We start from the raw sequence: 72,089 nt of genomic DNA on the forward strand, positions 1-72,089 counted from the left end.
TGAGTGTAACGTTGTTAGAATTAGTCAGAATATCCAAAACCGACGAGATATCGCTGGAAACATTTTGTGGTGTTGTTGCTAAGTAAGTCTTAAAAGAGCTGTGCCGCCTAGACCTTCAAACCTCGACACTGTTTAAGATTCTGACATTGATTTATTTTTTTTGTTTTGTTTGGCATAAAGAATCAAATACTTTTTCAAACTAACATCACGGAAATAGAAACTTTAGAGAAAAATTATGGTATTGCAAATGTAAACTGCTCATCGCTAGCCTTTACAGTCTTTTCAAGGCTTCCAGCCCAAAAAGACACTGTTCACGACGCTTTTAAGCGAATTTACTATGAAAATAGAATTTTACTATTAAAATAATAAAATAAATACTTAGATTTTTACTATTAAAATAATATAATTCTACACGCTGGTTAATACTCAAGACCTTGTGTTCAGCAGCACATACCTGACCAGTATAAGCCAAATAAGGGAGTGCCTCCCTCCTCCCCCGCCCCCCCCCCCCCCCCAACCTCGAAACGTGCTCCACTCTTTAGTCTAGAACTTGTTTTAGAACAAAAGCACTATATGTTCCCATAACTGACATCATTCGCATAACACCATTCTTCATTACTGAAATTCGCGTTTGGAAACTTAAACATAAACATAGATTCACATGTGCTGCGTTTTCTGCCCTAACATCATAAGCTGAAGAAAGATTAATACACAAGAGTTGCAACTACTCTACGGTAACGTGCTAACGAGGGGAGCAGAACGATGGTTCTTCTTCACATTGAGGCTTGATAATTGCTCCTGTAAGTCAAAAAGATGACTCGCATGGCGGCAGATTCTCCAGCTTGACCTTCCAACCGTAAGCTGGGGATGAATCTCGTAGCGGTGCACTGTGCCACTTCTTTCCGTACAGTTCACACACGAGTGCTTCCGTATTTTGAATTTAAAGTTCTCATTGGATACTAATCGGCACTCTTTCCCGCGATACTCGACATAACTCGGACCTACCCTCCATTGGTTGAAGAAGCTGAACTGCTTTCCACTTACCTTTACCAAAGAAGCCAGAGATGTTATCACAGCCTGTGATAGAGTTTACACCTATAAGGGCACCTCATGAAGCAGTGGTTAACATCGCCTGGGTCGAGTTGCATATAATGTTCGCGCCTCTTCCTTTTTTCATGTAGCACCTTTTCAAAGTCAAGTTTTTGCTATAAGCAAGCATTAGGACAAAGACATCAGTCTCAGTGTCAATGTATTAGAGTGCATCACACTGTCATTCCTACGTGCATGCCGAGCATGGAGAACAATACGCGTTTCAGCCTCCTCGTCACAGAACTGTACCTCAGGATCAGGGTCTCTGATCACTATGTGTCTGCTTCTAGTCGCCCAACTGGTGTTCGGTTGTCACACAGGGAGTCCATGATCCAGTTGCCGAGTCTGCTTCTAAATGCTTCGGTTTTGCCCTGTGGCACAAGGAATTTGACGATTTCAGCTTATTTGTGTTGGCACTTAGCAGCTCGTTCCATGACTTCACAGCATAGTGCATCGCAGTAAATCCCTATATTATACACTGTCAGCGGTAGACGTTATTCTCAGTCTTTTGACATTTTTGATCAACACCTCGCGCTACACGTCAACCACTACGTTTACGTGCGTGCTTCGTGAAGTTAGTTGCTATAAGCAACCACATGGAACGTAGCTCCAGAGGAGATCTACAACTTCTGTAGCCTGCCGTTTCATCGAAACTGCCGGTTATGTTCTCGACTTCCCGGAACTGTCCCAGAAGTGCCATCCAAGCACAAGAGGAAGTACGTACTAGATCCTTGTTGCGAACCTTATGCACAGCCTTCATCTTCGTTGGTTTTCTTCACTGGATCAAAGAAAGCGGCTCATTACAAAGTCATTCGCTGGCTGCTTTCTCTTGCCGTGGAGGGCAGTCAGTCATCACTCACTTCTGTGTGGACAAGCTTACCGAGTCGCATTTCTCTCTCGTTGGTGAACTTACTTCGGCCATTACATTGATTTTGATTTTTGCGGGAATTCATATTCAGCTGAAACCTCTGAAACTGATTCCGGTAGTTAAGGCGTGACTGGATAAGGTTCTCCACTAAGAAATTGTTTTCAAGAAGAGCCTGACTCTATTCGTTACAATACACTGCAATGCAAAAATATGATTCATTTACTTACTCTTTTCGGAAACAATTTTCTAAACCTTACATTTTTTCTAGTTGACAAATTGCGAACTGCCGGTCTTATTGAGAGACTGCAATAACGGGCGATGTTAATTGGCATAGGACGTCAGGTAGTTATAATTTAAGCACTAAAATAAACGGAGGTCATATTTTTAGTTCAAATTTGTTTTAAATCTACGCTAAACAAGATTTGTTTACGTTAAAAGAATAGGAGCAACTTTTCAGCCTTCCCCGAAATTCAAGATGACGGCCAAAAGGAGATTATAAGGGGCAAATTTAAATTTCGATTTTCAAAGTGAAAGCTACCGTTTTGTCCTTGCTATCATGCATTTTTGTGATGCTTACTAGTCAAAGATTAATATGTGACATGTTTCGGCTGTTCCCCTCGAGTGAGCCATAAACCCAAATTTTCGGCTCCCAGCTGATGGACTATTAGCCTTTGGGGCGGAGCCTGCCCGTATGAAACCTTTTTGATTAAACCCACCCCCCTCCCCACCCCCCAAGCGCCCAGTTCGGGTTCAGAGAAACTATCAACAGTGATGCCGAGCATAAGTGAAATTAAAGTTCAAAGAACCAGCACAAATAAAGTATAACCTTTATTTTCCTTCTACGAGCTAATACAAACTATTAATCACATTAAGAATCTGTCAACGTGTCTATAACATGCAGTTACGATATAAACTAAAAAGAGACTTTCCCCTGTTCTAATGCACACTCCCTTACAAAGGTTGAAAACTCTGAAAATTTCAACTTCAGGAAGTGTCTGTTATTTTCACGTGTATTGTATAAAACGTTTAATTGTGCGCCTGTTGTCTCGGTGAAAACCAGTTTGGATCTCCGCCTGACAAACTAATAAAGACAATATTAGAAAAAATGCTAAAAATTTTTATGATTAAGTCCAAAATTTACCCTTTAAACAGGTTCATAACCCATGTTAAAATAATTGCCCGTTCTTTTTCAGATCTATACAGTGATCAAAGAAACAAGATTTGTGGCAGTAAGTTATTGTTTCATAAATAAGACAGGTTATTAAAGTAAGACTACTCAAATCAAGTTATTTATAGTCTTTTTTCCATTAACCTCTTAGGTTGATTCGCCATAAACTGAAAAAGATTCAAGTCGGTTATCTCTAAACAGTTCACCGTTACCCCTGTGTTCGACCACCTATGTAAACGACCACAAAACACCATAATTTTTGTGTTTAAACGTCTGTACTTGGTGCCTCTTGTAAACGACCGCGACAGTTCCATTGCTTTTTATCGCTAGTAACCACTTGTCGAGAGATCCGATCTATGTTTTCGCAGGTGATGTTACTATCACTACCTAGAGTAGGTTACAGAATGATACTGCACGTTTGTAACTTCCAAAATATTGTATTCGATAAATTGTCTTTGAAGTGTTCGGTACCTATTCCTTGAAGAGACCCTTCAGTGAAGGTTTGCGCTTTGGTTGGTCGCTTACGGAGGTTTCGACTGTATTTGGATGTCATTAATCTTTGCTTCTTGCTGAGTGGACATGCTTTGTAAAAAGAGGAGGCATCATCTAAATATCCGAGTTTCCTAGGGCTACTCAAGATGCGCAGAACGGAAGTCCCGAATCGCCGAAGTAAGCTCTCCATTTGTAGCAAGCGAAGCGAGCCGCGAAGCCGCGCGTGAATTTTCGCCACTCCTCTAACTGTGGCAAAATGGAGAGCTTGCTCACAGGCTGGCAGAACGGACGGCGCTATCTGCTTGGAAATATTCCTCTATTTTATGTTTTAGAGTTATTGGGAAGCATTTTCCTCTTTTTTCTAATGGTTTTTACTCAGCCAAGACAACAGTGAAGTACCAACGCTGATAACAGACAACAGTACGGTTTTCACCAGCTTGTCCGCAAGTCCCCCTTCCATAAAACGACTGTCCCGCTAAAACTGCTGACGCAACAAGCGAGAAACCACCGCAAAAGGTAACACCACATACAATGATTTGCATGATGTCGCCTGGACTGAGGCCTACTCTGGGACCTTAAGTCGCCGTAATTTTAGGCGACTTAAGGCGATTTAAGGCGACTTTAGGAAAATTTGGTCAAAATGTTGTGCGACTTAAGGCGATTTAAGGCGACTTTAGGCGATTTAAGGCGACTTTAGGCGACTTAAGGAGAAAAAGGTGACATTTAGGTGAGTTACATGTTAGTGTCAATATGTTGCAGTTAATTTTTAATTCCAGTTAATTTTTGGTTTCCCTTTGTTTTAAATTCATTAGCATACATAACCATACCCAGAAACGATGGAAAAAAAAAATTAACTGAAATAAAAATGAACTACAACATATACAAAATCAAAATCTGATAACACTACCTCTTTAGGGACACAATGTTGTAGCATAAGTTAATTCAGTCTTGAAGACATCTACATTAGTCTTCCAAATTTTCAACAATCTCAGCTACCTAATATTTTGAACATTAAATATCAAGGTAGCTTGTGTTGCAGGTGTATTCTAACCATGGTTGGTAACATTCGTGAAGCAGCTCTAATATCCTTGTTCTGGGCCCTGATGCACTAAATGAATTACCAGCCTTTTGAGTTCCCCTTCAACATGATTGGCAAATGGCCAATGGCATTTTTAACAGTCCAGTCCTGGCATGTTCTCTAATCCTGATACACACACAGGGGGCCCAGAACTAGGATTTTTCCACTGTTTTGCAGATGGACTTAACCCGGAGTTTAGTTCCATCTGTGGCACAGGCTAATATCAAGGGTGTTGGTTTAGTATTACATTAGCAGAGACAAAATCTGAGTTAGAAGCAACCAAAAGGGTAAATTTTCTCTTGGTCTTTAAATGCATTATTTCATAATATAAGGGACAAAAAAACAGTGTTTCCTGCATTTCTTTTTCCAAAAAATAAAACCATAAAAGTAGAGTATTTCAATACATCTCTGTAACATACTGTGAGCTGGTTTGTAGCAAAAACTTTATATTGAAGTGTCTTTTTTTCATAATTTGACAACAAACATTTAAGTAATTAATTTAAAACATCTAGAATCACTTATCGATATCGCACATTATGGAAATGACGATCCCCATTGTATGTCTTGGCAGTTGCTCTGCCAATGTTTGTCCCCACACGCTTGGCTAAGAGGATGTTTTTCCAATTGAATTCAAAACAAAAAGTTTGTAGTTCTCGCCGTATATATATTGCTCCTTTCCAGTCTCAGTCAAACAAAACACTTCCAAATACTTGCTTCGCTAGTGAACCGTACTCTCTTATCCATGGTCTCTCTGGAAACTTTCCAGTCGGGTTGATTTCATGAGTGCATTTATGCACCAGCAGAAACGTAAACAACTAAGTTTAGCTTCAACCAACCTCTCTCGGTCTCTTCCACGCGGCAGCGTTTACGCTCTCAGCACAAAAGGAAGCATTATGCGTCATGTTTAAACCGATGGCAGTACCAAGTGTAAACGTTTCCATTATTATGTCAGAAATTTCCATTTAAAAGGAGATCTTTATACGAAAACGCGAGGTACAACATTCTATCCGCCATTTTGCTTCTCCCAGAATTCCACTGCAGTCGCAAGCTAATTTCCATGGTTTCTCGGTCCCGCCCTCTCCCCGCCTCCAGACCAGTTAGTCACGTGATCAAAACACACTACTTTCTGGACGGCCATAACGTGGAGGAAAGAACAGTATTATTTCGCTTTTCTACGTTCTTCATCAATAATGATCGATTACATCAAATCGTTTGGCAGGGAGCAATCACGACAACATAAACAAAGAGCAGTATTACGCACCTTCGATGTACAAAGCTTGAATTTCTGTCTGGAAGGGAAGACCTAAAGAGACGACTGTACAAGCTAAGCTAAGTGTTCAAGTTTATAAGAGTGATTGTGTTTCTGTCAATGATAGATGGATATAATTCGACGGTAAATACAGATAAAGGTTGTGTGCTGGAGAAAAAACTTATCATTAGTTGCTCTTAAAATCTGGGTCGGTAATTTACATGGACACTTTTTTCGATTGACCTTTAGACTTGTATTAACTACCAGAAAATTTAGATTAATGTTGTGGCGGCAATAATTGTTTTTTTCTCTCCCTTCAACCTACCTGTATTGATCTTAGTTACTTGAAATGTCTTTCAATGTTGGACTCTCACAAAGCAGTAGAAAAGAGTTTTAACTATATTTTGTTCAGGGTGCAAAGAAAGTCGGCTTTACAGCTTGCCTAGCATTAACACTAGCCTGAAAGCCATTTTGACTAACCCCAATTTTTTTTATGAATGGGACTGATTACAGTTCTTCTGTAATCTGAATTCCCTAAAAAACTTTACTTGCCAGCCAGGCAAGTTAAAAACGCAGTTCACTAGCCCAATCATAAAATCCAGTACCCCAGGGCTATTGCCTGGACACTACTCTGTCTACTCTCTTTGAACACTGTTTAATGTAGTTTAGCTAGAACTCGAACCTTTGAATGCCTTTTTAAACAATATTTTTACTGAGAAATATGAGACAAACCTCCCGGATGAAATTAATAAAATACCTGTACAAGTGACTGGATAAAGTTGTGTACTATATGTTGTCATTTTTGCATAAACAATACAGGAATGATTATTCTTGTATTGCTTACGACTAATTATTACGTGTAGTAAATTGTGTAAAGTAATTAAATGTATAAATTAGAGGGCTGGAGAAGAAATTAATGGGTCTTAAGTCACCGTGGGAGTTTTTTTGTGGGGGGTGGGTTGGGTCTGTGGCTAATATTATTGAACACGGGTTATTACACACTTTATGAGAAATCATGCATTCTGGAAATAGAAAACTAAAAAAGTAATAACTACAAGACAATTTGAACCTCGTTAAGATTTGAATGATTTAGTGACTTAAGGCAACTTTAGGCGACTTAAGGCGATTTTAGGCGACTTAAGGCGATTTTAGGCGACTTAAGGCGACTTTGGGCGACTTTAGGCGACTTAAGGTCCCAGAGTAGGCCTGGACTGCATTTGAAATTGCCTCCCTCAAAAATCTGGCAGAGTAGGAAAGTTAACAAGACAACAGAAAAGCAAGCTAGGAGCAAAACCGTTAGTCCCCACACTGGATTTATCATAATGCCGATCACCAGCCAACAAAAATGATGAGATGTAAAGATTAAACAAAATGTTAATATAAACACTCTTTTCGAAAGGCGTTTTTTTAGGCAAGTTAGTATCACACCTTCCAAAATAAGGATCCCAATATATATGTAAACATCAATTGGGGCATTTCCTGATACAGAAAATTTGAATATCAAGACTAATATTATAAATTCTACACAAAGCAATAAACAACATACGCAAACTACTGCCCTTATCAGGGCGGGCTCCGAAATATTTTCTCCCGGGCCCAGGGAAGTGGGAGCCTGGGACTCACGGAGTTCCATAGCACTTTGGGGACTTTGGGATCTCTGTTCTATCACACCTAAAATAATTTCCGCTAAATAAGGACCAGCCCAGAAAGAAAAAATAAATGCACACCATAAAATTGCTCTTATGTACGAACTTCGAGGTCCTGTAGCCATTATGTCTGTTTCATGTCCCTCTATAACGCACTCTGCTGTGTTAAGTCTTGGATCCCGTACTCCTGGACGCACGGCCAGATCTTGAAGCTGTGATAAAGAAATATGTTTAATGCGATCAGTATTCGCATAATACGATAGAGACCGAACTAGTTGAACAAACACTTTTTATTATCAACACATATTACAACTTTTTTTTACCAGTTAATGCAACAATAAAATATTCAACAACCAGTTTAAAATTGGAGAACAATTTATGGTCAGTCTAGACCTTAGTGGTTTCTCAAGCAACACTGATACTTTGCAAAAAACACCCTTATTTTCATTTAAATGACTGAACAAGGTGATTCATAGATTTTGTTATCATTTTGTAATAAGGGAGTTATACGACTCTTTTCTTAAATTTAAAAAAAAGTGTCAAAACTTGTTTGACTCACTTCTGAAGTGCGACATAAAATCTACATCTCTGCCTTTGTAAAACTTTTACAAGTGTAGACTGGATTTTATAAATTCTTGCTCCAACAATAATTCCTCGTGGTGTTGGTCCTAAAATGTTAGAATTTCGCGTAAGAGTATGGGTTCTTTATGACTTTGATTAATTCTCTTTTAATTGTATAATCTCGGTTTCTCTGTAACTCCAGTAATTAGTGTAAGCTATGTAACAATTATTCCTCGAGCCCAAATGGGTTCTGAGTCAATAGCTCATGAGGCCGAAGGCCGAATGGGCTATTGACTCAGAAGCCATAAAGGTGAGAGGAATAATTGTTTTAGTTAAATCCAACCAGTTGGTCAAAAATATCGAGAATAAAAAAAATTTAGCTACTTAAAGCTAGACTTTAATCCTTTGTTGCCGCCAAAAAGCCCGCGCTTTTCGCTACTAGTGGGCTATAACATATAGCCTAGTAGTAGCTCAACCAATCAGAACGCAGCATTGATAATAGACCACTAGTTGGATTTTACTAAAACGAAATAGTAGGCATACAGCTGCGTACCGCAGAGAGAACACCTTTCATGAGGTCTTTCTGCTCCTTGGTCGATGAAATATTGGTCGATGAAATATTTCTACAGAAATGGGGAATGCAGATTTCCAGCTCTTGTGTGCGTGGTGTAACAAGAACTGAGCCAAGCGACAAGAGTTGGAGGACTTCAGGAGGAATAGCAACATATAAACAGTTTAAACTCCAAGTGTAATTTTCCACCGATGTTTCATTGTGTTTGATGAACTCTACTTTGATGACAAGTGATTTGGGCGTCATTGCTGGATACAGCGCAGATTCAATGTTGAAACTGTTCTCCTCTGATGCTAGGGATTTATAAATGTCAGCATAGCTGTCAATACAAGAAGTAAACTTGGGGCAATGCCTCTTCGCAGTTACTTTGGTGTGTCGAGCAAAACCAATGAACACAGCTTGAAGGAAAAGAAGGCAGATTGACCGCATGGTAAGCACTTATAAATGGCCTACAGTTACCCCTATAAAGAAACGACAATTGAATGGTTTTAGATGACTGCAGTACGTTCAGTTGTTTTCAGTAAAGAGAAACTGGGGATGAAAGCTGTTTTGTTTATTGGTTTGGTTGTTTTGTTGGAATACGGGATTTGCCTCCCTTTTGTATGGACAAATTTCAGTGATACTAGCAAGGGCTTTGTTGTCGGTGAGCGAGAAGGAAAGAGTGAAGCTGCAAAGACAATGAAAACTCCGGCATGAAACCGTGCTTACACCTAGCAAGAAGTCCTCTCCCAGTGGGACGGGGCAGCCTACTCCTACGTTACTCCTCAAAATTTTATACGGGGAAACTCCGCCCCGAGATCCAATTCTTCCCCCTTTATATACCATTTTTGACACATTAGGATCCTACGGTGGCCCACAACTGTCACGGGAAAACCAAAAACCTCGCGACAAAACCAAAATACCTGACGGCAAAACCGAAAACCTCACGGCAAAACCGAAAACCTCACGGCAAAACCAAAATCCTCACGGCAAAGGCAAAGACCTCACGGCAAAACCAAATACTTCACAGCAGAAATCAAATACCTCACGGCAAAAGCAAATACTCACGGCAAAACCAAAGCTATTTTGCTTTTGCTGTGAAGTATTTGGTTTTGCCGTGAGGTATTTTGTTTTTGCCGTGAGGTTTTTGGTTTTGCCGTCAGGTATTTTGGTTTTGTCGCGAGGTTTTTGGTTTTGCCGTGACACTTGTGTGCCACCATAGGATCCCCTTTTTCTTACCACTGAAAAATAGTGGTGCCTTTTCACAGTACGTTCTAACAGGAAGTCTTCTTGTCATGCTACATGTAGCATTTATTATATTAAAAGAGGGTCTCAGTGGGATTATAACCGTCAGCCGCGCGTCAAAAGGCCTAAAATTTAACGTCAACCGTCAAAAATGCAAATTGATATTAACCATAAAAAAGTTTCATGGCGTTTCAAATCTTGCTTTTCTTTCAGTTTTATGTATTTCAGCTGATCTTCATGGACGTCTCGCTCCTGAAGAACCTCCAAACTAGAAAACCAGTTCCTATGTGCTCAGAAACCGCCTCCTTCTGGACATTACAAGACCTTCCCTCGTCAAAATGAATTTTCTTCCTAGTCCTTTTAACTTGAGTATCAGGCCTGCCTTAGGCAGTGAGAGGAGAGGAAATTTTAGATGACGGAGCGAGGGAGTAAGAATATAGCCTCCCACGCAGACGTTCTAAGGGGTTTGAGGGGTGGACAGGGGGCAGCAACACGTGACGAATCCCTATTAAAAGAACGTCTGCGTGGAAGGCTAGGGGGAATAGAGACTCAATATACTGACAGAAAGGCTTTTTGTTTCGTTCCGCTCTCTTCCTTTTCACTTCTCTCTTCGTTTCCCACAGAAACACCGAATACTCAGGTTACAGTCCTTTCCTCCAGCTAAAAAGGCTATCACAGCGAGTCGTCACATTTATTATGGAAAAATCAAGTGAGACGATTGCAGCGAGATTGCCTGCTGGGGCCGACGTGAACCGACCACTAACACGACATTAGTGGGTTTAAAAATAAATACTCCCGTAAACAGTAAAACAGGTAAATATGAGCTTATTTGATCGGCTCCAGGTATTGTTAAGAACGATGTGGAAATGCTTATCTAGTAATGTTTTATCAATTTAAAATTTTATGACCATAAAGAAGCTTCTTTTCGTCATAACGGACATACTCAGGAACTCAGATTAGCAACAATCATAACACCAGAAGTAGACTTTTCACTTCTTCTATAAAATTCCACCGCCTATCTGTGAGAGGAATGTTATTCTAGCAAGTATTATCAGTTGCAAGAGTGTATCTCATTATGTGGTTACATAAAGCTTCACTAGACCATACTTACAGAAAATCGAAGTTTCACTGAAATTCCACCCGCTCAAGTAGAGGATCTTGAATCGAGTGACTGTCTTGTTTCAAAAATTTGCGTAACCAATGACGTATTTGGTTCCGATCCAAATACGGTGATCACCCAATCAAGCTGTTTTGCGGTCATTTTGGGCAGTCTTGGATCAAATACTACCCCTGTCTGTGCAGGTTAATCATGATGTAGAGGTGGAAGTATTTCCTAAATTTAAGAAAGGTAAGCTGAACTGTAGAACGTAACCTATAAAACATCTTTTATTATATAGATTCGCTATTACAGCGGTCTTGCCCAAGCGAATATATAAGACACATACACCATGCATTCATTATCCCCCCGGGGAGGGGGGGGACACTTGGGTATTTTTTGGGCGGGTATGTGCCGCCCGGGAGTCCAAATTGGCACCCCGTTCTAAAAAAAAAAGTCCCCTAAAATTGATACCCCGTTCTAGAAATGGGCCAATTTTTTATACCCCGTTCTAGAATCCGCCCTAAAACTGATACCCCGTTCTAGAAATACGCTCGCGCCAAAATACGCCCGCCCTGCACGCTAAAACATAGGGTGCAACAAAGGTACAACAGTTTGCTTGTTAACGCATTGAACCGTGTTTTTAAAAGTAATCTGTCCCTGAATAATTTCAAATGGCTGCTTACAAAACTAGAGCTTTCTTGCGTTCGAAATATTATACCCCGTTCTAGAGAACGCTTCTTCTACCTCACGGCAAAACCAAAAACCTCACGGCAAAACCAAATACTTCACAGCAAAAACAAAAAAGCTTTGGTTTTGCTGTGGGTATTTACACAATCCCTTTAACTGGTGTCCGTATAAAGCGGGTTGATTTTAGAGAGAATATATGAGCTTTTTGTCGGGACAAACGAAAGTGTCCGTATAAAGCTGGTGTCCGTATTAAGCGAGTGTCCGTAGAGCGGGTTTCCACTGTAATTATTATCCTTTTTACATGCGGGTATGTGTGGGTCGTCCCAATGACTCCCGCTCTTAAACAATATACAGTATTACATTAATTACATAAAATAACTAAAAGAGCTCTTGTTAATTTCACAAAGTAAGTGCTCTATTCGAATAAAGCACTATCTAGTGAATAAGTATTAGAGAAACCAATTGCTTTATCCACTGGAAACCGGCGTAAACCATTCCCTAGCTTAAAGCATTTCCTTCTGATGGATCCTGTGAGTGGCACATGCCCTGGCTTCGGTTTTTTTCCAATCTCATTGAGCGGTTCTAGCTGTGGGGTAGCAGCAGTCAGTTCTTGTTCAGTTCTCGCACTGTGTCCGCGGTTTCTTATTTCCGCATGCGGGGTTTTCAGTTTTTCCGTTTCATATGCCTATTTTGTCCTATACTGTTTAGTCTTTGTGCTTCCTAGTTTATTCATGCAGAGTCAGTGCATGAATTTGATTTACTAGCATGCTGCTATTCCCGTTGGGTTTTTTAAGGGCCTGTTTACATGGAGTGGGGGACCCCGGTCTAGTGGGGTTGGTTTCTTTTGTTTTCACGTTCTAGAGGACACAAAACAAAAGAAACCTGCCCCACTAGACCGGGGTCCCCCACCCCATGTAAACAGGGTCTAAGATATGTGTTATTATAAGTTGCTGCATTCTCCTGTCTGAGCTATTGTTTGGCTTATGCTTTCGTCGTTGTTTTTAGCAAAACCCACAGGTTTTTTGTTCTACATAAATGTGTTTTGTGGCTCCAGAGCAGAAGTTGTTTTACGGCCAATTTTTGTTACCTGACTCTGTTGAGCGTGTGTTGGAACCAGGGGCTTAATTTCGCTAAAATTTTCACGCCCTGGTCTCGTTTACACTGAGTTTTGTGGCTCCAGAGCAGAAGTTGTTTTACGGCAAATTTTGTTACCTGATTCTGTCGAGGGTGTGTTAGAACCAGGGATTAATTTCGCTGAAATTTTCACGCCCTGGTCTTCTTCACACTGTGTTTTGTGGCTCCAGAGCAGAAGTCGTTTTACGGCAATTTTGGTTACCTGACTCTGTCGAGCATGTGTTAGAACCAGGGGCTTAATTTCAATACGCCCAGGTCTTGTTTACAATTTATTTTGGGAATTGTGACTCCTGCAGAAGTCGTTTCCAAAGGAATTTTTGTTACCTGTCCCTGTCGAGCGTTTTATTTAGTTATGGGGACTCATTTGTGCTAGATTTATTGCTCCCTGGTCTTGTTAATATGTTTTGTGGCTCCAGAGCAGAAGCTGTTTCGCGGCAATTTTGTTTCCTGACTCTGTCGAGCGTTTTCTTTGGTGGAAGTATTAAGGCTGGGGGGTTTGAGTTTGGGTGTGTGGGGCGTTGTCTTCCTTTTGGTACAAGTGCGATATCTCCGAAAGTATTATTCGTACGTTGGCCGCCAGATTTCTCCATCACTTAGCATAGGAGTGCGGGCAAGATTGATGTAAATAGGATACTATTTACAGCGGTCTTGCCCAAGCGACTATATAAGACACATACACCATGCATTCATTATCATCTTCGAGACAAGACACACAGGTTGTTGTTATGGCCAGCAGGCACCTCGCCTTGTCCGCTCTCCACTCCATGGCACCTCTTTTGGATGGTTTGTTTTTTCTCTCTTCCCACCCCATCCCAGCCCATAATATCTCGGGCCTGTATTCGACACTCGGAAGAGGCCGCCAGATTTCTCCATTACTTAGTACAGGAGCGCAGGCAAGATTGATGTAGATATATTCAATTGATGATGTAAAGTTTATATGAAATAATTCATTTTTTTTCAAAAATGAATTATTTCATACTTTTTTTGTACTTTACATCATTTTCCTCCTCACGGGAGATATGAACTCAATAAATTGACCTCGCTCCCAATGTGTGGCTTCATAGCTCAGTTGGTAAAGCAACGCACCGGCAACGCGGAGGTCACGGGTTTGAATCCCGTTGAAGCCCTGATTTTTTTTTCAGGCTTCTTCTTTCCAATTGCTTAAATTGGAAAATTTATTGCGATGATCATTCTTCACTTTCATATTCAATTAAGATATTAATATATGTTCAAGTTAAGGACTTTTTAATCTTAATACATATCCCCATAGTCCAACAACCAACAATGCAACCAACAGGCTCGCGTCCAGTTTCGAAATGAAATTCCACTACTCCTCTAAAGTCTAATTCACACATCCCCAGGTCAAATACTTTCTGAAAGTAAACTTTATTTCTTTATTTAGCTAACAGGTCAGTGGTCGAAGGAACGTGTCAAACCGAAATCAAACAAGGACACAGCTTTCCAGCGTCTTCATGACAAGTACCGCGTTGAAGACATGGAGGAGGGAAACAAATAATTCATAGATTGCTGTGAGACCTGTGAGCACGCTACTCATTCCTACATGTTCCTTGGTTTTCATTGACAGGAAAATATAAAGAGAATAAATCGATCTTTGGCGATAAAAATGTGTCTTGTTGGTGTGTTCAGAGAGTCAATGTAAATCAGGGCTTGAAAAAAGTGCCCTTTAGTAGTCCGGGACAAGTAGATTTCCTTGCTAGGCTAGTAACTAGTTGTAAAGCTTACTTACCATGGGCGGATCCAGGAATTTTTGATTGGGGGGGGGGGGGGGGGGTAAGGGTGGGGGGAGATCCAAACTTTGAGTTCTACTTGTAAAGGATGCACCCTTGAAACATCCTCCACTTGTGCTTGGTAGCAAAGTTTGTACAGATATTTCGTTAACATCAATGTTAAGATCATGATGTAAGTGCAAGAGTGCAAGTCCTGACAACCGGTCATCTGAGATATGACTTGATTCGTCCCAAACCAGAGAATGAACGCTCAGCTTCGGCAGCACTAACAGGAAGGGTATAACCAATTATAAGCCGGCAAAACTTTTAATTTGGGATACATACAGTTTAGAGGCAAAATTCCACGCGCGTTTCATGAAAAAAAACAGCCAGTTAAAAAGTGATATCGATCCTGTCGATATACGAATTTCATTCTAAAACAAACGTCAGGTCTGATAAGGGGGTCAGGACCCCCAGACCCCGCACTACTTACTCAGTGGGCAGGGGTCCAGGCAAGTCATCCTCTGACAAATCATTAACTAAGACGAGCAAGAAGTGGCCTCGGACACGACAAAAAGACATGCCCGGCCGGGAAACCAGGTTTATTTTTCCAGCTCTGATTTAGTGATGTTTTACTTTAGTAAGCCTTTATACTTACACGTTACCGAGAAAACTATTCTTCTCAGTACAAATTAAACTAGAGACTACCTTAGGAATGTTTCGACCACAGACTCATAGAAAGAGTATCGATTTCACTAATTGAAGTATATGAACGGTGAGGGAAATCTGCGATTGCGGTATAGGTACTCGTTACTAGCTATGTATGAGAGGTATCATTTTGTCAATGAAAGGTATACAAAACGGGTACCTTGTCTGTCAAAAATGGTGTATAAAACAGTAAGGGGTTAGACTTTGGGGCGGAGCCCCCCCGTATAAAACCTTTTGCACGGTGCAATTAGTTAGACCTGTTACTATCCCCCACGCAACCACAGGAACAAGTCCAGCCATTTGGGCCCAGGGGTGGGGAGTACTTTGAAGCGGTCCTGTCGGGGATTTTCGGGGGTAGGGGGCGGGGCAAATCGAAAATAACTTCTCTTTGTTTTTGTGAAGTATATCATTTCTCGCACGGTTGACAAGGTGACGGCGGACTCTGTAGCTGTGGAAAGGCCCTTTTGAAAAATGTCCCGGTAACATACAGGGCATCACGAAATTGACGTCAACACCTTGAATCAACTCCATGAACAGGGAGAGGCGATAAGTCTCATCTTAAAAGACGCTTGATGTCTAGACGTGAATAGTCTGTCCGCAGTCATTTTTCATTTTGTATATCGGGACCATTTGACAGCGCACGAGTGAACCGGAGCGCAGTAACGAGCCCTAACCCCACCCCATTGCCCTTGCGGTCAATAAATCATCGCGTTTTTCATTTTTTTTATGCGCGTTCGAGAACCTCCAAAGGGAATATTAAGGGTCTTTGTACAGTTTCAGTTTATTTTACCGACAAAAAGAACAAGACAAAGCAAAAGACAAGTATACAGAAATACGCAGAAGCAATGTGGGGAGGAAGCCCAAAAAGAAACCATAAGGCTTAGGTCAAGGACCCTTTTCGTTAAGCGTCGAATAGGTTTCCGGGTTTTGGGTGGGTCAGTCGGTGGGGTGAATAAAAAAATCACAAGAAATCTGAGAACAGGACGCCTGAAACACCAGCATCATTGCCGTGGAGCCTGAAAACAACAAGACAAGGTTACCAAATAGACACAAACTCAATATGGCGGAAAATGTGATGGTCAATGTCATAAAAAAAGGCCCAAAACAAGGGCAAAAAGCAAAACGGATACCCTACCGAACGTTTTATGCCTGGAAATGCTGTTATAATGCTCATTTTTTAGATTAAAAGAATTAATTTAAGTCCAAAAAAAAAATAAACCTTGTCGTTTCTTTTTCTTGCTTTTTTAAAAAATGCCAAAAAACTGGGTCTGTTGGACGACACTAAACGAAGAAAAACTAATATAGCTATTAAGCTCCCTTAAAGTATAAAAGTATAAGTTTACAAGGACAGGATCGAACGTATACTGAGTAACTAAATGATAAAAATTTGATCAAAATTAAATAAAAGGCTAAGACAACCGCCGCCCGGTTAGCTCAGTTGGATAAGCGCCGGTCTGCAGAGCGGGGGGCTGGACCAACACTCAGGGTCTTTAAATAACTGAGGAGAAAGTGCTGCCTTTGTAAAGACATCTGCAAACGGTTAGACTTTCTAGTCTTCTCGGATAAGGACGATAAACCGTAGGCCCCGTCTCACAACCCTAGCACAAATAAATTCTGTGGGACGTTAAAGAACCCACACACTGTTCGTAAAGAGTAGGGGACGTAGTCCCCGGTGTGGTGGTCTATCTCTCATAGGGGGAGGGACTGTTACGGGCCCGCAGTAATTGGCGTCATGGTGTTGCGGTGACCCTGCCAATAATTGGCGAATCTAATAAAATAAAATAGAAATAAATAAAATAGAGTCTAAGCGCTGTCTGATAACGAAACGGTAAACAAGAAGTGCTGCCTGTCATTTAATAGAGACGTGGAATACTGGGTGGACCACATCCTGAACCCCTGCGAAAACCGCAAGAGAGGAACGCTCAGGGCTAAGGAGACTAAACAGGGGCGTAGCTACTTGTACGCACGGTTCGCACGTGCGTACCCGAAAACGTTGAGGAGAAAAAATAGAATAAAATAAACATAACTAAACAAATCGGTTTCCAGAGAAGCGACGACATTAATTGGAGAACCGAATCCTGGATGATTAATTTATATAGCAAGCTTGATGATGTAAAGCGTGAACGCGTTGTTTTCTCCACGACCTGTCTTCGGAGTAGACGAAGTAGGGCACAATTACGTCAATGTGTGGTGCTTTTGTCGGTCAAAAATAATGTGACAAAAAGGGGTAAAAAGAGTCATTTGTAAACTAAAGTCGGAGGTACTACAAGCTTGATTTTTAATAGCTGAATTAATGATAAACGGTTGACGTCAATGAACATAACAAGCCGACAGAATTAAAGAATTTTAGAGGTTATCTGATTTTATAAACAGCAAAAATGCTTTTGCTTACAACCGTTAACCCCACCTTTAATAAAGGCACCTTAAAAAAAGTTGAGATTTGGGGTGGGGGAGGGGGGGGGGGGGGCGAGGAGGGGAAGACGATGTAGAAAAAGTTGGGCGTACCTCCGGAAAAATCTTCACTACGCACCTGCTAAAGCCTGAAACTGAACAACAGGAGTCTTGACGAAACGTCCTCAGTTATCTTCTGTCCGGGGTCGTACTTTCAAGGAAGCGCCGATCAAGAATCACTCATGACGGAATGAAAACTCCTCGTAGCTTCCAGCGAAAAAAGAAGTGACAACAGTGGTAAGCGGTCGTTCTATGAAATGTAACGCAATCTTTGCCGTTTACGATCATTCGGCGCTTAGATTTAAAACGTTGTTGTTTGGTATGTTCTCCCTTGTGGATACTTGACATTTTCAATATATGGAAACACCATGCTAAGGTACGAACAACAGACATTCACAACATTGTTTTGTGCGCTAAAATCTGATTTCATGGACGTAAAACGTTTTGAATTTTAAGACTTTTTAATATTAGTGCTTTGCCCTCCCTTTGACAACTTCACGTGACTCTGGTGCACTTGGCAGGAGTTGACAGCTTAAATCTGTCTTTCTTGATAGCAAACGGCATTAATTTATATCAGATCGCTGTATAAACACGTCTTAGTTTCTGTAAGCTGATAACATGAAACCACTGTTGCTCAAACTGATTTCTTATTGTATTTTTCCGAGTTTTTAGCATCGGCCCGCCGAGTCTGGAAAGCTCAAATTTTAAAAAAGTACTACTTGTATTTTTTGGCCTCAAAAAGTTTCTTTTAAGTTGCCCAGAGTTTTGAAAACAGATTTTGAAAGAAGAGATAACGCTCTTTAACGTGGTATAAGACTCGTTACTGAAATCGAGGTACCAGTCGACGATTTTGGGCTTTGAAATTTACCACTTTTTCATTGAACGAAAACGTTCAAAATATTAAAAATAATGAAAAATCTCCAAAATATTGCATTTTCGTTCAAACTGAGTAAATCACCACTTAAAATGTGTGCAATTATGTACTCTTCTGAATAAGTTATTTGTCGTCCCCAGTAAAATATAAAAATGGATTTGAATTTTAAAACGATTTTGTTGTGACACATGGTCTCGGGCCTGGAAAACCCGGTCCGAGAGCTGCGAAACCAATACCCCCCCGTACGTGGAAAATAATTATCGGATCGAAGTAAAAATTACATTTATGTTAATAGCTTACCTAGTGCTACTTTGTGAATTTTTTTGAGAATTTTCGATTTTTCACTTTTGTAGACCTCTGGTCGATATTTTCTGACATCCGCTCTTAAGGCTTAATAAGCATTAGTTTTGTTATGGGCTCCGTTTTGACCTTAGTTGGCATGATTTGTATGCAAAATAGGTTTGGTCAAGAGACTATAAAGGGGACAGAGAGGGCATCCCCCGTATACACCCTATTCCATAGGTAATTCGTCTCGAGTTATTTTTAGAATCGGGATAAAGTTACCTCGCGCGAGGCGTGGATGTTTCGTGGAGGTTTCGCATGACCAAACGCCGTGCAAAACATGTCGGGCGATTGGCAATGAAAGCGTAAAAAGATCGAGAGCATTCCTGAATATTGAAGCGAAATGAGTCGGCGCTAACCTGGGAAAAAGGAATCGCTGGACTCTTTGACAACCCGTGAAATCAGTTTAACTCGAAGTTGTCGTAACCTCAGTGCTTTAATAAAATGAGAAATTTCGCCGGTCTACTGAAACCGGTCGTTTGTACAATTTAGGGAGTTTAAGATCCAACGACGCGGACGACAACTAGAACGTCAAAAAAACAATAGGTTTAATAAACAAAACAACAACTTCGCACGTGCAACACACTTTTTTGTTCATTTCTTTTCCGTTTTTGCACGACTACGACGTGAAATGCCTAATTTCGCGTTTTATGGAGGACGTAAATAAGCAACGACGAAATTTTATTTCTCTTTCTGAGCTTGAATGTGGTCCCTTGAAATTCAGCTTTAGGAGGGTTCGCCTACAATTGACAAAGTAAGTGGGTAGGAATAATCGCTATAAAGACTGAAAAAAATAAACATCAAACCAGAAATTGTTCTCTTCAAAAATTATAAATGATCCTGAGAGAATATTCAGTGTGTTAAGGATTTCCCTGCTCTACTGTTAGCTCTATACAAGAGAGAAAAAGCGATTCTTTTTTAATTTCGGTTTCGCTGACACAGCTTTCGCAGAAATCTCGCTGTAGTCGTTTTCGTCGACAAAAGGAATAGCAAAATCGCTCTCCGCGCCTTCCCTCATTTTGTTCTGCGACATTTCGTGAAGGACGCGTGGCTCTCAGCGTGGGCCATCCACGCGGAACACATTCGCGCTATGTGATTGGCTGTTGTCTAATCCCCCTTGAGATTCGTGGTGTTAAAAATAACTCGAGACGAATTACCTATGGAATAGGGTGTATATGGGGGATGCCCTCTCTGTCCCCTTTATAGTCTCTTGGTTTGGTAGGATGTGGGTTAAAAATTACCAAACAAGCTCTTGACAGCTCCTTTTTGCTACTCTTTGAGCTATTTCACGGCGGTGGCCGCTGTTCCCAGTCTCAGATGTCGCGTTTCCCTTGTCCAGCGGAGGGAAACGAAATTTTACGGCAGCTAGAAAGTTAAAAAAGCAAAACGTTAGTAACGCCTGACACCTTGTTCCTATATTCATTCGCTGCAGGATCACGATACCGTCAAATTTTCTAATTCGACGTAGAAAAGGCGACAATCGTTGTCTCTCTGTCCGTGCTTATATTATCATCCCCATATATACCAGAGGAGTTGGAATAATTCATTAAAGTTGAGTGGAAAAAAAAATAAAAACAACGTATATTTACTTTTATTTTTGGAAACAAGCGATGCTGTATGTTTAACCGACTTAGGCTTGGGTCCAACGCCTTGCATAGGTCGAACTCAATTAATTTGTATTGCAAAGCCAGCAAAGAGGAAAACCTGGTTCTACGTTTTTATATAATTTTGTGTTATTTTATTTTATTTTTTTTAATTTCGCCTAAATTAGGTTTAGTTGCGTTTGAGCCCAACAGCCGAAATTAACATCTTAAGTCGACTCAAACTGTAAATATAAAGTAAGTTAGGCTCATATGAAGTGTGGGGTTTAGCCTGGTCCTAAAAACTTTATTTGTACTGTTTTTGAAATGTTTTGACTACAAACAAGGAAATTCACCAGGATCAAACCTCGGTATTTCGTATGGTTATCTCTCTCCATTACCAAACCCAACTGCTTGAATTCCGAAAAATGTCTGCGCCTACTATAATTAAATGCCTTTCATAATTGATCCATCTATCATATGACACCTTAGCCCTCTCTTGAACTTTTAACGTAAGCTCAGCTTTGGCATTTGGCCTGGTGCTTTGTAAGACTACTATTATGTATCTTTATTGTAGCTTGGCTTAGTTACCAACGATGGAATATTAATCGACCTTTATAAATCGTATCGCTTGTCTACAAAAGGGAAATATGACGTCGTGGTATCTAAAACTCCCTAGTTACTGATACTCTATGTTATTTTATTACCAGAGGCAGACGAGGCACTTAGCACGGGTTTTTATACGTCTGGTTTAATTGCTGGACTTGTGATTGGTTTTCTACTCGTGACCTTTATTTGTATGATCTTTATCTGGCGTCGCTGGAGAAAACAGAAGATGTTAAAGAAAAAAAGCCTTATTCCAGGGTAAAGAATACTACATGTCTTCATAATCTAAAATTAGACGTGCGGAAATGTTTCCTAGAAAATCCAAGGACGATAAAATTAAGAAATGCAAGTTTTTAAAACACAGCTGCATTGGTTAATGCGATTAAAAAACTGCTTCAAAGCCAGTCTAAACAGGTGATTTCTTAAATCGTTTTCTTACCAAGAACGAGCTCAAAAATTTGGCGATAAACCTCTTGAGAATCATTCCTAATTATTGTTTTGTATGAGCCAAAAATTAAAAATTGATTAACGGGACTTGTAGGCCAGTTTAAACCGGGATATTTAAAATAGGTTATAATTAATCTTCTGATTTAAAATTATTTTTCTACATATACTTGGTCTCGATTCGTAACCTTTATAACTTTTGCAACAGTAAATTTACAACAGTAAATTCTTACTTCCTCTTTTTTTTTTTTTTTTTTTCCACAGGAAAAATAGGTTGATAATTGATAATTGGGAAGTAGATGGAGACCTTGTGACCCTGGAAGATGAAATTGGAGAGGGAGCCTTTGGTAAGGTGTACAAGGGAACTCTAGTTAAACCAACCAGCTCTTTACACCAGAGGTTCTGTTTGAACCCGTGGAAGAAAACTTCGAAAACTATCAGTGGAAGTGAAACATACGTGGTTGCAGTAAAAATGCTTCATAGTGAGTAACAATTATTCCTGGTATTAAAATATATAACATAAAGTAGATGAAAAATATCAAGTTCACTGACGAAGGATGCCACTTGTGAGTAAGGATCCAAGAGGGTTCAAGATATTTCGAACTAAACTTTAAATACTACTCTTGAATGTCACTAAGAGATCTACTCCAATTTCTCATATGTCTTGCTGTTTATTTGCCGCACAAACGTTTTGCCCTTCGGGCTTCGTCAGTGTACAAAACAGGTTTAACCAGGTTTTCATGTTTTACTATTTTCTACACTGAAGAAGCCCGAAGTGCGACACGTTTGTGCGGTAAATAAACAGTAAGACATGTGAAAAAGTTTGGAGTAGGCCTCTTTTACATTCAAGATTATTTCATTATATATATAATTAATTCATCTGTAATCAGAAGGAGCAACTACTTTCATCATAGATCGCTTAAATGTCTTTCACTGAGGCATATGCTCTACGGTAAAGTGCTATACAAGCTCTTTCGAATAGGAAAGTAATTTTTTTAGAGGTCAAATTGAAGCCACACTCAAGAATGTGACTTAAGTCATTATAGATGTAAAGCAATGGTGCTGACTACAAACAGTTTTTACGGCTTAACAGTCCAGTGTAAGCCAAAGGTATTTCTGAAAGGCCTGATTTAATGATGAGCTGATGGCCGTTTTTAGTTCCTTGGTGGCAATTTACTCTAGACAGGGTCAGGAACCAATTAGATTTGTGTAACACATGTTTATTAATAAATCTGACTGGATTTGCTAAAACGTGGCTAAAGAAATTTCAAGAGCATTTTAACAATTTGACAATTTAAAATTTGAATTTATTGCTAGCAATAGACGATAAAGTTCTATCGCAGAAGCACAGGCGGCCCAAGCTCACTACACGAACGAACGTGACTCTTGCTTGCGAGCGGTGTGTTACAAACGGCTATTTACAAAGGATTGTATGGGATGTAAACGGTTTTTCTTAAAAGTGAGAAAAAATGTTATGTTTTTAAATAAAATCGACTTACCTTATTGTTGTTTGCCGGCGTCTCAGGCCGTTTTGAAGCGTTTTCGGCGAGTTAGCGCTATTTTGGTGTTCCACACCAAAATAGCAGTGAGCTTGGGCCGCCTGTGGCAGAAGGTAACAGGATCTTGCGATGAAATAAACAACATTTGAAACGTCCAGAAATTATAACCTTTTAGTCAGTCTAACCATGAGGCCGGCATAGCTAAGTGTCTGCCGAAAACAGATTAAGAATCCACAATCTTCGAGCACAGAATAGGCTTTTAAGACAAAATCACCGAAACTAAACACTCACGAGCTCAACCACATACCTGATTTTTGTCTGCCAACGCCTTCGATAAAGCACACAAAAAATGACTTTCGCGGCAATCAAAACACTTCCGAAAACCACTTATAATATTTCCACATTTAAAACGGGCGAAACGTCGTCAAATTACTCCGAAAAATCCTCGTCTTCTCCACATACATCGGCGCATGGAAACTCTTCTCCACTCACACAGTCGATTTATTCAAGATCACGGATGTAAACCAGCGGTTGAAAAGGAGACATACCGTATAACAATTTTTAACTACGTCTTTGGCCTGGTCAGAAATCGGCATCAATTTTCATCTCGCAGAATAGATTTCACCCCTAAAACCTACTTTCAGCCTGTACTTTTTCAACAACGGTTAGAGCGTCGACAAAATTGAACATAGTTTTCGCATCGTAAAACAACTTCCATTTCACTTCGCACCACAGCAGATTCAAGAATAAAACAAAACAGGTAAGATTTTATCTCTTGTTTAGTTGCCATTAGCAAATTGCAAATAAGAGCGTGGGTTCCCTATGCTAGTTGTGAGAATTAATCCTTCATAAGGCTTAATGATGCCTTCCGGAAACCTTTGCTCAAGGCAGCCAAAAACACTCCAAGACAACCCACTACGAGAGCCGAGTTTAGTCTAATATGCGCGCTGATTTCAAATTGACATAGGGAGAATTATGGGAAGTTTTGAGAAACATTTTTTTTTGGGGGGGGGAGCGGGGGGGGGGGGGGGGAGGAAGAGGGGGTAGGTTAATAGCCAGTGAGAAACTCATCAAAGTCTATGTACTGCAGCCTATTCAGTAAATATTCGGTACAAATTAGATAAATAAAAAGTAACCGACAAAAAAAACAAAAAGAAACATGCTTCACTAAAAGACTCAGAGAAGGTATATGAGAGAGATTTCTATAGGCATGTTTTTGCAAATCCCGTCAGATGTACACATACATATATATATATATATATATATATATATATATATATATATATATATATATATACACCCGTTTTCAAAAAGGTTTTCATACAGAGAGATATATAGATAGATGCATACTTTTGTTCTCTTGCACGTGCGCCCGTGTGTATTTTTCACTTGTTATTGTCCAACTTGTGGAAAACTCGGTTCAACGATAAATTTTTTCGTCGTCGGGTTTTTTGTTCCAATGTGACATGACGTTTTGAGTTTTTTTTTTTTTTTTTCAGAAAAATACATGCGCCCAAAGCGATACAAATTTGCAATGGCGAATTATATGGCTGATTTTGGGAATGAGGAAAACATCCCGCGAAGCAGCCGATCCGCGAGTTATACGGCGTCAGCGAATTGGTAGCCCAAATGCCATGGCATCTGTAGCAAGTGACGAAGCATTTTTATTGATAGAGTGTATTAAAAAATGCGCTGTCCAGGGGCGTGCTTAAGAGAAACTGTAGACTAACTTGAAAGCATTTGTGGCCGAGAGTTTATTCTGTCTTCAATGACACGCTGCCTTACAGGCCGTGATTTTACACGAAAAAAGGTGAGACATTAAGATACATGACCAGCTCATCATGGTTATGATAAAGTCTGCTTCTATGAACCTCGTCATCGTCTTAGTCTGTTTTAATCAACTGCTATAATATTGTTGCTCCTTCCCACATATCCAATATGGACATCCACGGTCACATCTTCCTTCTCAGCGGTGTCGAAAACATATTTTTTTCATTTCATCTGCGTTGTTTTAAAAATGAAAATCTTTGATGTTTTTCCCCTTATCCTGTAACGACAACAATTATATGATCTACAAGTGACCGAATTCCTCATTCTATAATTTTCAAGAGAATCCAAATCAAGAAAATTGCAGACAGTGCTCGTGCATTATTTTTTTAACTGACAAATTGGAACAAAAAACCTGACGAAAAGAAAAAAAATCGTTTAACCAAGTTTTTTCGCAAGTTGGACAATGACAAGTGTAAATGCACACGGGCGCACGTGCAAGAAAACAAAGTATATATCTATCTATATATCTCTCTATATGAAAACCTTTTTGAAAACGGGTGTATATATATATATATATATATATATATATATATATCAAAGCTCGCAATATGATGCCTTTTCGTCTCAAGCCCGAGATTATTTTCCCCAAGCTTTGAATGCGGCTTTCAACTTTGTCTGAGCAAAAACCCTTGCCGATAAAACCGTACCAGAACCGAGCCAGAGAAAAACATCCATCATTTTCACTTTCTCCATTAGGTATGCCAGATGAAAGTGTACAGCAAGAATTTCTCGACGAAATTCAGTTGATGAAGGCGGTGGGGTCGCACAAGAATATTGTTAGCATGGTTGGCTGTTGCACTGTGGAGGAACCCATGTTTTTGTTAGTTGAATATGCCCCTTACGGTGATCTTCTGATCTCCTCAGAAATCATAGAAAAAAGGTATTTGTATCCTCTTTCGATTTATTCATGTTTTGAAGTTGCCTTACCTTTGTTAGGGCGATTCTGCGATAGGGTACTCTCTTAACTGACAGGCACGATCCTAGAGATGTTTAACACAGTGATCTTGTCATAGCCGTAATCTGCTTATAACATTCAAAACGAACTCGAACCAAAAACGCTTTTAGTTTAGCATTAAGAATCGAGATTTCATAGAGTATATACTTCGCTTATTACAAATCGCTTGGTAATTGTTGTTTATTCAGATTTGCTTAGAAAACACTCTATGTTGTTAAGGTTAATGATCGGTATTGCTTTAGAAAATTGGAAAAGAAAGCTGCTTAAACATTTAAGTTTCTTGAAGCTTCAGTTCCTAACGAACTTAGTGTAAACACAATCTACACAATCTCATCAGGACACAGCACCATATGATGAGTTACCAACGAGTTGTCTACGAGCATTTACAGTGTGAAGATTGAACATATTTGAAGAGTTCCAGTTCTGTTGAAGTGATTTCTGCTTCGCTCTAAGAACAAGTTATTAATATTAGAGACCTTAAGATCGAGGTTTGGTTATTTTACTGCAAACGTCAAACTGCGGTTTGCGGTTAACGGTTTCACGTTACCCGTCTGCCCATATTTGGGACTTAAGAATCACGAGTGGTAGCTTGCGGCTGCCATGTTTGTTTTTATTCATCCACTTACTTCTATTTTAGCTGAGAAATTGTCTTCAAAATTACTTTTTTGAAATAAAACTCGATAATCAATAAGCAAAAGAGTTCTAAAAAGTCGTATTTATTCTTAAACGTGGGATTGTGGTATTTTAGGGTGCAAGAAACCTTGCGGTAAATCACTTGCCTCTGGAGCGTGGCCTAGCCGTACAAACGTGAACCTCAAACCGCAAACCTGACAGCAAGGCTCTGGTCACGTGACTTCCTGACGTTCGCGGTTCGCGGGAAATGTCGGGAAAACCTCAATCTTAAGGTCTCTGTTAAAGAATCTGTACCTCTGGCATTGTTTGTGACGTCGTCCACGCAGCTAGTGTTCTACGGATTTCTAGTCCTATTCCACCCTTCAGTTGTTTGAATTATCACTTCAATTATCCGTCCACTTATCCAGCGCAACGCCGCGCATTTCGTGAGAGTTAACGTCCCAGAACACCCTAAAAACCTAACGTCACATTGTGAATAAAGTTTAATGAACCGTGTCTCATATATGAGGCTTTAGGAGAAGCAAAATAGACGGAATCAAATGCAAATTTCTAACAGTATTTTTCTTCTTACGTCTTGGCTTAAATGTCATAAGTTCTTTAAACTAGCTCCAGCATCAGAGATTATAGTGGAGCTTTACACGTGAGAGCGGAGCACCATAGCTAAGATAATTTCAGAATGTATCCATCCGAGAAAATTTGGTTATGACGTCAGTGTACGACCGAACGCTGACCGTACAGACTCTGGCAGAGGGAGAAGGGAGTTCGGAGTCAGCCCGTCGGGGGAGGATTATGTTTTAGCGTAGCCCCATGGCTAAGAAAATTTGGTTCTTTCTACTGGTAGTAAGCTAGTGCAAGGCTGGTGTGGGATGGCCTATTGCACATTCATGTGATAATCAAGTGACAGCTGTCAAAACAGGGTATCCGCTGACAAGTATCAAATGACCTTATCGCGGGCTCAAGATTTGACCCATTGAGGTTAAGTGTTTTGAAGACTTCCGCTGATAAGTTTTTGGTTGTCAACTGATCACAGGCTCAAGATTATTTTTCAACGCATACAGCACATGAAATAAGTTGTGCTTATGAGCTAACCGTCGGACTTCAGGCGCGAAAAGTCAGCCTTTTTACAGGTAGGGAAGGCAGTTTCTATTCAATAAATTTTCTCTTAGACCTTACTACCACAAAAAAATTTGACTTTGTTTAGCATGGTCACGCGTTGGTCACGCTCTTCGTCCCATTCTTATCTCAGATTGGTCAAAATTTGACAGGTGAGCATTAGTTTACGTGGAAAATTTATGCAGCATCTGGAAACTTGTTTACTGATAGCTCAAGCTGACAAAGTTTTGTGTCGTCTGATCTCATTATGTTTTATCCGTCTTTTTGCACTGGAGCTACAAATGAAATACATCTGCTATCAAAAGTCTTTTGTTATTCATGGCTGGCGTGTTTATTGTGTTTTTCGTTAAGAAATGCTCCGCTTGCGAAAAATGTAAGCGGAAATCATAGTTTTCAAAATTAAGCTTCTCTTCGTACTTCACCTTGCTGGATGCGTGAGCGGGTTCAAAAATCTTGTAAAGCGATTCTGGCCTTACTTGATGCCGGGCTTTCAGAAGCTGCATCTCGACTGGTCAGCTTAAGTAAATCTCATGTTTGTTTGTTTATTTGTTGTTTTTTTGGTTTTACGACCTTTCAAGAAGTCGAGCGTTGTTTATGCCGTCACTTTGACACGTTTTTAAGATTTGAGACAATAATTATAATATGACATAGTACAGAACTTAAATAGTCTTAGACATTTTCTGGCCGAAAGAAAACGGTGTAAAGAATATTTGGTTATCTTATTGGTTATAAAAAGAAAGCTTTGAAAGATATTCTTGCCTCGAGTTCATCTTGAAAAATAGTAAACATGGCGAAGCCGGCTTAAAACTTGGCAGAAAATCTGTAAGGTTTGATTCATGACTCAGGATTTTCAGGGACACGACACTCTCAAATTATACATATCTTCGTGAATAAAGATTATTTTCCTTTTAAATGTTTCATTGAATTATATTTTTTATCTTGATTGTTTGTCAAAATCTCTTTCTTATTGCTTTGTCGTTTGTTTTCAGTGGAACGTGAATCGCATGCAGGAGTACTCAAAATGCCACGCGTATCAAATAGTTTAAAAGATTATGGTGTTTTAGAAGTAAAATGCAAACGAAAATGATTCCGAGAACTCTTCCTGGCAGGTGTGTTCAATTTTTTGAAAAAACTATTTGTTTTATTTTAAACTCTATATTGACGGGTTACAAGTGTGGCGCTTAGCAAAATTCAGAAATCGGAAGTGGCTGATCGGATGGGTTATTTTGGAAATTGAATTACATGTAAAATAAGATTTCTTTTTCCGAACGTTTTTGCTTAAAGCCCATTATTACCCGTCTTACTACATAATGGCAGATTGACCTGACTGAACAGTCCCTTCTAATAGTGAATTCTTTATATAAAAGTGGTTCAAGTTGTAGTCATTTTTATAATTTGCTGTGCAAAGGAAGCGCTTGCTTCGGTCGTCCTGGATATTGAATGAGCGCAATTTGTCTTGTAAGGTTATTCTGTGAAAAACTGAAGAATTATAAGTAAAGCAATGCGAAAGGTGATATAATCTCTGTTCGAGGTTTGAACGATAAACAAACAACGCCTGATAGTGTTTACCTAAGAGGTGATGAAGGCTGGTTATTACGCGCTAAAGTAAACTCGTAGCGACCCACCCACAAAAAATCCGGCCTGAGTTTTCATGTTGGCCTTTCCTTTGGTCAGAGATAACACCGAGAAGTTATGACTAGTAAATTGGCTGCCACCGAGGAACCTAGTGTCTTAACGGCGTTTATAGCTTAAAATTATATTTCGCGGGGACTGTCCAATTAAAATAAAGTTGGTTTTATAGGTGGGAAAATAGGTTATTTTGCTAGGGAAGAATTTGTTTCCTCGCCTAATCTACTTTGATCTAATGTTGATTGCTCTTTTTTGGGTGTACATATAAGACTATTAACTCGATGCAAGACTTTTTTCACTCTTGGACTGTTTGAAAATTAGTTCCCTAAAATCACCCTGCTCCACCCTTTAAAGTCATATGAATCTCTGCAGTCTGATTTGTTGATAAATAGCAAGTTTATGGTTTGATTTACAAATTTATTTACTGGAGCTACGCTTTTAGCCCTGGCTAAATGTATACATTATCGATTAATTGTATCCTCTTGGCGGTTACGCAATATTTGCAAAAGGGCAATGCGACGAGTAGCAGTGCTTACCACCTACGCCTCCCCTCTCGTTCCGGGGAATAAACAGGAGAAAATCCTAGAAACGAGGTTGTAGCACAGGTGAGCAAGACTTTGACACACATTCGCCATTCTCCACTTTCAAATTACCCATAATGCACATCAAGATTCACCCCTATGCTTTCAAGATGGCCAACTAATCCTTTTGGGATCGTCCTAAGTGACCCGATAACAACAGGTACAGTTTTCTCAGTTCTCTTGCCAGGTCTTTAAATTTATCAAAATTCTCTTTCTCCTTTAGTTCCACCCTAGCATCCCCTGGTACAACTGCATCAATAATTTGGAAAACTGCTTGTTGTTTGTCTACTACAACTAGGTCTGGCCTATTGTGTTCAAGGCATCGTGTCTACCTTTATGTTCTCTCGGACCCAACGCTGAGCATTCACAAACTGTGTGGCTTACTTATTCTTCGGCACTCTTGCACAACCTGCAGTATTTTGAGCTGACAGCCTGCTTGTCAATCTTTGCCTTTACAACACTGGTTTGCAGCGCTGGTCCTGGACTGCTGTTAACAATCCCTCTGTCTCCTTCTTGAATTCCCTCTTCTTCAACCACGTCCAAGAGAGATTTCTGTTCTTACCTTCTGTCTGTCTCAAAATCAAAAACTGACCATGTAATGTTTTTCCCTTCCAGTCCGCCACTTTCTCATCATTCCTCTGTTGCTTATACTGCAAAGGGTCACTTTCAACTTTAGGCTTCAAAACAGGGCACGTAGCTTTAAGCAGCATTTCCTGACTCTGCTGAACATATTGATTAAAACTCATCTGCTGCACCAATCAGCTCACGTCCACCTTCCTTCCTTGGCAAGTATATTCTACTTGTATTTGCTCGAGTGTTTAGAGCACCATAATTTGTGAACAACTTTCCTGTCCTCCTGTCAATAGCTTCCACCTAAAGAGCGATACAGCTCTGTCATTAATAGCTGCCATAACATTGCCTCCGTTCAACTTCGACTTCAGATTCGATCATATCCTTTGAAAGTACTCCTCTGTCAGTTTTGCTTTCATTTCCTCCTGGAAAACATCTCCAGCCTCTAGCGTGCCCAGATACTTGTAACCCTCCCCCTGTTCCAATGCGGAAATTTCCCTGCCTTCCGGTAGCTTTAAATACCGTCAAAAAAAGTTGTTTTTCCTCTCTTCAAGATTACGCATGCACAATTTTGAATACCGAACTCCATAGCAAAATCTTCATTATTAATTCAGACAGTCTGGACTAATAACACGTTCTAAAGTTAACTAAGATATTCTAAAACGAAAAGAATTCAGCTGAAAATTAAGACTTCTTTTAAATTTGTGCCGAAAATGAAAATCTCGTCTGAAATTTAATCACTTTAGTGTTATTTCTGACGGGTAAACTCTACCTTCGGCTGAAATAACCTTCGAGGACCCTTTTTTTAACTTAACCCTGGAAATTCCTCAGTAGTTTTAAAAAAATGCTAAAATAAAGAATTCTCAAGACCCTTATGTCTTTAGAAATCGATTCCTTTACAAATGATGTTTTAGAATTTTCCGAAGCAAATTTTATTAGAGCAGTGTCTCGAAATTCCGTTGTATAGACGCGGGTAGCCCAGATATGTTGTTTCGGAAATTTCCGAAACACTATTAAGTCTCAAAAAAACTGAAGAGATACGGCTCACCAAATGTGTTTCGGAAACTTCCAAAACACTTTTTATTAATGGTTTCATGCAGAACTTATTTATAGAGGGTCACAAAATGTTGCTTCAGAAATTTCCGAAACAGTTTCTATATTGTCCCAGATTTCTTCTGAAGACGGTCGCAAAATGTGCTCCAGAAATTTCTGAAACACTTTTTACAAAGGTTTTTCCAGATTTCTCTCAAAGACGGTCAAAAAATACTGCTTCGGAAATTTCCGAAACAACTTTTATAAATAAAGGTTGTTCCAGATTTCTCCTAAAGACGGTCACAAAGTGTTGCTTCAGAAATTTCCGAAGCAGTTGATACACCGATTGGTTAAGTGCCAGCGTTTATGCATAATGAACAGAACGAACATCGACCGTATTCTTCGATGAGAGGAACTCCTAGCTGATTTAGTCAGTTATTACAATGTAGCATGCAGTACATCTGCTAACAAATCATGAATGTAGGTGATATTTGTAGTTATTAGAGATACGCAGTTGACATCAAGGTCATCAAGATCTCCGTTTCCTTCTGGGTTTTCCTATTTCTTTTTTACTCGGCGAATAGTTTGGAGGCTCCTTGCTTTCTTCCTCTGCAACGATGCATTATTACACTGACGAATTTCAGCATAAGGCACAGTAGATCCTATTAACATAAGGAAAATTACAGAAATTTTCACTTTTTTTGTGTATGATCAGCTGATTAAAGGAAGACGGAATAAAACATTGCCCTGGTAGAAAATGTTGTATGACCTGAAATGAGGCATCAATCAAGTCGAAATAATCTGTGACCACCATTGTTTTCAAGTAGAATTAACCAACATATAGGTTGAGAGTTATTTTAAAAAAGTGGCTATATGGCCAGAAACCGGTCAAGGTTTTCAAAATTGACTAAATGACTGGCAGTCCTGTCTTTTCAGTAAATTTCACAAATCGAAAAAATCCGGCTAAACCAAACTATCATATGTCGATTAAGAAAAGTCAAGCGATCCAGAAATACGTTATACATCTCAAGAATAGCGTTTGGTTCACGCTGGGTTCAGAAGACGAAACCATGTTTTGTGACACTTAAAACTTTTTTCAGCTCAACTGCCGGTCAAGGTTTTCAAAACACTAAATGACCGGCAGTCCTATATTCTCAGTAAATTTCGCTTGACTTTTCTTAATCGACATATGATAGTTTGGTTTAGCTGGATTTTTTCGATTTTATGAAATTTACAAAGAATATGGGACTGCCAGTCATTTAGTATTTTGAAATGACCGGCAGTTGAGATGAAAAAAGTTCTAAGTGTCACAAAACATGGTTTCGTCTTCTGAGCCCAGCGTAAACCAAACGCCCAGACGCTTGACTTTTCTTAATCGACATATGATAATTTAGATAAGCAGGAATTTTTCGATTTTGTGAGATTCACTGAGAATATAGGACTGCCGGTCATTTTGTGGTTTGAAAGCCTTGACCGGTTACCGGCCATATGGCCACTTCGCTCAATTTAAGACACTGAAACCCATTTCCGGTCCCTTTGCTCAGAATTATTTATGAAATTTTCTAGCTTGCGTTGCAGTCGGCCTACTCAACGTCGGCTTAAGTTGAAGTTTCGTTTTAAGATACCAAGGAATTTAATTTTACTGAACAACGCAATTGCTAATTGCCTTTGATTTGTGCTAACTTAGTTGCCAAATTGCCAAATCTTCGGTGACGATTCAAAGTAGCGTGACAGAACAAAGGGTCAAAGAAAACAGGGCGTAATACTAGTTTGTCCGTTGGGTTTTTAATGTTTGAAGATCGCGCGCGCAAACAAGTCAAACAATTATACAGACAGACCGCGGCCATGAGCACTTTTACCGTGGTCTAGACCCATAAAAATCAGGGTTGTCACTAAGATTTCAAGTTGCTGGGTAAATACAACAAGTAGGTGGGGAATCAGACGGCTAGCGATTTCTTTTGGTTCTATTTTTCTTCTATTTTCCAATAAAAGTAGCCGGGGGTCACTCTCTTGGTAGCCAGCGAAAATCCCCGGGCCCCGGCTCTTAATTACAACCCTGAAAAATAGTGTATTTTTAACTGAGTTTCGAAAACACCCTCTCTGGAATAATAGCCGGACAAAATATCTAGCCAGTTTTTTAAAGATCTTCGAAATATTAAATACTCCACTGGATTTTACAATTACGTGTAATTAAATTGCTATTTAAAGCTCACATTTTTCTTTCGTCAGTCTGTTTCGTTTCGTCTCGTTTTTGCTTCCCTCGATTTCCCTATAGTGTATTGTTTCTATGTAGTATTCAGTACTTTGTTACCTTTCATCTTTTTTCGTCTGTATTGAAGGCTGGAATCATGTGGAAATGAAGGGTTGATGACCTCACTCAGGATCTCCTAAATTGCCTTGAGAAATCTCTTTGCAAAATCTTGAATATTTTCATCGCCTTCTTTCACCAAAGCCATTTCGCTTCACCACTTTTCCCTAATTTAAGACTCTACTAATGTTGTACGAGTCAGGCTGGTCGACCTCTATTCTTAAAAAAAAGACAACTCTTTCTTGCGCTCCGCAGTATAAAATGTATTTCTAAGTGAGTTGACACTTGACAGATATTTGTTTGCCGCATTGTTTTCTCACTTCTAATTGGTCTTTTCCTTGCAACACAATAACAATCCAGAAATACTTCAGGTATCAACGACTTCCTGAGTGATATATCGGTTATCTTCACAAAAACGTGACGGCTATTTAGAGTTCGTTAGAAAAGATAGAAAACGCGGGCAATCATGCCATGAATATGGGTCATTTTGTTCGAGGCAAGCACGCGTCAAGATGATCCTAAAAACGGAAAGGAAACTTGGATTGGGTCGACATTGAGACATACTTCAAAGCGATCATTCAACATGTGAAAAATGAACGGAGTGACCTCTGAGCGAGTCACTCGTCGATGAAGCAATATTCAGTAAAGTCAAGGGCATAAAGATGCAAAGCCTTGACTTCAAAAGAACGATTTTGGAACCGAAAAGTACATCCACATCATCCATCATGTTCTTCACGTCGCAGGAGTCAAAATTCAAGTGACCTGTATGTAATTACATTTCAAGTAAGAATCCCAGCTCTCAGCTGAAATATGGTAAGTAACAAATATCAGCTAAATTACAGAATACAGCCGGCCACTTACTATTATAGCCACATTATTAAATAACAAGAGAATCTATTGTTATTTCATTGTTCAATTGATCTGATTGATACTCCATTTTGTACGATTCACCGAACATTAAGCATCGAGCAACCAACCTGTTGTAGCTAACTGTGATCTTCAGTAAGTCCGCTTTTGTACCCATTGTGGTGTCACTGACTCTACCCGACTAGTACATTCCAACTTCATTTCTCAGGGCAGTTATAAAATAAAAGGTTCATCCATTTCATTTACTTGCAGCTTCTAACTGGGTGAAGAAACATCTGGATAAAGACCTGTTTTCGCAGTTTCATTTCTTGCCCGGTATCGTACATAACTTTATTCAGTATTTAGGCAATCAAAGCAAAAGTACGACGAAAGATGTTGCATTCTTTCAAACAATTGACAAAGAAGGCTATTTTTTGCCAAATTTCACTTTAGAACATCAAAGTTAACTTTAGTCACTTTAGAACGTGTTTAGCCATACATTTTTAAAGCTGTTTCAGAAATTTTCGAAGCTTATTTTAGCCATACATAAAAACTGTTTCAGAAATTTCCGAAGCATTTGTTTAGCCATACATTTAAACTGTTTCAGAAATTTCTGAAGCATTTGTTTAGCCATACATTTAAACTGTTTCAGAAATTTCTGAAGCATTTGTTTAGCCATGCATTTAACTTGTTTCAGAAATTTCTGAAGCATTTGTTTAGCCATACATTTAAACTGTTTCAGAAATTTCTGAAGCATTTGTTTAGCCATACATTTAAACTGTTTCAGAAATTTCTGAAGCATTTGTTTAGCCATACATTTAAACTGTTTCAGAAATTTCTGAAGCATTTTTTAGCCATACATTTAAACTGTTTCAGAAATTTCTGAAGCGTATTTTAGCCATACATTAAAAGTGTTTCAGTAATTTCCCAAGCATCAAACATAACCACCAGTATTTTCAACTGATTTTCTTTGATTAACAGTTCTTTAGCCTTTCCTATCGTATTTGAATTACCAAAGTGGGTTTTCAGACGTAAAAAATAGTCTTCTGCTCAAAAACGTGCTTCAAGTTATTATTTCTGCCGAAGTAATTCAGCTGAAAAGTACGAAAAAGGTGCTATATGTTCTACTTCTTGCCGACCCTTCTGAAAATAATAAAAGAGGGTAATTTTTGTACGAATGTAAAAAAGGCTACTTTGCACGAAATTAAACGATTTCTTTCCGACAGGGACTCGCTCGGAAAAAAATATTGATTAAAAGCAATAAATCAGCCGGATTTTATGATAATTTCGGATAAAAATTAACAAAAATGGCCATTTTCAGCTGATTTTTTCACTTTAGAAAATCGCACTTAACTTTAGAACGTGTTTAATGATTCAATCTCAAACTCGTTCTTTCCATACAAAGTTAGGTCATCCATAAATAGTAAGTGGTTAATCCGCATCTGGTCATTGCGTAAGACATACCCAGGCTTCACCTTTCGGAGTACCAATGTCAGCGGGATCATAGCAATGACGAAAAGCAATGCTGCCTCCTGATTGTGTTTTGTTGTTTGGTCCGAGATATTACTCCAAAATTCTACAGCTGCATCCGCATCAGAAGCCTCCGGTTCTTCCTGTACATCTCCATCCAGTTCCTTAAACACTTGATATCTGTTGTTGACAAACAATCTGTTCTGCTTATACTATTTAATACTCTTTCAGGCTTGGTCCATGCTGGGGAACGTTTAAGAAATTTATGAACTATCGATCGCCTGGCTAACGACTGAACCGTATGACCCCCCTTCTCATAAGGTGCCATTTCATCGGTCAGGGAAAACATCACAACATTGTTCATCATTATTTTCATTGTTTTAGGTTAGGGTAGCAAACCATTTGGCGTTTAGGATTAGAAGAGTTGCTACATGGCCTCTTTCCGGAAAGAAGAAAAATAATTGTTGGTTTTGACATGACGTCACCAAAATTTAAACTACAAAACTATCAATCCTACTGAGATTTTACTTTCATGATTTATGAGAGCAGCTGAAAACTAATATTCATACAAATTTTCGACCCGAAAGGGTTCTTGGTTTTGTGATAGAATACGCTGGAATTTCTAAGCTTTTGCGTGACGCGGCATTTACATGACGGCCGAGAGAGCTGTCTTTTAGGTTAAAAAAGTGACTTATTTAGGGGAATATTACTATCTGAACAGTTAATGTATTAGAAAAAGTATTGCTGTAATGTTTATGAGTTCCTCGAGAGATAAATTCTCGCTTTCGTTGCAAAACTCAGTAACAGATGCTTCTATTGACTTCCGGCCGCCATGTTGATGCCCATCTGGATGGGCACCAGCGTGGCGTATCCATATAAATTTCTTTAAATTTAGGTAAAACATTTCTCCGAATATCTCGTATATGAAAAATTGCACTGGCCTGAATCTTGACGAGGGTCTTTGCATATTTAACTCCTTTTATTCCCAGATTCTGGACTTTATCTATTGAACGGTTTTGATTTTTATTTTGATCTATTTTAAGTGGCGTGCCACTAAAAACCAGCAATATGGCCGCCAAATACATCCTTTTAGTTTTCAAAGTTCTCCTTTATTAACAAACCTTGAACATTTATTTCGGCAAATAAACAATTAAGTTGAAAAAGGATTTTACAAAAATCTCAAGAGTTGGTCTCATTTTCGATTTTAACTTGCAAAATCGGTCAATTTAACCAACTTTTAAATTTTTGGCTCAATTTGTTTGGTTCTGCTTTGAAAATGGAATAAAAATTACTCAGAGACAATACAGTGTAAAGAATTGTTGAGAAAAACAGCAAAATCTTGCCAATTTATGACAAAAAGGGACTTTAAAAACTAACTAAAACATTCAAAACGCTTTGATCACGTGACTGATGACGTCATGTCCCTCTTTTGGTCATGAAAAGTATTATCAGGTAGAACATTACTTTCCTAGCCTGCGTGGCAGGCGTTTGAAGGGAAGGGAAAGGGAGTTTTAGGTGCGAGAGAAACGCGAGGGGCGCGCAAGAAGGGAGGGAGGGAAACGCCTGCCAGGAGACCATTGTTTTTCTCGTTTTTAACATCCATCAGGCGAATGTTAAAATCCTGATTGGTCCGTCTTCAAAACATGTCAATCACAGCCTTAATACCTTAATCCAATTGGCTGAAATCAACACCACGCTACTGAGTAACTTAGTCGATCTTTCAGTATCATTTAAAAATATGCTATCAGTAAGTGAGGCGTGATGAGATTTCAACTTACTAATAATGTTTGCAGAATTAGCCTTATTGTAGATCTTGAAGTTCAGCTCTTCTTTCCCTGTTACCAGCGTTCTTTTGCTGCTTTTGTATGCTCGGCTTGATCCAGTTCGAGAGTCGGCAAAGTGTTTGTAATTAATTTCTCCGACAAACATTGCATGCAAGTTGGGAAGTCCAACACGATACCTTCAGACAAAACGTAACAGATTTATGCTGGATTTTATTTTATAAGCCACGCATGGTTGCGACTTTCTTCCTTCAACAGACGACCGCATTTATACTTTTTTTAATAGAACCTTCACTTCAGATTTCTTGTTTTAGGAAAACAAAAGAAAAACAGTACGTGAAATACGACTTAAATAAGCACATCGCGGCCAGACTTATTTGACGGCTAGTCTTTCGCAGTTGCGTCATTTTTGCATACATAATTAGTAGGCGGGATGGCGAAAACAATGGTTTCCTGGCAGGCGTTTCTCTCCCTCCCTCCCTCCCTCCTGGTGCGCCCATCGCGTTACCCTGGCGCCCCAAACCCCCTTTCCCTTCCCTTTCAGACGCCTGCCACGCAGGCTATTACTTTCCCGCAAATTTTCTCTGCCGTGTGATAAAATGTGGACTCTCCACAGCCCTCGCGCTAGTCTCCCGACTTTTTCTCTCATGTTCAATACCCCCTTAAATTTCAAATGCCGGACGTCAAAAGGAGAGCTTGCTCGCAGGCTATGGTCTGGCAGTCTTCTACGTGTCAAATTGTCAAAGTTATAAGCTTTTTAAAAAATTGCCTTAAAGGATTCTGAGAGATTTTTTGTGATAATGATAATTCACTTTTATAATAAGTATTATTGTTATTATTATTATTATTATTATTATTATTATTATTATTATTATTATTATTATTATTATTATTATTATTATTATTATTATAACGCAAGCCGAGTGTTAGAAGAAGAGCAAGCCACATTCAAGCCATTTGTTTTTAGCACGATGGGTGGAATGGTGGTCGAATGTAAATGATACCATAGTAGGCATACGGAGCTTGTTGCTACGAAAAAGGGTGAAAACTGTGTCATGAACTCGGGCAAAAGTATCCTTTGCGCTCCTGAAATCAGCATTGCTGGGCTTAAGAGGCTCCCGAGGATCTAAAAAAGTGAAATTAGAACTATTGGACGTTGACAGTATTTTAAGAGGACTCGCCAATATTCACTAAGATATTGAGAACACTGCGTCATTTATATTTTTCATTTTTCATTTTTGTTTTTGTTTTGTTTTGTTTTGTTTTTTTTTTTAACCACAAAAAGGAATATTATTGTAGCCCTTCTGGCGCGCGAATGTTTTTGCTCTACTCTCCCCAATCTTCCTCTGTCATAAAATCAAAGATGGCGGCTACAACAACACGAACATGAACAAGCTTTCGCCCACCCAAAATACGCCTGCTATGTAGCTCTAGGACTTTTTTTCTTTTGAAAAAACAACATTGGTGCTTGAAAATAGCTTTGTTGTGCTTGAAAATAATTTTTAATCGAAATAAATGTAAGTCGGTTTTAATAGTTAGTTTTGTTGTCGATAAAAAGTTATTTCATTATTATTATTATTATTATTATTATTATTATTATTATTATTATTATTATTATTATTATTATTATTATCATTTAACTGTTTGCTATGAGGTATCCTTAAGGCCGCGGGGGCAAATTTTTGCTTGTTCTACATCTTTTAAAGCGCCTTTATCTCGGCTATTTTAGAGGCGATTTAAATAAAATTTTACAGACAACGTGAAATGGTTAAAGTTTAGGAAGGTTATTTTTTATTAGGTAGACCGCGCTTTACAGCGATTCTTTAAGCACAGTTGTACCAAACTGGGAAATCGTGATTTTTGCCCAAGTTTGTTGAAAGAATAGAAGACAGCGCTCTGAGATTTTATTAATGAATGATCGGCCAATCCCATTAGTGTGTCATGTATTAAGCAGATTTCTCACCCTCCCAACATCCATAGTCTTTGTTTTTAATATCTCCAGGGTAATACAGTTGTCCCAAGAGAAATTGAAAACAATGCTTATTTTAACAAGGTGAATTATGGGATATCAAATGAAATGACGAATACGTTCACATTAGATTTCCTTTTTTGTTTTTACTTCTTGCAGGCTTGTAAAGATAAACGTGTATACGTTAATATTCCAATGTCAAACGAAGAGCTTGGACGGTCAAACACATTCATTACACCGGAAGATCAGATCAACACTGGCGGGGAAACCAAAACCTTGAATACTGAAGAGGAAGAAAAAGAAGACTGTAACGAGGAGATTTTGACTCCCGGAAATCTAATGGCGTTTGCTTGGCATGTCTGCCAAGGCATGGTAAGTAAGACAGCGGTCATTTCCAGTGAAGAAAAACCGCCGAAATTCGCCCTCTGATTAGCTCAAAAGGTTTGGTTCCGGAATGTTGTAGTCCAAGGCCTTAGTGTGATTCCCGGCTAACCAGCACTCAGGGTGTTTAAATAACTGAGGAGAAAGTGATGCTTTTGCTCTGACATCTGCAAGTTGTTAAACTTAGTCCCCTCGGATAAGTTAGGACGATCAACTCAGGGCCCCTTTTAACGGTAGGTTTTCAGTTAATCTGACTTTGTAGGATGTTGAATTTCTTAATTTTTTTTCTTGCTTGCGTAAGGAATACCTAGCGAGAAAGGGTTATGTTCATCGTGATTTGGCTGCAAGAAATGTGCTTATTGGAGAAAAGAAAATTGCAAAAGTGTCAGACTTTGGACTGAGTCGATACGTGTATGAAGAGAAAGTTTACCATGGCAAACGGAACAGGAAACTTCCCTTCAAATGGATGTCAACAGAAGCTATCTTTGACCAGACGTTCACCACGAAGAGCGATGTGTAAGATTACTGATCTGTTGATTGATAACTGAAAAAAGCGCTTTTCAAAACATGCAAAGTTCATATGAATTGTAATTTTAATCATTATTCATTCAAAATATCTCGCTGTTTCTGATTGGATCCAGTCCCCCGGCAAATTCTTTATAACCAACTGGCGCTTACCATATTTTGAAGATGCGACTAATATACCATCAATTCGATGGTATATCTCCTTGGAAACGAGGTTGATCGATGGTATATTTGCCTGGAAACAGGGCTGCTTGGGAAACAGTAGCGTTCATGGCTATTCGAGGACGAAATACATGTAGCTGAATTTACAACTCAAAACTGAACGGAAGAAATGCGAGAATATATCCTGAAACCATGTGTTTTTAAAAAAGTCTACGGAGAGGTCAACTTATTTAGAACTTAAAAGTATTTTGAATGAATAATAAAACAATCGCCCTCGGTGGATAACATTTTTCTCGATCCGCATAATACCACATCATACTCACGGCCTCATTAAATATTTGATAAATAGAACGCGCTTAACTTTTTAATGCTTATTACTATGGGGCGCCAAATGTATTTTTATTATTTAGAGTGGTTATTTGTATATAACCAAAACAATGTTGGTTATTTACAAATAACCACATTACAGTTATATTATTTCTAAATAACCAAAATATAAAATTGGTTATTTACTAATAACCAAAACTGAAATTTGGTTATTTAGCAAATAACCAAAAATTAAAAAGTGGTTATTCCTAAATAACCAAATGCGAGGTTGGTTATTTATTAAATAACCAAAATGCGATATTGGTTATTTATTAAATAACCAAAATGCGAGATTGGTTATTTATTAAATAACCAAATGCGAAATTGGTTATTTATTAAATAACCAAAATGCGAAATTGGTTATTTATTAAATAACCAAAATGCGAAATTGGTTATTTAATAAATAACCAAATGCGAAATTGGTTATTTATTAAATAACCAAAATGCAGGCAGAATGGAAAATTGGTTATTTATAAACAAACTGGACAGTTGGTTATTTAGTAAATAAAAAATGGACGATTAAAAATCCAAAAATGTGCAAAAGTGGTTATTTAATAGAGAAATGGTTATTTACCTTATTTGGTCTTAGCAAGTGGCCACGTGGCCCATTTTCCCGCTCATTTCCCATAACGACTTGCAGACTTCTATTTCCAACATGGCTTCTTCCAAAAACATAGCGCGGTTAAATGCAGAAATGGCTCTGAGCTGCTTTGAAGTTAGCTACTGACCGATCCAAATCTGATACATGCCACTACAGACTGTTCACAGTCCCTATTTTTCCGGAAGATCGTCGAGATCGAGCACTTTGTGTTACAGGCTGCCATCTTGGATGAGTGTCAAAACTAACCAGGGGGCAGGGGGCGGTTTGGGAGGAAGCGAGAAAAATAGTCCCTGAGTAGTTTTGACGATCATCCAAGATGGTTCACCCGTAACGCGAAGCCTATTGCGACAGGATTCTCTAATCATCCTGATATTGTGGAATTCTGTAGGTACTTTTGATCACTGGTCAAGCCAATCTTTGCCCAAAGAGATCTCAGAAGCAGGAAAGTAACATTTTCCTGCGTATCAATTTACTGACAATGTCCCGAGGAAAACGCTGGAATAGGAATTCTGAGACCCTAAATATAAAAATTTTCCGGGAGAACATGCCCCCATATCCCACTAGGTTGGGTCGCCTTCGACACTACAACTTTCCTCCCTACTTGCGTGCGAAAGGTTTATTAGAAGATACATCATTATGATAACTCGAAAGAACAGACGGGAGCCAATCTTAATTCTCCAGTCGGCAAGTGATATGACCGAGAAAATTGTAAAAGAAATCGAAAAGAGAGACACTTTATTTGGTATTTCATTCAGTTTTTGGCAAGTACAGAATTGAATTTTATGGCCAAAATGTGAGATCAGTCGGGAAAATATATACCTCGTTAAGACCCTGTTGTATAACAAAACAATGTAAAATACGATACGTTTCACGGAAATGCAAAATTATTTTTGTATATGTGTAATGTCTGAAGATTAAAGGACAAGGGAACAAATTAGTCAGAAATGAATAATGTGACGGCACGACAATTCGTTGGATAATCTCTGGACTATCATGAAAACTAACTGAAGTAGATGACGGTAAATGAAGACTAATGGTGGTAGATGTAGGCGTACGAAGGTAAAAGAAGGCTAATGAATGTAGGTGACCGTGGATATAGGCTAATTGGGGTAAATGAAGGCTAATGGAGGAAGATGACGGTAGATGAAGGTGATAGAAGGCAAAGGTTATTGAAGGCCTTTGTAGGTAGATGAATATTAATGACGAGGGACGAGTGTGAATGAAGGTAAATGAATTAGAATGAAGGTGAATTAAAATAAATAAAGGTGAATGAAGATTAATGAAAGCGAATGAAGGTGTACGGAGGAAAATAAAAGTAAATGAAGGAAAATGAGGGTGGAAGAAGGTAAATGAAAGAGGAAAGTGAAGGAAGTGGAAGAAGCCATGTTGGAAATAGAAGTCTGCAAGTCGTTATGGGAAATGAGCGGGAAAATGGACCACGTGGCCACTTGCTAAGACCAAATTAGGTAAATAACCATTTCTATATTAAATAACCATTTTTGCACAGTTTTGGATTTTTAATTATCCATGTTTTATTTACTAAATAACCAACTGTCCAGTTTGTTTATAAATAACCAATTTTCCATTCTGCCTGCATTTTGGTTATTTAATAAATAACCAATTTCGCATTTGGTTATTTAATAAATAACCAATTACGCAATTTGGTTATTTAATAAATAACCAATTTCGCATTTTGGTTATATAATAAATAACCAATCTCGCATTTTGGTTATTTAATAAATAACCAATTTCGCATTTTGGTTATTTAATAAATAACCAATTTCGCATTTTGGTTTTAATAAATAACCAATTTCGCATTTTGGTTATTTATTAAATAACCAATCTCGCATTTTGGTTATTTAATAAATAACCAACCTCGCATTTGGTTATTTAGAAATAACCACTTTTTAATTTTTGTTTATTTGCTAAATAACCAAATTTCAGTTTTGGTTATTTGTAAATAACCAATTTTATATTTTGGTTATTTAGAAATAATAAAACTGTAATGTGGTTATTTGTAAATAACCAACATTGTTTTGGTTATATACAAATAACCACTCTAAATAATAAAAATACATTTGGCGCCCCATATATTACACGCAAGTAAAAGAGGTTTCTTTCCGGAGTGGTTTTTAGCATTTACGAAGTCGTTCTCGTCGCCGACTGAACCGTGTGACCGTACAATTCTCTCCCTGCTCGTAAGGTGTCTTTTCATCGGTCGGGGAAAACTTTAACACAACATTGTTCATCATTATTTCCCTTGCTTTAGGTTAGGGTAGCAAACCATTTTGCCTTTAGGGTTAGAAGAGCTGCCACATGACCTCTCTACCCGGAATGAAGAAAAACAATATAGCCGCCAAAGAAATCCTTTTAGTTTTTAAAGTTGAACATTTTTTGCATTTTGGTTATTTATTAAATAACCAATTTCCATTTTGGTTATTTATTAAATAACCAATTTCGCATTTTGGTTATTTATTAAATAACCAATTTCCATTTTGGTTATTTATTAAATAACCAATTTCCATTTTGGTTATTTATTAAATAACCAATTTCCATTTTGGTTATTTATTAAATAACCAATTTTTCATTTTGGTTATTTAACAAATAACCAATTTTTCATTTTGGTTATTTAGAAATAATAAACCTGTAATGTGGTTATTTGTAAATAACCACTCTTGTTTTGGTTATATACAAATAACCACTCTAAATAATAAAAATACATTTGGCGCCCCATATTGCGTGAGCAAAGTGCTCTTTTAACTCCTTGATCAGTTTCACTGATATTAACTTACCTGCTTTTTCCAATTACATAACCGATTCTTTGTTGTTTTTCTTATAGATGGGCCTTTGGAGTGGTACTTTGGGAAATAGTTACTCTAGGTACGATAATGGCCTAATATATCTCTATACAACTTTGAGTACACGATGACTTTAAATATCATTGATTGTGAAATGCGTTCGCGAATAATATGAAATTAAATTGACAGCGTTGTAGCTATTCAGCCCTACTTTTTTTTATGTTATCAAATAAATGTAGCATTAGCCTTCTCAGCACATGATCAATTTATGTTAAGGCCAAAAATCATTTAAACCACTTTTGGAGGAATTGCGTAGAGAGGAGACTATGCTGATAACAACTCTGTTGATATTAACCCTCCTTAAAATTATTATGTAATTGCATATGTGCCAGTTATAGTGCAAACCCTGAAAGATGGAAAAAATTGACTTTTAAAAAAAAACTTTTTTCGCCTATTAAACAGTAATCTCTGAAAAATGTTTGGTTACCCTCAGTTATCTTTTGGGATTTCAATAGTCCTACTTGTCTTACATAATCAGTATCGTAACCGAGAAAATACTTCCTAATATTGGGCACCGGCCAATATTATCATATCAGGTGGAACACCATACCCTACTATACAGAGCAAAGAACTGCTGCAGTTGCTGAAGAATGGATACAGAATGGAAAAACCAGACACTTGCAATGAAGAGCTGTAAGTAATCAAAACTACTGATGATTAACATAGATTAAAGCAGAATATTTTCTTCTAATGTCTACTAAGTTCCTCTGATGACCTGTTACCAACGTTGAACTCGAAACTAAGGAAATAACAACAACAACAAAGAGAAATACTATTTGGGAATGGGTGCCTTTTGAATTTTTTTTTATACAAAATGTGTAGCATTTTTCAGTATAGAAAAAAGGAGGGGTAGGTGGATCTTTTCCTTTAAACCTTCGAGTTGAATGGAAAGCGTAAGCAATACAGTCAACGCGAAAGAGAGTTATGGTTATATGGCCAGGCAGTTAGTTGAATCTTCCTTTACTTGGTTAATTTCTGTTAATTTTTACAGTTATAAAATGATGCAGGACTGTTGGCAGGATAACCCCGAAAGTCGTCCCACCTTTACTCAGATTCGGGAGAGCCTGGAGACCATAATGCAGAAGAACAATCCATATCTGGACCTGACCGCTGTGGACGAATCGCAAGCCGAATACAATGTGCAGTCTTTCGACAGTATGGAGGAGGAGTCTGGTGATGATGAAAATGACGACAATGTTGCTGTAGTGCTCCACGAGGGTATGCAACATTGATAAAAAATACTCTAAACGATTCGTTGGAACCGACATCATGCACTTTACTAATAATCCATTGTTTTCCTTCTTTTCAGAGGCAGTTGAAAACGCAAAGGAGAACATTTCGGAAAAGGATCCAAAGTCCACTAATCAATCAGTGGATATCAACACCAAAACTGAAACCCAGCCGGGAACAGGGAGTAATGATTGTGCAAAGAATCCTCAAGGTTCTGAAACCTGCGTGCTTAAATTGAATACACTGGAAACGCGTTTTTGAGGATCGGGTTCACAAGGATTAACCTTCTGGCCCCTATGGTTCAAAAGTTGGATAGTATTAAATTGACCCACAGGATAAACCCCTATTCATTAGTTAAGTGTTAGGAAAACCATTACGGGACGTTATCCAGGTAGTTATTCAGTCATCCAGTGGACAAGGATATAATCCACCCCTGAAGAGCTACGGCCTGTTTAGGAACTCGCCACATGTAAGGTAATCCGGATTTCGAAATGTAGAAAATTTTTGTTTTTCGAATCCGAAATCCTGAACCCAGTAATTCAAAGCAGATTAATTGCTAATCCAGGCTTAAATTTTAATACGGTTTCTTTTTCTTTAATTTGTTCAAAAGCACTTTTTCGGTAAATTTTCTCTATTCTTTTCAGAGCAGCCAATAATCAAATTGTGGAAAAGAAGAAGGTCACTGAATTTGCTTTTTAAGCTTTCATACCTTAGTCAAATTTGGCACTTACCTTGCGTTATCTTAACCTAGCTTTGAACAACCCGTCCCTGGGCTTTGGAATCCGTACAATGAAATTTCGCTCTAAGAATTAGGAAGCCCACTAACGATTGGAATCCTGATTAGTGGGGAGGAGGATTGCGTGACGACACTAAAAACGGCTGTGTAGCAGACTATAGGACGACCGAACAGATACAACTTTTATAGCGCCGCTTAGAATGCATTTCTAGAGCTTTGAAAGTACTCTGGATAAGAGAAAAAGTGTTTTCAATGCATTTAGAAGGAGGCGTTTTTTAGGCTTATATTTCAGTCACGTCTGCCTGTTAGTTTGAATATGGATATTTCCACGGTTCTTGTTCTTTAAGCTATCCCAGTGTATGCGACCGAATTGTCGTGCTTTCAATTAAGTAGAAACGCGCCATAAAATTTTAAATTACAAGTCATCGATAATCACCGACACCGGAAATCGTGACCTAGGTACGTAGGTGCGTAGCTAGAGTGATAATTCGATGGTTGATGATGGGAAAAGTTGAAAGGGTTAGGTCAAGGGCAAAGCCTTTTATCGCTAATTTAGCCGCATATCCTTTATTTGTTATTTTTGTAGGGGGCCAGGCTCATTTTGACAGTAATATATCAGTTAAATCAGTTTCTTCTAAACTTTTTTACGACATTTTTTACGTGGCTCGTCAACAGAGCAGAAGACGTTCTTAGGTTATCAAGTAACATTCTTCTTATTTGTTTTCCATTTGTTTTTCGTTTAAAAAAAAAAAATGAAAAACATTGTTATCCTCGACCCTCGACATGGGACCCTCGACCCTCGACCCTCGACCCTCGACATAAAGATGGACTCGTTTGCGGGCAAGCGTTTCCTTCTTTCCCCTCCCCCTCCCCCGTCATTAATTTTTTTTTTTTTTTTTTTGCTCTTGTCCCAACATTCTCGACGAACTCGGGAGGAAACGCATGCTACGCAGGCTAATCTCATTTGGCTTTAGAACGTGTGTCCTACAGTTCTTATGAGTCGTCCTTTGTGTTTTGTTGTGTTAAATCAAGTATAGACAGCCTTAGCTTCGATGTGGCCAATCAGTAATAGAAAATTCACAACATGGGTGGACTTTAGAAGACAATTGCAATTAATATTCTGACAGAAAAGAATGCTCTATTTTAGCAGCTTTAAAGTTCAAGAAATATTTCGGCAAACATAATATTCAGTAAAATTTGTTCTTGTGCGGGATGGGAGACTGGATCCGAAAAAAATACGTTACCGTTATGCTCTTACTTCATAGCCAGATTTGGTCTTTCAGAAGTGAATAGAGCCACCAGAATTGAGTGTCTACTTGGTGCATTGCGTAACTTATAGGCCCTTACAAATTTATTAGTAACAGTTTAAGAAGTTATTTTACTAATAAAGAAGTAACTTTAAAGTTCAGGAAAGATTTCAGCTAACATAATATTTGATTAGGGTATATATTTTTGCCGTCAAGCTCAAAACGGTTACAACTAACAAAATTTGTTCTTGCCCGGGATGGGAGACTGGATTCCAAGAAAATACATTACCTACGTTTGAGTGAACTTACAGTTACTTCATATTAGCCTTTCAATAGAGCCACCAGAATTGAGTGTCTGTAGGCCTTTTTAGTTATGAATTTATAGTATCAGTTTAACAAGTTATTTTACTAACAAAGAAGAGATAGATTTTACAGACACCGGACACTTAATTCGTCACTTGCAATTCCAGCTGATTTTGTTTGTTCCAGCGATTTAAGATGACGAAAGTATTATGTTTCGTCTTCCTTACACTTTCACGTTGGTCCTCAGCCATCAAGATGTGAATAAGAGAGGGGGCGCAGGTTCCAAAGAAAAACTTCAAGTCACTCCACAAAATACAAACCAAGCACTTGCTAATCTGATGACGGCAGGCTAGTTTCTCCATATTGTAATAGCGGGGACATGGCACCTCGCTGCAAACTTGATAAAGATGAGGGTTACTTTTGCAATTTCGGACACACGACCAGTTATGCTACTGGCGCGGTAGCTACAAATGAAGTGAAAGTGTATTCAAAAACTCATGAACTTAGCGTCCCAACTGGCAGCGATCAATGTGCTAACCGACCAGAATTTCAAGCCATCTTTCATCTTTTCGCCGAAAAGGGAGATACGTACACGTTCCTTAATCCGAGCGTGGCTCCGTGGCTCCTTGGTTCTTTACTGCCCCGCTTGCATTGGCGGATGCGACATGTTCGTGGCAACTGAAACAAACCACGGGGCTACACCCCTTGTTATACACTCAAATCGAAACAACATTCTTAACGCGGTAGACAATCTCAGGGCGAAGGAACAGTTTGTTGACCGCTTATTGGGTAGGCTGCAAAGAACTTACAAGGTGATTGCTCGGGTTTACTGGACGTCACGCAAGGTGGAAGAAAAGAGAGCGGTCGATCAACATTTGGATCAATACTTTCAAAGCCATCCGGAAGTTAAACTTTTAATTTCTTACAACGAAGTCTCACCATCTGGCGAACAGCTCTACCATTTTATTGGTCATTATAGATCTGACTTAACATCATGGAGATTTATTAGTAAGGGAGAGAAAAATGGTGATACAGCTGAATTTAGGGTTTCTCAACAAGGGAAAGTTGTGTAGATTCTAAAAATCAAGCAAAAATTGGCAAATTCTTTAATATATGAATAATTTCATCTGTATGCTCTCTAGCTGTTAAAATCTTATACTCAATAAAATCCTCGAATCTGATTGCCGAAATGGTATAGGTGTCAAAACAAAAATAAGGATCTTCGTTTGAATTGACACGAAGTCAAAAGAATAATCAATTGATCGCGATTAGCAGGAGATGAAGTGACAAAGACATGGAATTCAAAATTAATTTTGGATATACCACAAAGAGTTAAGTAACAGTTAATTCAGGTCATTCGCTTTAACGCTTGCCTGTTCCAGGCTCTCAGATAGTCAGGTCCGAGAAATTGAGAATGCGCCACCTTTTTTTCCAGATCACGCACGATTGCCGCAATGTGATTGGATATTCCTATAATAGTGATGTATATAAATCATATAGGTACGTGCCGCCCCAAAATGGTATGGTTTTTGGGCCATTTTGGTCTAAAAAGGGGCATACACTTTGCCCTTTTTGGTCTAGCTGGAATCGGGTGTGGTTCTCGAGGGAACTATGGGTGTGTATGAAGGTATTTATCATTTCAAAAATAGAAATATGCGAATTTGAAATGGCTTTGACTTCTATTGTTTGAGTTCTAATCTAAGTCATGATGACATAATTTCTGCCTAAAGTTTAGGTCTAAAAACGGGTATGGATTTTAGAGGTCTGGTCTGGACACGAGTGTGGAAAAGGACATTTTTTGGTCTGAAATAGGCCGGATAAGGATTTGGAGAACCGGGCGTTTTACCCCCACTAAGAATTCCCAGGAGTACCCCTCTCCCGGGAGGCAAATGCAGAAGTGCGCTAAAAACGTTCCGGAGATATTTCAATTCGAAATGATGTATACAATCATAGATAAAGAACTGTTGTGGAATATATATAATAAGTCCTAAGGTGGGGTTAAAAATACTCTATTCAATGCTTAAAGAAAACGTGCCTACTTTACTTTTCCGATCACATTTGTGATTTCTGCCCCGCTAATGTCGGTGTTTCACCATCACCATCAAGTCTCATCCGACCAACACTTTCTGTCTTGTGCAACCAGTTTGGCTACTTCCCAGCTCTTCCACCCAGCTTTGTCTCGCTCTTTCTCTATTGTCCCTCTCCACGTAATTTTTTGGCTCTTCCTCTCGTCCTCCGACCTTCAGGAATCCATCCTAATGCTGTAAAGCAGTCGTTCTCACCCTCCTTCCTTAGTATGTGACCTAGCCTGTTCCACCTTTTTCGTCGCACCTCATAGCTTATCTCATTGATCTCAGCCACTCTCTTGTTTGTCATTCTCTGCTGCCATCTAATCCGCAGTATCCGTCTCAAGTACTGGCACTGGAAGCTATTTATCTTCCGTTCATCGTTCCTGGTGCTCTTCCAAGTTTCACAACCATTAGCAGGACCGGTCAAACTAAAGTCTTCAATAGGCGTGTCTTGGTTCTCCTTCCTATTCCTCTAGCTGCCAAGACCACGTGTTTTCTGCAGACGATGCATAGTGTGTCTAGTGTCTTTGCTACCTCTACCCCCTTGAGGGTCTGAATGAAGGGTCAACGTGCCGGTTGTCGGTTAAAATTCAGTTACTTTGTCGGTAATCGGTTAAAATTCTCGATCTTTGACGGTTGTAAATAAAATGCATGTTAATTATTAATATTTGTCATGTTTTTCCCCAGTTTTAAGACTTTGATCCCTATTAAACGTGTAAAACTTGTAGGGATGCATCATTTAATTGCCCTTAAACTTCATTAACTCTGGTTTGTTTAATATGCAACATGATCGTTTATTTCACCCTTGTTTACCAATATAGTACTGATAAAATCACTCAACTTTTATTGTAAATGCGAACTTGGTTTCCCTGTTGATTACAGGGCTAATTAAAAGAAAGACTAATTAGACACAGAGGAAAACGCCCTAGTGAAAAACTGCAAGAGCTGACAGGCTGCACATCTATACTACTACCACTACTACTACTAATAATAATAATCTTTATTGAGGATATCAATTTCACTGATAAGTGATTTACAAAAGAGTCCTATACCTGTGTGAAAAACTATGTATTAACCTTTAATATTTTGGCTCTAACAAGCATGTCCTTTGCCATGATTTTCCTTTCTTGTAGGAAATAATAGGTGGTTCTTTTAAAAATTTGGCAAAGTAGTGACTGGTTTTGTATGAGATTCCAATTTTTCATTGAAGCTTCTTTTATAGTTGACACCAAGGGCTGGTATGTGTCATTAAAGAGGCGTTATTTCTTTTTCTTCCTTGTTGTTTTGTTTCAGATGTGCGGACTTCCTTTCTGTGGAGTTGTTCACACTTGGTGCAAGGGAACAAGTGCCTGGGTATCGGCACATAGTGTTGTGTTCACACTTTGAGTACCCTATACTGTGTGACTGTGTAGAATAGTTACGCCCCATCAGACGCGATATTAGGGCCATTTATACGAGGAAAAATAAGACGCGTCTTACATAAGACGCGTCTAAAATAAGACGCGAACTGTACCGTTTATACGAGCATGTCTTATCTAAGACGAGAACAGCTCGTATAAATGGTTCGCGTCTTATTTCTGTTCTTGACTCGTTTTCATGGGAATGTTGCCCGTAGCAACGGCAACCAACAAGGCGCGAAAATTTTCCCGCCAAAAATTAACGCATGCGTACCATGCGTTCGCGTCTTATGTAAGAGGCGAAGGTCATTTATACGAAGTTTTTCTCGTCTTAGCTAAGACGCGTCTTAGCTAAGTCGGGTCTTATTTTAGACGAAATGTGCCGTTTATAAGGAAAGTTCGCGTCTTATTTAAGACGCGTCTTATGTAAGACACGTCTTATGTAAGACGCGTCTTATTTTTCCTCGTATAAATGGCCTTAATGAAACATGAGCTTAGCAGCGAGAACAAAGCAGTGGACTGCCCGGAACTTACAAAAATTGTGTGCACAGAGGGATCCGGTACCCATTTTTGAGCCCGAATTCTATCGTGGGTACCTGAAAACAGGGTGTGTTCACGTTAGTGCTCAGCGAGTACCGTACTTGGGCCGACCGTGCCTGGGCACCAAGTGCAGTGAAAGCTGCAAAATTGATCGATCTTCTGACTTATTACGTAATACTTAGCCCGCATACGCTTTTAAGTTTAATTATAATAAAAATACTCTGCGTCTTTTTTTCCTTATTATTCTCGGTAATTCAGAACAGGAAACGACTATTTCACCATGTTCTAAATATTTTCACTTGAGTGTTTTGGTTTCTATTGTAATGACTTTTGCTGTTTGCAGGCCACTTATTACTGAAGAAACCTTATAGCGACAGGAGTATCTTGTGGCCAGTGTTAACAGTTTACAATCTATTCAAGCGTGGCAAGAAACAAGGTTAATTTTTCTAATTACATTTTTCTCTACAATGTTATTTTGCTTTCCCATGAACGTTTTTGATTTGGCAAATTTCGATTTCAAAGAAAAAAATTTGCGGCCCTTTGGTCTAAAATCAAGGTAATTCCGCCCTCCACCTCCTCCCCCCCGGCCCCCTTTCCTGGATCCGTCATTGCATTCTACAGTAAAGGCACGGAAGCCATAAATAAACACTATTAAGGAAGCGGACTTCTCGGGATACCGTGACAAATCTTTCGTCTTTAAAAATAACTTGTCTAAAATTTACAATATCTAAAGTGAGCGTGTTCCTGTCTGTCCCATTATTCTTGATAAAACTGAGAAACATCACAAGGCTTTCAACATATGTATTGATATCAACTGAATAGAATATAACATCACTCCGTAAAAAGCCGCGTGAGGGAGTCAAGATTCATGTTCTTTTGCTTCGGTTTCTCGCTTGCTTTTCCCTAATCGAAACAGGAGGCCAAAAAAGAAATTAAACAGAACCGAAATAGACCAGATGTCGGACGCCTGCAGCTAGCTTACACTACAGCGGCCACAAGAGATACTGGCTTTAGGAGTGTGAAAAAAGTCTCATAAAGCAACTTCCGAATTTTTGTCAGAGCTAATCTGCTCAATAATCCATGAAGCACGAACAGAGAAACTGGTTTGGGCACGAATTCATTTCATTATAGACATTAGAAATGACAATTGTCATGTTTTCTTTCCTAGTTTTTTTCCTTTCCCCTTTTTTTCTAAACAATACGAAGATTTTTGTCTAAATTAAACTTTTTCTCTTGTAAAAGTGAAACACGCTTCCTCCGAGTTGTCTGGCTGAAAGGCGTTTTAAGGTTTTTTTCAGTCGACTCTCTCTCTCAACGGACATTTACTCCTTATACACTGTATTTGAGTCTCTTTAATCCTTTCAATGCCAAATTTGGCCAAAAGCATTTTTGTGAAATTTTGAATAACAAATAGCACCATGTGTAGGTACAGGCAGACAGAGAGCTTTCATTTGAATGGTCCAATCATAGGATTTCGCCCTCAGACTCAAAAGTTGAGTCATCTTACAAAACTCCATCAAACACTCTGGCAGTAAAAGGTTAAAGACGGACATCCTTCTAAGAAGCCGACACGTAGTGCTGGACCCAAAGCTGTCCGTCATAGAGAGAGTGACTGCATAATAATAATAATAATGATAATAAACATGCGAAAACTGTAGTAAAAAGGGCCGGAATGACCATTTTAATAATTAAAAACATAATTTCACGAGGATCGTCTTTCACCATTTTCATTGTTAAATGCCATTAGCGGAAACACAATGGTTCAAGTTTTACCTTACCCCTTTATTGAGCAGTAGAGCTCTACCTAGAGACAATGCTTGGCATTCCTTCTCTTTTGATAGAATTTGCGTTGACTTTACTCGAATTGCAATGTTTTTTTTTTCTTTTTATGAAAATCCATAGTTCACCGAACTTTGCCGGAAGAATAGCTATGGGTAGAAGTAAATGCTTGAACAGGTTACTGAAAAATAGTCACATTTGCCACAAGATAATCAAACCTTACGTCACCTAACGCATAGTGCTAATTTTAAAGAGATTAGAGATCAGAGTTACCTGACTCATAAAGAAGCTATATACCGCGGTGTTAGCAACATTTTTTCACCCAGAGGGCAAGGGACCCGTTTGTATTTGTCGAATATGTCGAATTTGTCGAGATCTGTCGAATTCTAAGATGAAGAACGTTTTGTGTTTGATAATCTTCTCTTTCGCATCTCTGGCATACGTCATGGGTAACCAACATCTCAATAGGAGATGGCTATTTAGTAAGCCAACTTGTCCAAAAGACAACCTAAAACTTACACTGGGAGAGCTTGAAAAACTGATGGCGCCAAAAAAATCTATCTTCATAGCACCAGTCTCAGGCCATTGCTGGAGTAATGATATGAAGGCAAAATGTAAACCGCGGCCCGATATTGGATCCGGAATACACTGCAATTTTGAAGAAACGACTTGTTTTGCCGTGACCGAGGAGTGGAAATCCAGTTTAATAGTGAGTGTGATTTCAAAAACCGTGGACGAAATCCCACCTGGCTTTGATCTGTGTAAGAACATTTTGACACTCCAAGCAGTAGCTCTCCCTTTCTTTCCGAACGAGGACTCGTACACCATACTGAATCCGCGTGTGGCTCCTTGGTTTTTCACTGATAATCTCGGCGGATGTGACGTTTTCGTGGCAACTGCTGCCAACCGACAAAGTAGCCCCATGGTTATACATTCTAACCGGAACAAGTTTATAAAAGACCTGGCAAGGGATCTCCAAACGAAAGGAGAAGATGTTGACGAAATGCTAAAAAGAATTTCAGAGTCGGATAGCTATGAATGGAAGGTGATTGCCCGCGTCTACTATGGACCGACAACCGAAGTAGAAAAGGAAAATCTTGGATTGAATCACTATGCCAATAAACCCCAGAAAATTAAACTCATAGGTTATGGCTTTGAATCAAAATATGATTTGAGAGAGCATTTTTCGTTTTTTGGTCAATACATCGAGCCCAACATACTAGCCAAAGCCATGGGATATCAACCACGCTGGAAATTCATTTTGAAAGTACATTCAACTGGCACAATATTAGGTGAAATTGTAGTGTCTGCAAATGGAGAACTTATGTAGCAAAGCCTTAAGAATTGTGGCACCAACTTGTCCCGTGGTTTGTAGCTCACGCAGTCACGATGTACAAGCTTGACATTTGTAGTATAGTTGTTATATATATCCTCCTACATTGAACTTGGTTAATCATCTGCCCATTCATTTATTCGCATTTATCATCCTCCAAAAACAATGTTTATCAAAAATTAAAAGAGTCGTGAATAACTGAGACATTAGCCGTCCCAATTGTTGCTAAATTATGGAATGAGATGCACTGGGTGGAATGGGAGATATGTCAAAAAATAGCCTTAAAACAAAAACAAAAATTAAACCAGTGCGCTCTTCGAAATATATATATATATATATATATATATATATATATATATATATATATATATATAAAAGAAAGATGATTTAATACCTTGATGTAACCATGATAACGCGAGAATTAAAACCGCGAAATTCTAAACTCTAGCTTCTTTCCATCTTGCTGAACACACAGATTTGTTTTCCCTTACTTTTGACGTAATTCGGCACATCTTCTAGTTTATTTCTTTTCTTTTCTTTTTGCTTTTTACTCATTATATGGTCATACAGGTAAACCTTCTAAATTCGGCATTAGGGACCTTAAGATACTCTGGACGCGGCCGAGGAGGACGTCAACCGGAAGTGAAATGTGCAATTCTTGGAACTAATTAGCTTAATGCTACAGCGTCGACCTGACTTTCGCGACGGTGAAAACTAGAAATTTGGCCGCCTCGTAAAACGGTGAGTTGGTTTTTTTTTTTTCAGTGCAGAAATTGCTTTTCGTACAGGATTTTCGACCCGTTTTACTTAATGAGACACATTTAAGTGTTTTTAGTGAGGTGTTCTCTCAAGATTGCCTCTTATTTTTTTGCTATCAAGCCTTTTGGGTTCAGTGTTTTGGCGGCAACTGAGAATGAAAGTGCTGAGTCTTTCGACACAAATGTAACACTATAACTGCTTGTTTTTAAGGGGACAACGTTCTCGCTTTAGGATAGTATTTGAAAACTTTAAGAGACAAGAAGCCGAATAAAAATTGTTGAAAAACAAAAAATCTAGGCTTGTAATAAACTTGAACATGTCAGAGAAAATTGAGATCTTGAACAAGACGCCATGGTTCATTTATTAACTTTTATAATTTTATTCTGTTCACTTTCAGTTCAGCGATGGAGCGATATCATATCGTTTTAAAGCAAGATCTAGAACAACGGAAAGCGAAAAAGTCTGGCAACAAATAGCTGATAAACTGAACTCCGATCATACCCTCAAGTTTCCCTCGAAGAAATTCGGCTTTTTTTTTAGAGAAACTGGAGTAATAGCCGGCAGCACAAATTTTTCTTCTAATAAAAGATCGTTAAGGTATCAATCAAGCAAGACTTCACGACTTATGGAATTAAAACACGAAAGCATTACTTTATCCTCTCTCGTCAGGCGAGCACTCAACCCAACCTGCTCAATCTTAATTTGTTTTTCCCGCGAAGGTGGCGGCGTCCTCGCTCCAGGCTTTCTCCGTTCTCTTTACCGCCGCGCCCAGGGTATCTTAAGGTCCCTATTAATTTGGCACGCTACGACGAGCGTTTTGGCTCAACGAAGTATGGCACGTTTCGTTTGGCCTGCTTATGGTCAAAAGACAACATTTTTTCATGTCCTTTGACGGTTTGAATAATGAAACTGTCTATTTTATACGAAATACTTTAAGACTTTTATTGTTGACAAAATGAAATGACCCTTTCGATAAAACGTAAGATAAAACATTTAATTTCATTACCGACCGGAAATGTTGCGTGACGGAAAGCAGGAGCTACTGGAACATCCGTACCTAAGTCATGTTTGTCATATTCATATCCTATAAAACCTAGGAAAAAAAATCCCTTTCTTATCTGGTCATAAAGCAATGTTTCATAAGTGTCGCTTTGTCCGTTTTGAGATGTGTTTTCTTTATGGTCAAAAACGCTTGTTTTGGGCTGAACGGGTATGTTAGTATCTGACTAGGTTGCAGTGGTGCGAGGTCACGGACATATCCTAGCGGTGTGAGAGAGTTTGAGAGGGTTCCATCAATCCATGTTTTATTAATCCATATTCTATCAACCATGTTTTATTAATCCATATTTTCTTAATCCATGTTTTATCAATCCATGTTTTATTGATCCAGTCCATGTTTTACCAATCCAGTCCAGTCCAAGTATTATCGTATGCCAAACATGTGCTCAGTTGACAGATTCTAATTTGTCAATCATTTCTAAAGCCTTTTGAAAAAATAGGAGACAAAACTCTCTAGGGAAGTGGGGAGGAATTTCCTTTCTACTTATCCCTACCCGGAGCGAAAAAGTTGTGTAGATTCTAAAAATCAAGCAAAACTTGGCAAATTATTTAACATAATGAATAATTACAGTACATGCTCTTTGTTAAAATCTGATATTTAATAAAATCCTCGAATCTGAACGCCGAAATGGCATAGATGTCGTCTGGTAAACGACTTTTGTCTTTTGCCATCCTAACTGGCCACGTCATAACGAACACACTAAAAAAAAAAACAAAAGCAAAAACAAAAATGAGGCTCTTCGTTTGAAGGACACGACGTCAACAGAATAATTCATTAATCGCGATCAAGAGAAAATGAAGCCAGTGACAGAGACATGAAATTCAAAGTTTTTTTTGGATAATCATACCACAAAAGTTAGTTTGTCATTGTCGTCCACATTTTGATATGCAGCGACAACACGTCATAGGTAGAAGCATAAGCATGGACAAAATTACATGACAACACAGGAACAAGTGCGCTGTGATTTCGGTCAGCAGTAATAATCTTAACTGAGGTTTTTGTTAGTTAGTTCAAAAAGACAGTAACAGAAAAAGTTAAGTAACAGTTTATTGGTCATTGGCTTTAACGCTTGCCTGTTCCAGGCTCTGGAATAGTCATCGAAATTGAGAATGCGCCACCTTTTCCCTAGCCTCCTACCTGCCCCACTCACGACGTTAGTGGGGCAGGAACGCGTGATGAACCTCTAAGAACGTCTGTGTAGGAGGCTACCTTTTCTCAGATCACGCACCATTGCTGCATTGTGATTGGATATTCCTATAATGATGTGATTGGCTCAGCCAAACCAGCGATACGACGTCTCGCTCGCTGGTCGCGGCAGTGTGAAGCGAATTTCTGACACGTTGGCTCTTAAAAAAACCGGAATGATTCACCTATAATAATTCACTTGTTATAATTCACCTGTCAAAATTTTGACCAATCTGAGACTAAATTGGTCCTGGTCCTGCAGCATGACTAATGCGTGTCCAAACTCCCGTAAAGGCAAAGACTTGAAAAAATTACTTATGAAAGGTTTGTTCGTAAGCCAAAACAAACTTTAATATTTTTACTTTACTTAACTAGCTAATTGTTATTAGGAAGGGAACTACAGAAGTCCTTACGGCGTGAGTGATAGAAGAAATAAATAAATAAAACAAAAATAAAGTGGTGAATTATTATTTTTCCATTATTTAACAATTAATGAATGAGGCTGAGTATTTTATGAAGACCTACGGAGATCGAGGAGGGTGTTATCGGCCGAGGCGGATAACACCCTCCGAGAGCTCCATAATTCTTCATATGATACGAAAGCCGAATTCAATAATAATTCCTAGTTTAAAAACATAGCTAAAACAAGCTTACTTGCATCGTTGTTAAGTTTCTCTTCGATAGTTTACGTTTAGGTTTGTTCAGCTCCGCAAATATTCTCCAAATAGCAGATGTCGCCCTCCGAGTTGTCTTCTTGCTGGTTTTGCTATGTTTTTAGCCATTATTTCGCCTAGTTCCAGCTGTAGTTCTTACTCTTGAAACGAGTGAAGTGTCCGCCATTTTGGTTTTTACAAGGAAAACAACTCAATCTCGTCCCCAGGTCTTCTCGGTTAACGATGCATTAACCTGTTGAAGGCTGCATTTTTGACGTCATTTCCTCGTTAAACACAAAATTCTTCCAAATTTGGTCATCAGTAACTGGTTATGGTGAATTACGCGTATGCTTTTAGCCAATCAGAATTGGGGAGATATTTTGAATGAATAATAATAAAATTTAAAATTTGGTTACTCAAGATTTTACTGATCCAGGTCTACTTAAGATCCGGCGGACCCTCACTGGTTTGTCGCTGTAGATTTGCCTTCAAAAGTGTTTCTGAAAGTATTTATCATTTCAGTTCCAAATAAGAAAGAAAGAGAAATATGCGAATTTGAAATGGATTTGACTTTTATTGTTTGCGCTCAAATCTATAAGTAAAGATGACATAATTTCTGCCTTAAGTCCAGGTCTGAAAACGGGTATATATATGGAAAAGGAAATTTTTTGGTCTGAAATAGCGTCAAGATATGGTGAAGCGGGCGGCACACCCCCACCAAGAATTCCCCGGAGTAGCCCCCCTGGGAGGTAAATGCAGAAGTGAAGATTGGAATTTAGGGCACCTAAACTTCAATGTGGCGCACGCTCGGGGAGATGCTCAATGTGTGTGAGCCGCCGAAAGGGGAGACATGGCTAGAACAGAAACGTTCTGCTTTAAAAATTACACAAAGCTGATTTTTCGGATTCATATCGTGCAGTCCGGATCAGACAGATTTGTGAATACCAAATTAAAACGTTTCGGGAATCTTCAATCCGAAATCTAATGTGAATTTGTATGTGATGATCACTTCTTAAAATCGCAATATTTTGTAGTATAAACAGTTCTGGCAACTAATATAAAAAAAAAATCTTGATACCCTCCCGCCTTCAACCAAACGAGTTTGCTGCTAAACCTGACAACGTTTACTCTATTTCTCTGTCGCCTTCCCATCCCTAACATTTTTCCGGCCTCCTCCCCCGAGATGCGCAAGGTTCTGCGCCGGATACACTTGTTTCTAATACGGTATATGAAATTTGTCTGACTCATCCAAATCGCGGGATGATCGGCAAATCATAAGACTTTGAAGTTGTCGGCAGAGTCGCTTCCTCCTTTCCGATTTTCTTTTTGGAGATAACGCCACGCGACTCTGCTAGCAGCGTAGTATTCTTCCTAGTATAACTTGAAATCTAACCTGAGATCAGGCTCTGTTTTCTTTTCTCTTAGTTTGTAAATAACATTCAGCGGCACTACGTAAGAGAGAATGTATGAGAAGTGCTAAAATTGGGCCTGATAACAGGTTACTTTAAATCCAATAGCATCCAAACTCGCGGTGCGAAACATATACAAGGTCAGTTTTTCAAAGCTGATTTTTCCTGCAATTTTGTTTCGATTTCCCACGATTTAAATTGGGCTAAAAATGCCAAAGAAAACAAGAGAGAATGATCCATTTTCTCTCGTTGGTATAAAACCATTCTTGGGTGTGATAAAGAACTGTTGTGGAATATATATAATAAGTCCTAAGGTGGGGTTAAAAATACTTTATTATATAAACTGCAGTGTTTTACAAGGATTTCTACCACCGAGAAATGTGGTATCTGAACACACGTAAAAATACGATATTTTTACATGTGAAGATATCGATAATTTCACTGACATCAGGTTTGTCTCTTAAATTGTACTTAACTGTCGTTGGTGTATCATCGAAACATCTTCGGGTCTTCCTCGAAAGTGCTCGGCAATCTTCGGAAATCTTCGGACATCTTCGGACATCTTCGGTAATTTTCGGAAAATGTTCGGGAACGTTCGTCTGGTCTTCGGGACAATTTGAAAAATCTTCGGAAATCTTCGGAAGGTGGTCGGAAATCTTCGGAAAATCATCAAAAACGCCGTCATCAGTATGTTTATATAATAAACAGAATAATAGATGGACGCTTGGAGATATGGAATTTATCTTCTCGTGTTCACATTCGATATCTCACTCGTTCGCTGCGCTCACTCGTTCGATATCGATGTGAACACTCGAAGATAAATTCCATATCTCCGCGCGACCATGTATTATTCTCTATCTATTCAATGTTTAAAAAAACGTGCCTACTTTACTTTTCCGATCACATCTGTGATTTTTTCCCCGCTAATGTCAGTGTTTAACTGGTGTTTAACTGTTCTGGATGCTCTTAACTTACACATAAAACTGCTGATCTTAATAAGTTTAAAGATACGGTTTTTCTCTTAGCAAATGAATTACGATTGATGCTACACTTCCTTTGTTTTTATAGCTAGTTCAGTAAGAAATCGTTTCGCTTCTCTGCCAGCAATATGGTGAGAACACGAAAGCACTACGGAAGGTGCGATGCCCGACATCAATAACTCGCTGGTTGTAGTTTCGCTTTTTCTCATTCTCATTGCTCGAGAAATTTGCCAAAAAATTTCCAAAATGAAAATTAGTGACGTTATGTGCGTTTTTGTCCCTGAGTAAAACCAAGAAAAATAATGGAACAGTACGGGGATCTTACGGCAAATATAACGACAAATTTCTGATCTGATTTAACACGTTTCTAAGCTCTGTCTTATTGTTGGTCGGAAGCAAAATTTGATCGATTTTCTGACTTACTAATACGAGACCCGCATACGCTTTTAAGTTTAATTATAGTAAATTTACTCTGCGCCTTTTTTTCTTAACATTCTCAGTAATTCAGAATTGGAAACGACCATTTCATCATGTTCTAAATATTTTCACCTTTTTTTGTTTCTATTGCAATGACTTTTGCTGTTTGCAGGCCAAGTAGAAATGTTTAAGCGGAAAAATCTGTGATTTTTTACTGAAGAAATCTTATACGACAGGAGTATCTTGTGGCCATTGTTAACAACATTCATAATCTATCCAAGCGTAGCAAGAAACAAGGTGAATTTTTCTAAGTACATTTTTCCTACAATTCTATTTCCATTTCCCATGCGCGTTTTTAATTTGGCAAAAAATTTCCAAAATGGAAATTAGTGACGCTCATTTGCGTTTCTGTCTCTGAGTAATATAAAACCAAGAGGAATAATGGAGCGAGAGGCTTATGGCACTGGCTGGCAGATGGGATATGTAGATTTAAGGACGTCGGTAATCAGATTCAGATTCAGATTTTTTATTTTTTGCACTATTTCATTACAATACATTGAGAAAGTAAGAAAAAATAAAACAATAAAACTACATAAGTCATCAAAGGTGAAATGCGTGTGCAGTGACCAAAGGAGCTTAATAGTATTTTAGGTTTTCGAGTTGGTCGCTTAGTCGACTTCCAGAGAGTAGTCGGTAAACCTTACTTTTGACTTTCGAACTGTAAAACCAATAAACGGTGCAGATTGATACTTGTTAAAGCAAAACTGAGCCAAAAAACCTAAACGTTCTGCAGCAAAGACTCGGAAGCCATATCAAGGATCTAAAGGCTATCCGGCAAGCGGACGTTTCGGGATACAAAACTTCCGTCATTGAAAATAACCACTCTATACTGGGCGTGTCCCTGTCTGTTCCATTATTCTAGGTAAAACTGAAAAACATCACAAGGCTTTTAACACGTGTATCGATATCAACTGAAAGGAATATAACATCATTCCGTGTTGCGACTGTAAGTACAACGCCGACTGGAAGTCAGGGGGTGGAGATTCTTGTTCTGTTGCTTCGATTTCTTAGTTGCTTTTCCCTAACCGAAAGAAAACCAAACAGAAGAACAATAGACCAGAAAACATTGTGTCGGACGCCTGCTGTTAGCGTACACTTGTACCACGAGATACTGGCTTTGGGAGTGTAAAAAAGTACCATAAACCAATTTACGACTTTTCGTGAGAGCTAATTTTGTAAACTACTTCTTCAGTAATCTGATCAATAATTCATCAAGCACGAAAAGAGAAACGGGTTTGGACACGAATTCAACTGCTATAGACATTAGTGATTACAATATTCATGTTTTATTTCCTTTTTTCTTTCTTTCTTACCTATCTCATTTTTTTTTCGATTTTTCACGCGATATGCTACCTTTCCATTTATCGAGGGTGCAGAATTGAGAAAAGAGCTTTTAAAAACATTCAAACATAAGAAAAAATGGTAAAAAAAAGGACGGAAATGACCATTTTAATAAAACATAATTTCACGAGGATCTTCTTACATCATTTTTATTGTTAAATTCCATCAGCAGAAACACAATGGTTCGAGTTTATTATCTTGCCCTTGTTATTGAGCAGCGCAGCTGTACCTAGAGACAATGCTTGGCATTCCCTCTTTTTTGATAGAATTTGTGTTGATTCTAAATCACCGGCTTTACTCGAATTGCAATGTTTTTTATGAAAATTCATGGTTAACTGAACTTTGTTAGAAGAATAGCTATATATGGCTAGAAATTAAAATGCTTGAGCAGGTTAGTGAAAATTGTCACATTTGCCACAAGAAAATCAAACCTTACGTTATAACACATAGTGCTAATTTTCTATAGATAATAGTTTGGTGAGTTACCTGACTCATAAAGAAGCTATATACACCGAATGCAAATATGGCGCATCTCTCGGTCGGCCCGGGTCTAGTTGCGCGAAAGCGAGGCTAGTGAGGCCTCGACAGTTTTGTTTTGATGCGCGTCTTAGCGATTCAGTCGATGAATATGGTTTCCTTCGAGTTGTTACGTGCTTAAGAGCCATCAAATAGGAGATTTAACTCCAGCAGAGACGAAAGTTGATTATCTTCGCTTTGCCAAAGTTCTTTACGAAGAAAGAAATGGATTCAAGCGATTCGGCGCGGCCAATGGAGGCACTCTACTATCACGGAGTTAGTTTTTAAAAGAACGAAAGTGTGCTCGCTTCACTTCAGAAGAGAAGACTCACGAATAATGAATAAATAACTGAAATGATGAATGAATAACTGAAAGATTCATGGTTCTGTTTCAAGTTTGCTTTGTCCGTTCTCTTACCAAGGAAAGGTAAATATCCTCGAGAACGAGTTAATCCGCCGTCGCGACTTACCAATCTTTAGGCGCTCTCAGGGACACCATGACAAACAACAAGGGCGAATATTTTTTTCACAGTCTTCACGATCCTGTGTTCAAGAGTTTGAGCAGTACCATAAAAGAAGCAATTTTTGGAAAATCGTTGTTAGTTTATCTCGAAACCATTCCACAAGTTGCTAAAATAGATCACGCGCAAGGTCAAATATAATGCTCGAATACTTGCGCGCTCTTCTTCTTCCAGAACCGTTTTTCTTCTTCTTACTTTCTTAGTTGGCAACGGTTCCTCCGTTAGTTTTTTCAGTGCATTTTGGTCAAGGACTGTTCTTTAAATATGTCGCTTTCTTCTGGTTCTTACATAGTTTCACAGGCCACGCTTGTAGGATTAACAGGCGATTATTATTGTTGTTGTTATATTTTAATGCAGCTGTTTTCAGCGTGAAATCTAAAAGATCTTACGGTCCACCGCGGATGCTCCCGTTCTCGAGAATGTTTACCTTTTGTTGGATAAATAACAGACCATGCAAACATCTTGGAACAGCACCATCTCTTGTGAAAATTATTTCATTCAAATACTTTCGTGAGTCTTCTCATCTAAAGCAAGTGAGCGAGCACAGTTTCGCTGTAAAGTGCTTCCCATTGCCGCGCCGAATCGCATGAATCCTTAAGTTTCTTTGTGAAAAGATCTCGGGAAAGTAAAGGCTATTCCAGCTAGAGTAAAATCTTCTTTTCGGTGGCCCTCAGGCATGCAACAACTCGATGCAAACCATATCGATCGACTCAATCGCTAAGACGCGCAGTCAAAACAAAACTCTCGAGGCCTAACTAGCCGCGCTTTCGCGCAACTAGACCCAGGCCGGCCGAGAGGTCCGCCATATTTGCATTCGGTGTATACCGCGGTGTTAGCAACATTTTCTCACTCAGAGGGCAAGGGTAACGTTTGTATTTGTCAGTTTTCCTCAGATTTGTCGAATTCTAAGATGAAGAACGTTTTGTGTTTGATAATCTTTCTTTTTGGACCACTGGCCTTCGTCACGAGCAGCCAACATTTCAATAGGAGAGGAAACCCATGCAGTGAGTCAACATGTCCAAAAGACATGCTAGAACTTACACTGAAAGTGCTTTTTAAGCTGATGGCACCAAACCAACCTATCAAATCAGCACCACTTTCATCTGCTTGTCTGATCATGGATATGAGGGGAAAATGTGATTACAGTAAACCCGATATTGAAGTACCCTGCAATTTTGGCAAAACGACATGTTTTGCCGTGGCCGTCAAGGACGAGAAGAAATCCAGCTTCGTCGTGTACGCGATTTCAAAAACCAACGAGGTCGAAATCCCACCTGGCAGTGATCAGTGTAAAAACAGTTTGGCACTCCAAGCAGTAGCTCTCCCTTTCATACCGGACAGAGACACTTACACCATACTGAATCCGGGTGTGGCTCCTTGGTTTTTCACTGATGATCTCGCCGGATGTGACGTTTTCGTCGCAACTGCTGCATACCGAGGTAGTAGCCCCATGGTTATACATTCTAACCGGAACAAGTTTATAAAAGACCTGGCAAGGGATCTCCAAACGAAAGGAGAAGATGTTGATAAAATGCTAAAAAGAATTTCAAATTCGGATGGCTATGAATGGAAGGTGATTGTTCGCGTCTACTATGGACCGACAACCGAAACAGAAAAGGAAAAAATTGGCTTGAAACGCTATGCCGATGAACACCCGGGAATTAAACTCATAGGCTATCAAAAGATACCCGGATCGAAAAATGAAAATTTTGCATTTTTTGGTCATTGCATCAATCCCAGTATAGCCACAGCCATAGGAACGATTCAACCATGCTGGAGATTCATTTTCAAAGCATATTCGACTGGCACAATACTAGGTGAATTAAGAGTGTCTGCAAAAGGGATTTGTTTTAAAACTTGTAGCAAAGCCGGAATTTTAGCGTCTTAAAATCATACTTATCCCGTGGTTTCTAACTCACGCAGTCACGATGTACTGAAGCTTGACTTGCGTTTGTAGGATAGTTGTTATATATATCTTCCCCACTTCAGTTGAAGTTGGTTAATCATCATTCATTCGCATTTATCATCTTCCAAAAATAACATGTATATCAAAATATTTAATCTTGAATAACTCAGGCTGAGACAAGCCGTGGCAATATTTGTAGCTAAATCATGGAATGAGGAAATGAGAGATATGTAAAAAAAAAAAAATAGCCTTTAGACAAAAATTAATCAGTGTGCTCTTTGAAATGTCAAGCAGAAGATGAAGACGATTACCTTGATGCAACCCGCCATGATAACGTGAAAAATAATACCGCGAAATCGTAAACCCTAGCTTATTCACAACTTTGAAACACAGATTTGTTTTTCTTGCTCTTGACGTCAATGCACATTTTCTTTCTTTTCTTTTCTCTTTGCTTTTTACTCATTATGTGGTGATGTCATTGAATGTTGTAACATTCCAGCCTAGTCCTTAGGCGTTTTCGGCTCGATCATTCCCGGACTCTACCATGAGCTGTGACGTCACCGAGAGATACTCGCCCGCTCCCTCCCAGACTTCGCGCGGACAATGGATCAAGAGAGGGACTAGGCTGGTAACCTTCTACATTCATTAATTTGGCACGCCACGACTATAGTTTTGGCTAACTGCGTGCCAAGTAATTTATTAATATTACGGTAATAAATGTCTTGTCTTGTTTACATAGACTTCCAACGATTCGCATATTAATCACGGCGGGGTGAAGCGAATTTCTGGACTGATCTACGAGAAGACACGTTGAGAATGATTCACCTGTAATTATTCACCTATCAGAATCCTGACAAATCTGGTTCTAGTCTTGTAAATAAATAAATAAATAAAACTTTATCGGCTTACACAATTACTGTTTAGCCAGTAGTTTTAGGATTGTGTGCAGAGGGTGGGGATTTGATCGAAAAGTAAAAATTTTGGTCAGGGTGGGGAGGGATAATCAAAAATCCACACCCAGGGGCCTATAACTTTCATGCGCTTCACTCGCTTCTACTAAAATATTTCAGTATTATTTAGTTTAAAGTGCCTCTTCTACCTCGGGGGTTCACATGTGAAAGTAACGAAGTTTTTAACAAACATCTTTTTCTCGAGTAGATGGTCTCTAAGCTAGGAATTAAACATCGAGAAAACCGCACCTTATCAAACAACAAGCCTATTCGTGTAGGTCCAAAATACCCCATCGAGTCGAACAAACCTCGAGCTCCCACCCTGCACCTTTGGAGAGTTCTTTATGTGTGTTATCTCTTCATTTAATTTTTGTCCTTGGTAAATGCATCGGAATAACTAGACCAAACTCTACTCGTTCAAAGGAAAACGTAATAAGCGCCTCCCCCGCTTGATTAAGCGCCCATCCTTTTAGCTTAAATTTGAAATAAGCGCTCATTCGAGGAAATACGGTAACTTGGAACGAAACTAAAACCCCGTTACAGTTTCCGTTCCAAAGATCCAACGAGAACGAGAGAAACGAGAGCATATCAGTATAACTCCTTTCTCTCATTCCTTCATGGCATTTCCTACTAAAGTTAATCTACTTTGGTTTTTATTTCGCCGAAACCACCTTTGAAAAATAAATTTAAATGTGTCGAAAATTTTTCTTTCAGGCCTTTCAAGGTTAGCAGGTTCAAGTTAGTTGTTTATCTTGACGAAACAAAAAAAGAGGAAAGTTTATATAAGAATCGGTGATGAAATGGCAATTCCGGACAAGAACAAACAACGTGTTTCAGGCCAGTTTAAATATTTGTTTTCTGCTCTTTTTTCGAATAAAGTTGAACTTCCCGTTCCCGGAAATTTTCTAAGCAATGATAATTAACGTTTTTCGTGAAGTCTTCTGGAAACAAGGAAGTGTCTACAGAGCACCAAAAATTGGCATCAACAACATCGTCCCGAATATCACAACGCGAATGGTCATCTAGGGGAAAAAGGAGACTAACCTTGATATTTTTCAACTTCCTTGATTATTAGCCTCAACACTAATTTTTATCACGTGTATTTTCCACAATACCAAATCACGTGATCAACAGTCAAAGTTCTTCACTTGAAAGATTTTGCGACGAAATCTATGTTGTACCAGCCTTGCTAATTCGTTTGTCACTCGAGTGTATTTAACTGTGCCTATGATTCACAAAGCGCAGCATTTTCCTTGAAGTTTGCGATCCTGAAAATTGATAAATGAGAGTTTAAGGGGTCGCGCAGAGTTTCCAAGAATAAAACAATGCTGTGCGAAGCAGAAGCCGATATAGTAAGACACTATTCACAAACCCAAACACGCGATTCAACCTTGTTTCAGGCAGATTCCGAGAAATGAACCTGTGACCTTTTCCTAATGAATGCACAAACATTTTATTTTCAACAAATACAATGAGTGATTGGCTATCATGTTACCCCACTGAGCGGAATCAAAACTACTTAAGAAGTTGTTAGTCTATTTTGAATTAGTATTTATAAATAAGACAACTAATCGCCGTTACGCACAGCTGGCAGTAGCAAAAATATTCAAATCAATGGCTGAGATGTCTTGCAAACTTGATCGTTACATTACAAACTGTGGCTCAACCACTCCACAGGTTATCGAGGTTTCAAAGGGATTCTGTGGACCATCAATGAATCATACTATCGATCCTGGAGAGGTTCTGGTCATCTACAAAGTACAAAGAGATCGGAAAGTATTAGCCAGAGATTTCAAAGGCAGGGAGCTTTGTCTTTCGAAACGGAATTGGAAGGTGAAGGTCATAAGTGATATTTCTCAACAAGAGTACGACACACTTGTGAACGTTTCATCTCGTTATTTTCGCGTTCTGCACGACATCAGATCCTTCCGTCTTTTTGCTGGGGACATATTGCTCTTTATGAGAGACCCTCCACACCCCCCAAATGCTCGTAATTTGCGTTGCTGTCTCGTCAGCTGCACAGACCAAGTGTGCTTAGATTTGCCTGCAAATCTCAATGGAACGTTTCAGGCCCTTCCAAACTATGGATTGATTTCTATGGAGCGTGTAATGACAGAATGTTCCCTTCCAGTAAAAGTAAGTCTCGAGGATGAGGAAGAGGAAACAACACCGATAATAAATGTTCAGATAGATCGAGAAATTGAAGAGGATACAGTTTTTGCGATTTCTCCTTCTAAAAACAGTATCTTGCTATTCCCAAAGAGTTTAAATATCGCCGTGGCACAACTGATGCCACAACATGAATTTGTGTCTTCAAAGGGATTGGAGTATACACAGGTCTTGCGCAGAATAGAGAATGACCAAGTTTTGCAGAAAGCCATTAGAGGGAACAGTGTGTACTTCACAAATGAGCCGATTAGATGCTATCGTTTCCAAAAGTTACTTTTCCCTTCTTTTCGCGCCGAAAAGAAAGACAAACGAGAGAGAATCAAAGAGGAACTAATTGCTGAGGCGACCTCTGAATCTTATCTTCGACGTCAAAAAGCGGTATTTACAAGCGAAAGCAATCAACCGTGTAGTTTCTCGGAAAAACCGGTCCCTCCCCTTCCGGCAAAGACGAAGAACCAAACAGTGAAACAATACCAAGTTACCGCCAAGAACAATGAGGCGCAACATACTGAAAGCAAGCAAGAAAGTGAAAAGCAAGAGAACTCTAAGCAAGCGAGAAGTACGCAGGAAGCATCACACAATCTTGGCTTTTTGGTGCAACACAAATCGCATACAAACACTTGGGCTGGAACAATCGGAATATCTACTCTAGCGCCAAGGGAGAAAACAGAAATGAATTCAAGCGGACGTGAGGAGTTAGAGACCGAGAGCGATGATGTTTTTTCTGCTTGCGAACCACAACGTGGCGTAAATGCAAATTCAGGGACTGTCAACTCTGGCACTCTTAGTGTGAGAGTACGAAAGGGAGCACTGGCGAATCATCTAGAACCCAAACAGTCACTGTGCAATAAACCTTGCTGGCTTGCAGAAGTGAATACTACTAGTGCTAACAAGACCAAAAACACGACAAAAGGTAAAGAGCCAAGTACAAAGAAGCACAGCGACTCCACGTTTGAGCAGAGAGAAAGCGACGAGAGAAGTGAAACTCAGCTGACACCAGATCTTTTCGTTTCCACACACAATGAATTCAGTCCAACTTGGCAAGATAAAAGCTTTGTTTCCTGTCGGAAAGCATATCAAAAAGAGTTCAAAGTAATTAAATGCAGCGAGTCCTCGGCGGAACTAAGTGAAGAGGACAATGAGGACAGCGACTGTACAGATTTTAGCATTCTCGAGAAGCAAGAAGCTTTCAAGCAAAATATTCCCGAAAGAAATGAAGAGCAGAGCAAACCTGTTGATCGAGGAGTGAATCAAGGAGACCCTGCAGCAGAAAATATTAAGATGTATCGCACCAACGAAGACAACTCGAAAAAACGCCTCTTTCACTCTCTGACGCGCAGACCAAGGTGGTTTCGGCAGGAGGCAGGGAAGCCGGCAAAAAAAGAAAAAAGACAAGAATCAAGCAAGAGCGAAGCTGTTAGGATTTCACCACGTAATGCAGCCTCGTGTGAAGATCTCTGGATATCAAGTCCAAAGGAAGATGATTTTGAGTGCATGTCAAGCATTACGAAGTATCTGGAGACGAAGGAGAAGTTGACAAGAGCCCTTGTCACAATTAACAGTCTAGAAATGAAGGGGTGGGAATCAGCTGACACCATGATCGATAACACAAATGAATACTCACAAGGAAAGCCGGTATCTGACGAGGACCGAAAAGACAGCAAAAAGAAAGAAAACGTTGCCAAACCAGACAAGGATCTGGAAGATAGCCACGATATATCGCCAAAAACTACCCACGTGCAGTCGCCAACCATCTTCTCCAGGGACATCTTGTCTGAGGAGACCAGTGAGTCACTGACCCCTGTAACACATTATCCCCAACTGAAATGTGATAGCGAGGGTAACGAGGGAATTCCATACAACCTGCATGGCTGTTCCACTTCATACGAAGACGTGGACAATTATGTGTTGATGCTGCCCAGCTTTGGATCCGATCGTCATATGGAATGGCACAGGAAAGACCGAGGTGTGGAAGACGGAGCCGACGAACAAGAAACATGCTCGTGTACCACAAACCTTGGCGTTTTTGGTGGCCAGCTGTCTGAGAGCGCAGCTAAACGAAAGATTAAGGAAGCTATCCTTAAAATGGAATGGACCGAAGAAGAGTGGGCGGAGTTGACGGATGCCGTGAGATGCAACGGTCGTAAGCGCGCTTTTCCGCCGTATGTTAATTTATTAAGCAATGGAAGCAATAGATGCATTTCGAAAGATCAAATTTTCATTGATACCTCAAGAAACCTGAACCGGAGTATGCGACGAGCAATGCCACCTTACATAAACATTCCTAAAACAGAAGGGATGCAAGGTGTTGAACAACATACCGGCCAGGGGTTTGTTAACGATGTTCAAAGATTAGCGAATCTCTCGCTTGGAAAACCACCAATTCCAACGCCAAGAAGCGGAAGATCTTCAGTCTAAGAACTTTCAGCTACAGTTATGATTTGTGAACAAAGACTTTGTAGCCTCTTACACTCGAGGCCTTCACTTACGAATACGAACCATGAATCTTCAATATGTCGTGACTGTGTCGTGCAACGACCACGATTTTAGGTCAAAGAAGGGAGCTCAACGGTATCGCTACATAAACTTTAGCTAATGAGGATTTATCACTCACACTTGACTCGTGCAAGTCTACTAACCTTTAAATGATAACTGATAAGCGGACATGTAGCTGTAGTAATGTTATCTATATAATTTTTTACCGAAAAAATTTCTCGGTAGCCTACATGCAGCTAAAAAGTGATGATTCCCGCGCAGGCTAACCACTTCCGTGGAATCGATATAAATCTTACAATTATAACAAGGTAAACTGAGAAGTTATT

The 72,089-nt window shown here is 39.1% G+C and overlaps 3 protein-coding genes, 1 non-coding gene and 1 pseudogene across 4 annotated transcripts in view; 3 read left to right on the top strand and 2 right to left on the bottom strand.

Moving 5' to 3' along the window:
* Positions 1–3,478: 3,478 nt before the first annotated feature.
* LOC140926110 (uncharacterized) lies at positions 3,479–11,112 on the bottom strand (annotated as a pseudogene).
* A 2,808-nt stretch (positions 11,113–13,920) lies between these two features.
* On the top strand, positions 13,921–13,993 carry Trnaa-ggc (transfer RNA alanine (anticodon GGC)). Its single transcript has one exon. It is a non-coding gene; the product is annotated as a tRNA-Ala (tRNA).
* Positions 13,994–25,625: 11,632 nt separating this feature from the next.
* LOC140926111 (tyrosine-protein kinase receptor torso-like) lies at positions 25,626–44,846 on the top strand. Its single transcript, XM_073375906.1, has 4 exons — positions 25,626–25,880; positions 39,974–40,186; positions 40,497–40,711; positions 44,689–44,846. Exons 1-4 carry the CDS (start codon positions 25,626–25,628, stop codon positions 44,744–44,746), a joined length of 741 nt encoding a protein of 246 aa, XP_073232007.1. The 3' UTR covers positions 44,747–44,846.
* Positions 44,847–45,234: 388 nt separating this feature from the next.
* On the top strand, positions 45,235–46,799 carry LOC140928482 (fibroblast growth factor receptor 2-like). The gene is made up of 3 exons (XM_073378234.1): positions 45,235–45,340; positions 45,699–45,925; positions 46,017–46,799. The coding sequence occupies exons 1-3, from the start codon at positions 45,309–45,311 to the stop codon at positions 46,196–46,198; spliced, it is 441 nt and encodes a 146-aa protein (XP_073234335.1). The 5' UTR covers positions 45,235–45,308; the 3' UTR covers positions 46,199–46,799.
* Positions 46,800–71,939: 25,140 nt separating this feature from the next.
* The window catches only part of LOC140928484 (nuclear pore complex protein Nup93-like), a 2,956-nt gene continuing 2,806 nt past the window's right edge, over positions 71,940–72,089 (bottom strand). The window contains exon 4 of the mRNA XM_073378235.1: positions 71,940–72,089. This exon is cut by the window's right edge and continues 1,246 nt beyond it. The gene's annotated coding sequence lies outside the window, so the exon portion shown is untranslated.

The sequence above is a fragment of the Porites lutea genome, chromosome 2 (assembly GCF_958299795.1).
Source record: "Porites lutea chromosome 2, jaPorLute2.1, whole genome shotgun sequence".
In the NCBI taxonomy this organism is placed as follows: Eukaryota; Metazoa; Cnidaria; class Anthozoa; order Scleractinia; family Poritidae; genus Porites; species Porites lutea.

What these genes read in the sequence shown, in the direction of transcription:
- LOC140926111 (XM_073375906.1), top strand. Translation starts at nt 25,626, where the DNA reads ATGCCAGATGAAAGTGTACAGCAAGAATTTCTCGACGAAATTCAGTTG. An exon ending in GGCATGTCTGCCAAGGCATG is followed by an intron (nt 40,187 to 40,496) that starts GTAAGTAAGACA and finishes TGCTTGCGTAAG; the next exon opens with GAATACCTAGCGAGAAAGGG. An exon ending in TTCACCACGAAGAGCGATGT is followed by an intron (nt 40,712 to 44,688) that starts GTAAGATTACTG and finishes TTTTTCTTATAG; the next exon opens with ATGGGCCTTTGGAGTGGTAC.
- LOC140928482 (XM_073378234.1), top strand. Translation starts at nt 45,309, where the DNA reads ATGGAAAAACCAGACACTTGCAATGAAGAGCT. An exon ending in GACACTTGCAATGAAGAGCT is followed by an intron (nt 45,341 to 45,698) that starts GTAAGTAATCAA and finishes TAATTTTTACAG; the next exon opens with TTATAAAATGATGCAGGACT. An exon ending in TGCTGTAGTGCTCCACGAGG is followed by an intron (nt 45,926 to 46,016) that starts GTATGCAACATT and finishes CCTTCTTTTCAG; the next exon opens with AGGCAGTTGAAAACGCAAAG.